Source organism: Battus philenor, unplaced genomic scaffold (genome assembly GCF_028537555.1).
Source record: "Battus philenor isolate CCGP_79_NKW_IND1 unplaced genomic scaffold, ilBatPhil1.0.hap1 SCAF_24, whole genome shotgun sequence".
Lineage (NCBI taxonomy): Eukaryota > Metazoa > Arthropoda > Insecta > Lepidoptera > Papilionidae > Battus > Battus philenor.
Genome location: NW_027181687.1, coordinates 11,353,919 through 11,426,007, shown reverse-complemented (window position 1 = coordinate 11,426,007; position 72,089 = coordinate 11,353,919). Strand labels below are relative to the sequence as shown.

At 34.0% G+C, this 72,089-nt stretch overlaps 2 protein-coding genes and 1 non-coding gene across 3 annotated transcripts; 1 reads left to right on the top strand and 2 right to left on the bottom strand.

Annotated features, from left to right (window-relative positions):
* The first annotated feature begins 42,108 nt into the window (after positions 1 to 42,108).
* On the top strand, positions 42,109 to 53,476 carry LOC137924538 (chymotrypsin-1-like). Its single transcript, XM_068767928.1, has 6 exons — positions 42,109 to 42,175; positions 46,353 to 46,539; positions 48,658 to 48,904; positions 49,190 to 49,336; positions 49,450 to 49,548; positions 53,378 to 53,476. The coding sequence occupies exons 1-6, from the start codon at positions 42,109 to 42,111 to the stop codon at positions 53,474 to 53,476; spliced, it is 846 nt and encodes a 281-aa protein (XP_068624029.1).
* Positions 45,470 to 45,553, bottom strand: TRNAL-CAG (transfer RNA leucine (anticodon CAG)). Its single transcript has one exon. It is a non-coding gene; the product is annotated as a tRNA-Leu (tRNA).
* A 4,176-nt stretch (positions 53,477 to 57,652) lies between the features above and the next one.
* Positions 57,653 to 71,855, bottom strand: LOC137924537 (vanin-like protein 3). Its single transcript, XM_068767926.1, has 9 exons — positions 71,721 to 71,855; positions 64,430 to 64,516; positions 63,292 to 63,378; positions 62,748 to 62,890; positions 61,636 to 61,829; positions 60,540 to 60,671; positions 59,291 to 59,461; positions 58,636 to 58,771; positions 57,653 to 58,071 (listed from the first exon to the last, which is right to left on the bottom strand). The coding sequence occupies exons 1-9, from the start codon at positions 71,781 to 71,783 to the stop codon at positions 57,672 to 57,674; spliced, it is 1,413 nt and encodes a 470-aa protein (XP_068624027.1). The 5' UTR covers positions 71,784 to 71,855; the 3' UTR covers positions 57,653 to 57,671.
* Between the last annotated feature and the right edge of the window lie 234 nt (positions 71,856 to 72,089).

The following is a 72,089-nucleotide window of genomic DNA, read 5'->3' as shown; positions in this document are numbered from 1 at the left end:
ACAAAAGACCCTTCATGCGTTGCATTAAAAGTCAAATATCCAGATGATTTTCTACTTTACAGTAAAATTATTTTTAATGTAAAATTAAATATACCAATACAATCAAAACAATAACTAGAAAACAATATTTTTGTATTAAAAAAACTGAAATAGATTGTTTTAATGTAACTATTCCAGAGGTTCTTCCCCTGCATCGGGTGGAGTAAATTCGTCCTTTATATCCTTGTGCGGCGGCGGATGCTTCTTCTGTTCCTTTTCTTTAGCTTCTAATTTCTTATTTCCTCTATACTTGTGTCCTTTGTACCATCCTCTTATCTCGTGTACGTCATAGACGTATTCCGCAGATGAATCAGTATCGGAATACTCCAAGGATTCATCGCTTTCATCACCATCCTGTTCTTCCTCGTCCATCACCTGGGTACCGTTGTTGCACCAAGCCTCTACCGTGATTCTGTAGTAGCTGTTGAAGGTTATCAGTGGAATTCTTAGCTGGAATAAAACAAATAATTATTTATAGATATCCGTTGCCTTTGACTTGCGGTAAACGTCTATCGATTGACATGGTGATGGTTTAGATCATCACATAACAGTCAAGCCATCGACAGAAGTCGTTAGATGTTAGGTTTATCTAACGACTCTTCATGGTGCCAAACTTTGAGGGAGGCCTGTGCCTTGCGGTGAACGTCTATCGACTGTCATGGTGATGGTTTAGATCATCACATAACAGTCAAGCCATCGACAGAAGTCGTTAGATGCGGGTAGCACAAGGCTGGACATAGTGTCAATTTTTGGGGAAGAACTATGCCGTGCTGTAGATATCTATTGGCTATTCGATGATAATCATCACAAAATAGACAAGGTATAGTCAAGATCAGGAGATGAAGGTGGAAGTGGTAACTCCAAGAACGGTCGTCACAGCGATCTTTGGTCCATGATTCTAAAGGCCTAGACCTTATTGCTGGAGTCTATTGGTTAAGATGATGATGTTCATCACACAGAAGCCATACGGAACCACAAGTTGTTCTAAGTAGTGCTCACTAGTGCTCAAAATAGAATCTAGACCAGTGATTAGCAAAGTGGTCTATATCGACCCCTAGGGGTCTATGACAATCTGCAAGGGGTCTACGTCAGCGAAAAAAAATTTTGGGGGTCCAAGAAATGAAAATGGGGGTTCACAGACTGGACATCATTAGCCGAGGAGATTTAAGATTAACCCTTACTAAATTGACGCCAAATGTTGATAATTTATTATTAAAGCATCAGGTTCATCCTTCTCACTAAAAATATTGACTTACTGCTTATGTTATTTTATATAAATAAAAAAGTTTATTTTATGTTTATTTAATGTTACGTATATTTTACATAACAGATACAAAATTTTATTTTGAGTAGTTTTAATTTAAATTCAATTTATAAATGTATAAATTAACATGTGTTTTAACTTTAAGTTTTTAACACTTAACTTCACTACAGTTCGAAATTTACAGGAAATCAATATCAGGTAAGTAGGGGGTCTACCCAACACGGAAAAACATGGCAAGGGGTCTACGACACAAAAAAGTTTGGGGAACTCTGATCTAGAGAGTATAAAAATGATACCATTAAATTATTTTTTACATTATACGTAACGTAAATTATTTTAATAAAAACCGTAAGCGAAATACAAACATGACTAATAACTGAAATAATTATAATTAAATTCATATTGGCATGACCAGCGTGGTTAACGGAAAATTTATTTAACAGTTTCATTATTTTTAATTGAATTTTCAATTAAAATGATTATAATTACACTCGATAAAATTCACTCGTTTAATAAATGGGATAAGAATGAGTTTACACACTGAAAAAAATATCAGGATTTTTTTTGTTGTTTGTGAAAAAGGCCACATATACCACGCGCGACTGTGTAAACCATGGATGCATAAACCTCGGCCCGCCGGCTGCATTAATAATACTCTAATACAGGGCTTCTTAAACTTTTGTCATTCACGACCCCATTTATGATTGCGAGTTTCTTGACGACCCCATACAAATATAAAAGAAAAATAAATTAATATTCTTTGATGATTTATTTATTAGGTAACAATATACATATACATATGAAAATATATAGTTTAAAAATTCATTTTGAAACCTACAAAGATCTAAAATTAAGAATTGCACAAAAAACTATTAAATTGTATTTATATTAGTTTAAAACCTTCAAGAAATGCGCGTGTCTAGACGCTGCAAGTCCCCTGTATTCCGCCAACTCTAGTTATGTTATAAAATGTTATATATAAATATTTGACATTAAAATCTCTCGACCCCAGAATTTGGCTACGCGACCCCTTTTGGGGTCGCGACCCATAGCTTAAGAAGCCCTGCTCTAATACATTCGAAAAATATTGAATTCTAATTATTATCAATTATTTATTGTCTTTAATTACCTATGCTTCTGGCGGCCGGCCCGCCATCAGTTCATGATTTGCCCGAGTGGCCCCTAGTCTTAATAAGCCTGTGCAAACATGATGTAAACCCTTCGTGATTGTTATGTAGTACGTCTAAATGAGAGGCGACGTCATCAAATATATTATTCGATCGAGAGTGCAAGACGACTACTGCGTAGTACTTCCCACAGTCTGTAGTACAATGCTGGGCAAATGGTACACGGAGCCGAAAACCTTAAAGATGTTACTAGGGAAGCGCGTGGTACGGAGCGACACGAAGGAGTACAGTACCCGGCCATAAATATTGCACATCGACCTTTGGAAAGAGACAGTCGGCTAATTTCGCATTATCTCTGTCGCACAAAATACAACGACTGACCAAAACGTCACATAAATAGTGTGGGACAGAGATAGTGCTCTACGAAGCCGAAATTAGCCGATTCTCTCTTTTCAAAAGTCGATGGTCAATATTTATCGCCGCATACTGTACATCCTCGAGCTCGAACATTAGACGTCAATAGAGTTTTAGTACTTTCACTTATAACAAACGGAATCAAATTAAAATGCCATAAAACATTATTAGACTACCATTTACAAAATTTAAAACGCGTATTAAAAATTAATTTACGGAACAAGTTTACTATTTAATAAAAGAATATTGAATTGATAAAAATCCTTAACAGTGATGTCGCGTAATTATTTAGATTTCATTTAGTCCAGAGGTGAGAAACCTTTTTAATTAACGTCCCAATTTAAATTTAATAAAATTTTACAGGCCGCGCCTTACGTAACATTTGCTTATAATTTACAAAACTCTAAATATATAAATTATAAATTTTTAATGCGAAATAAAAATAAGCAAGGTAATAAAGGAAAAACGAATACACGTGAACATTTTAATGAAAAATTTGGCCACGTTTTTTTGATACAAATTTACGTATATATATGTAGCTTTCTAAGTTTTCATCATTTAGCATTGATCCGTGGTGATTATTATTTAATTTTTAGTTTACTATAATTAATAATAATAAAATGGTGGTGCTTTACCATTTTATTATAATTAATTTTAAAACATACCTAGTTTAACCATTAATTCTATTACTGGCTGTTTACATACATTTAAAAAAAACTAATTTGAATTTCGAACATTAGCTTCTACGATAAAAAATATACATCTTTCCCGCCATTATTGTATGTTTTTTGTTTAGAAATTATTTGTTTTTAAAATGGATTGGGAACTAAATAGAATAGGATTGCAGTACTTGCACTGTATATATAGTAAGGAGCCAGCCGACATTTTTGATAAAAAGCAAGGGATTAGTCGAATGTTTGTGTATTGTACCATCCAAAGGTACACTGAAACTATGTCTGTTGATGACAGTGTTTAAATAAACCAGGCCGTTATTGCAGTCAAGGCCAGAATTCGTCAATATCCCATAAGGAAGCAGTATACTTTCCAGAGAAATGAGGAATCCCAACAAGGACACTTTCTCGAATTATCAAATATCCAGTGAACGCGACATTAGACATTACGTAAGATAATTGAGAAATAAATAATTACCCTGACAACCAAGGTGTTCAGACCCCACATGGTCGGGTTCTGAAACTGGTACGGCATACCAACCTTCACGCACACTATGAACAGCGAATATGCTGCATTGATCTGAAATAATAAAATTCAGTTTTTCATCACAACAAAGCCTTTGCTTTTTTTAAATAACGGTTCAATTTTTATTCCATTCGTAAATCAGTTTGTCCATTTAAAAACATATCAAATTGGTATATTAGATATGGACCATGATTATCATCTTCGTGGTCATTGACCATCATTTAGACCATCTTTGTGTAAACACCATCTTGTTAATAATTTCACGGATTTTGAATTTATAGTTGCAAAAGATACTCACTCTATATGTTTTTTTTATCTAAGTTATCTAGGGACTGTAATAATAATAATACTCAAGATAATATTATTATTAGTAATATAAAATATCAATTGTCATTATATCTAAAAATTATATATATGATAATAATAATAATACGTATCATAATTACGATAGTATTGATAATAAAATAATTAATAATAATTTTTAATATTCCATAATTTATATAAATAATGACGGTGACGGTGATAATAATTATATCATTTTATTATAAAAAAATGATAACAAGAATAACCATAATACTTATAATAATTATATAAATTTAATAATAACAAAAAATATTATTTTAAATAAAATAATATTAAAATAATTATAAACGATGATGATGACGGTGATAATAATAGTAATAATCGTAATAATAAAATTAACAATAAACTTAATAATTATAACAATAATGATAATAATAATAGCAATAACAATAATAACAACAACAACAATAATAATAAAAATAATGATAACACACAATAATAATAATGAACACTTAATTTCGTACCGTTTTACTTTTTTGCTTCTAAGTGTTGTAGTATTGTTATTATTATTACCTTATTTTTAGTATGAGTATGATTAGTCAATTAGGTTATGCAATATGATCCCGAACAGAGTAAAGACCTCCTTCAATTGCTGCCCCTCCAACTTTCGTAATCTAGACCAAATATCATCACCACCAAGACCTTGGTGGACACCAACAGACTCTTGCCAGTCTGACATTTTCCATCACCTCCTTATGTAGCCCTTCTTCAGCTTGAACTTGGACTTATATTACTACTTTTATTGGAGACACTATTTGAAATAGCACTAGTCTAAGTTCTTTATTTAAAATAAATATTCATTTACCTCCAGGTAGTATGTGAAGTGAGTAGGTTTACCCTTTGGGTAGATATCGAAGAACTCATGATAGAAGCGATAGATGTCGGCTGCCGCTTCTCCGCGGTCGAAGCACCTGATACCAGCGACCCACCAGTGTCCAAACCAACCGAACCCTCGCTTCTGGTGAGCAGTGGCGCGAGGAACCACGTACCCTGGAACAGAGGTACTGATAAAACAAGTCCTAATTAATACATTTAAAAAACTTTTAAGTTAAACGGGGTTTTGATACCCATATTGTGGTGATAATATGTACCTAGTCCGCCATATTGGAACGGCGTCCATCTTGAATTTTAAATTTTGACATAATCATCGTGTTTTACTAGTGTAGCCATTTCATTTGATACCCATATTGAGGGGGTTAAGGAAAAATATGTAATCTGCCATTTTGTATAGGCGGCCATCTTAGATTTATAATGTTATTGATTTAATTATATTGCATTGTCATCTAAATTAAATGTGTGTACCAAATTATAAATCAATCTGACAACGGGAAGGTGCTTAAATTTCAATTTCTAATTTTGACCTATATAAACAAATTCCGTACGGGTCGAACTAAATAAAACCGTTTAAAAACGCATAGCCTTCCTTCAAAGATCGCCACGATCATCGATATTGCGCTGCCCGTATCAAAAAAAATATCATACCACAATATGCATTATTAAACTTTTGTACCTAGTAAAACAATGATGGAATATAAACTGACTTAATTCTTACTCTACTTGATTCTGATCGTATTAGTGGGCGTGCTCACAGAGCAGTAATATCTGCAATTCAAACATGAGACAACGTTCCATCCGAGATTGCAGAGAGAAAGAGAGAGAGAAATGTACAAGTTAACCTTATTAAAACATCTTAGATGTCGTTCTGTCCATTTTTTACAGATCTTTTAATTAATAAAACACAAAAACATAAAGATTCTTTAAAAAACAATAGGATAAATAAATTAAATTGAATTCACTAAGAGTAATCTTTTGAACACGAGAAACATTTTAACAATTTCAATTGCGTACAAACATTACAACGTACAATCCCATTTCAACCCCACTGCGGTTTAAGATACGACGCGAAAGGGTTTACATTTGACCCATTAAATATTTCTAGAGAATTCTGGGCGCATATGTACAAAGAATTATTTATATACATCCTAAAACAGGATATGATCTTAGATAAACCAGATTCCGAAATCGCATTAAGGTTTTTCATATTTAGTGATCACTATAACATATATATATGATATATATGTTTACAGAAAATTAATATGAAATGCAGAAAGTATGTCCTCATTTGGGACTCTAGGATTAGCAATAGAGCAATAACAAATATAAGATGATTAAAACTGTGTCTAAGAACGAATGAAGAATGAAGAAAGAAAGGTGATGAAAGGCAGAATATGTGCAAGTAAATCACGAAAGAATTTATGAAGAAGATGTAGAATAGACCGGTCATCGTATCGATGTTTGGGAGAGGCATTTTTTTGCAGTGGGCGTTCAACAGCTGAAAATAAGGAGAATGGGAAAAAAATTAACTGAAAAGAATATTTACCCGAATATGTACCGTCCCAATCCCACACATGGCAGGAGGAACGACAGGTCCGCGAAAAGAAGGGCCATAAAAAACATAAGTTAGGTTCAAGTATGGCAGCAACCCACTGTTGTTTGCATGACTGTCTCAGACGCAATGCTTCTATGTTGTGTTGACTTATTACTTATTCTCTATTGACGTTAATGCTGTTAGCCCGAAGGCTTTTTCAGCTTCATCTAAGCTGAGCTCACGGAGCAGGAGGGTCCGTGAACTTAAAAACTAAAAAATAAAGCTGGTAGAGCGCGTTACAGTTGCATAAAAGCGCTCTACCCGTGTAGAGCTGTGTATTGAATGTGTTGATGGTGTTTGCATGCGGATTGGGACAGCAGCGTGGACCACAGGCGAGTTGAGGGTAGAACCGGAACCAACCACGGCTCGCCCACGCTGTTCGCGGGCTAAAGGCGGATGTTGAGGCGTGGTGAGTAGTGTTTGGTTCAGTTGTATATAACCCGGTGAAGTGTCGCAGGTGCTTGTTTTAACAACGAAGCTCTGTAGTTTCAACCGGCGTCAATAGATGGCGCTAGGTGTTTGTATACGTATAAAAAGGGCACCACGCTGTAAAATCGACATTAATAAAGAAGACTTGACAGCGACACGACGTTCCGCTCCGTGAACTCGGTGCCGACGAAGCTGTGAAGGCTTATTTGTCAACGCGGTGTGAAAGAAGACGGATGGTATCTCCTTGCTCAAAGCTTACCATCAGCCGGATTAAAAATATTGCGATTGTATTTAATGGAATCAGGCATTACCTTGCGAAAGTCCATCCTAAGTAAGAAAAGGACCAATATTTAGCCACTTACAGCTGGCGGGCGGTGCACTTTGTTGCACGACTGCCACTGCATGTGCGGAAGTGGCTTAATATTGGTCCTTTTCTTAATTGCGATTGTATATCGCTTTTTTCTTTGTAGGCTCTACCAGTCAAGATGGCGGGAGGTTGCGAGACGTCGCTGTTCCGTAACAGCAGCCTTCGTTGCGATTTTCAGGGAATGCCTGTGCCTTACATTTAGGATCTTCCTGCTGACATTGTGTTGAAGATTTAGATCCTAAAATGACATCTACACAAATATAGACATTTTTATTTATCTACACCTTTAACCTAAAACGGCAGGTACCTTGTACTCCCTCATTTACAGTTTCTTCTTTCTTAGTTTTCTATTTACTATATCTAATTACTTAACTCTAGTCCTTATGATTGTTTTATTTGAATCTAAATTCTAATGTTATCATTATTCATACATGCCATCTATTAGTCTAATACAGCATATATCATGATATTATAGCTTGTTTTATATTAGCAAAATTAGTTTAAATAAACAATTCGTTCAAATTCATTGTTAAATTACCGAAAGGATCATCTTTGGAGAAAGCACCAACCGGCTTCCCCGATATAGCTGATGTGATCCATGGTACATAAGGCAGGAGAAGAATATGTTTTGACGGCGGGCTAGGTCCCCGAGTTCTTAATGGGTCGGCACACGGTGAACCACCTGAAAGAGTAACTTAATTAGTAATCTTCTCGTTCTTCTGCCAATGGACGCCAACTGCAAGACATATGTCTTTTGCAAAGATCGTGACGATGACCAGTCATGTGCTGCCGGCGACCAGCGACTTCCGGTGACCATGTCTTCGGTCTTCGGTCTTCCTAGTGAGGAACTTACCACACGCCACATCTAAATTAGTAATATATAGAGAAACGCATTGTCTTACGTAATTTATTATGTCTAAAACTATTGATCTCAAATATGTAGTACCAAAAATGTAAAATTGATGTACATGAGAAAAATAAATAAACTAAATAAAGCTGTGATACTGCAATAGAAAATACAACTGAAGCGTTTGATGATGGATGAAAGAATGGAATGATTGAGAAAGGAAGATGGAATTATGGAATGATAGAAGGAAGAAAAAAAGATATTGTGAACTATGAAAGACGAGGACGAAAATAAAAAATTCATGTAAAAAAATTGTTAAGTAATAAAAAACCCTCCAACAAAATAAGGGTGGAAGGAGAGGTCCCAATAGCGGAGGCCTCATAAAAAAGGTAGTACCATAATTTAATAGATAGCCAATTAGCGATAATATAACCATTTATATTCTTTACACCATTAACCAATTAAAACATGTATAAAAAAAATTTATGTAACAATTAAAAAATACCGATATATCTATAGATAAAGATGGCACATCACAATACGGAATAGCAAGTACACATAAATGCTCTGGAGTACATCCCTTCCACATAAAAACTACTACCTTTAAAATCTCAAAATAAAATAGTAAACAATAAATAATTTTATAGAATTCGAATTTTAAAAATGTATTCTTACTACGTACTATTGATGTATTTAAAAATATTGAAATCATGATTTTAAGACATACTGTACCATACATTAATTGTGTATATATATATATATATATATATATATATATATGCGTGTGTGTGAGTGTGTGTATACTTTGTACATAACATGTGGCGCATAAGTAATATCATAATGTGAAAATGCTTAAATTTTTCCAAATAGGGTCAAATGTCATCGCGCTTTGACAGTTATGGTGTAAGTAAGAAAAGGACCAATATTTAGCCACTTCCGCACATGCAGTGGTGCCAAACACGGAGCACTAATCGGTGTAACATAACTCCTAAAGATGCCCCGTGGAGGGGTGAAACACGTGTTGAGTAATTTGGCGGTGGCGGTTGTTTGATTCGCATTGTTTGCCGCATACGCATTTATCAGCGGGCTGGCGGGCGGTGCACTTTATTACACGACTACCACTGCATGTGCGGATGTGGCTAAATATTGGTCCTTTTCTTACTTAGGATGGACTTCCGCGAGGTAACGCCTGATTCCATTAAATATTTATAGTGTAGAATTATAGAGAATTAATTTTCAATTAGCGATGTAGTGATACACACTCAATGAACCTGAAATTATTGTTACATTGTTACAGCTTATTTGTCAAATTTTCAATCTGTTTTCCTTGTATTTGTGCGCCGTCGCTGTATCCACATGTGATATCGCAAGAAGAGGCCAGCTTCGTATTGTTCATCCCATTACGTCAGAAAGAATCCACAAACATCACATTTTTTTAACAGAATTATTATACTTACGTTTCCTAACGACCTTTTAGCTGTATTACCTAAGATATATATATAGATAGATATAATAATAATAACTGTATTCCTTAAGATAAGTTAGGTGGGTATGAAATTCCTGGCAGTATACTTATATCTCTGTCTTACCTTCGGCGATGGAAAGTACATTCCAGTGTCCAGTATGCTCATGCGCAAGAGTGGGGGCCCCAGATTGCAGGTCGCAGCCCGTTGTGCAAATATATCGGTACTCGGGTAATCTGGTAACATTCTAGAAGCAGTTTCAATTTTTAATCTATATGATGATTGGAAATGAGTTTACCATATCTTAATATCAATATTTTCAGAAATATTAAATAGTTTAATGATGGCACAATAAGAAAATTCGTTTTCAAAATTGGGATTAGTGTATATTAATTGGTAGCATGACTACCACGTCATCGCACATTACGGCTTCGATTCCCGAAATATAATTCAAACAAAAGTGTTAACTATAAAAAAAATTGTCACTACTCACAGACAAGTTTTTAGAGGATAGTAGCAGGAATGCAGATGAGAGAAGAAATGATATAATAGTAGAAGATTTGCAAATGACGAAAGATAGAACACGTAAAGAACAAAAGAAAGGTATAAAAGATATATTTTGAAGAAAGGAAGAAGTATGTTAATAAAAATTGAGTGATGATTCAAAATAACTTACTTTACTTTTGTCGTTCATGAAACAACGGCGTCTTGGGATTCTCTCCAGGAATATTATCTCCTTTTCCTCATCCAAAAAATCTCGTGGCACTTCTAAAATTTATTTAATATAATCAAGTATCTAATAATAACATTTAAGCTTGACTTGCAGTGATATTATCACGTTTCTTCATTTCAATTCATAAACGCCCTCTGCAAGGCATGACGCTCTACGAAGCCGAAATTAGCCGATCGTCTCTTTCCAAAGTACGATGTGCAATATTTATCGCCGGGTGTTGTATTTTATTTATTTTATTATTAATATAACACTCATAAATTTGACAGTAAACTAGATGACGTGAATTTATTCTATTTTATTAAAGATTTTTTAATTTTGTTAATTTTTAGTAAAATATTTAGGTACATGATTCTATTGTTTCTGAAGATGTTAATGCTGTTAATTAATGGAATCAGGCGTTACCTCGCGGAAGTCAATCCTAAGTAAGAAAAGGACCAATATTTAGCCACTTCGCACATGCAGTGGTAGTCGGGCAATGAAATGCACCGCCCGCCAGCCCGCTGATAAATGCGTATGCGGCAAACAATGCGAATCACACAACCGCCACCACCAAACTACTCAACACGTGTTTCGCCCCTCCACGGGGCATCTTCAGGAGTTATGTTACACCGTGTAACATAACTAGCATTTCATTGCACGACTACCTTTGGTTGGTCCTTTTCTTACTTAATGCTGTTAGCCTTAAGACTTTTACAGCTTCATCGATACTGAGTCCGTGGAGCGGAAGGGTCCGTGAACTAGATTTAAAACTAGAAACTAAAAGCTGGTGGGGCGCCTACCAGTTGCACGGTGACGCTCGCACGTTGTTAAGGCTCTTCGCGGTAGAGCTTTGACGGGGTGTGTTGCTGGAGTGTGCTTGCGGGTTAGGACGGCAGCGCGGACCACAGGTGAGCCGAGGATGGATCCAGATCCAACCACGGTTCGCCCACGCTGTTCGCGGTTAGGGAGCGGGCGGCCGCTCACTAAAAACGGGTGTTGTGGCGTGGTGGGTGATGTGTAAAGTGTTACAGATGCAGTGGTAGGTAAATGAAGCATAGACAAGTTGTATCAAAATAACTTACCACTGACAAAGTCTACGTAAATCAAAAAGCCAGGTACTTCCTCGCCGTCTTTCTGAAGGAAATTCTTGTATGGTAAACACGCTGGAAGCATATATCCTGAAACATTTATTTGACAGATCTATTTTTGAAATGGTTGACAGAAGATTTTTTTAACACGTTCACTGCGGCTTGAGGTCGATTCAGCCTCATGGTAGACTTTGCACTGGTGCGGCGCGTAAAACTCGTGTTTTCTCTCTAGTGCGGCGGCTGTTTACACTCAACCGTATGAGGTATGACAAAGACAAATATAGCTATCTTTATTTCTGCGAAGCATTGACTCAATATTGTAAAAAAATATTGATGAACATGAGGCAGAAAAGGCCTCAACCGCACTACTAGGAAGTTCAGCTTGAGGCTGATTCGACCTCAGCCGCACTAGCAGAAAGTTCTTCAAAATTGGGCCCGCAGTGAACGTGTTAAAGACCTTTTTTTAAATTAAAATAAAATGAAGAATGTAACTAAACATTACCTTACCCATTGTACATAACATAGGACTTTAAAGTGGTGTAACTTGCAAAGTGGAAATGATTAAGAGTATTCCTTGCGGCAGCATCGTATTCCTTTTGAAAGAGGATAGCCGCCATACTTTCTTACAGTTTTGTTACAAGATGGTGGGTGATGTAGTATGTGATGATGTAATGATAAGGCAGAACAAAACCGAGTAACAATAAGTGTGGATTAAGATGGGAGGCGATGCGTAAATATGAATGTGAATGCTTTATGTTGAATGTATACTGATATAAACATGAAGAGTGAAAGAGAAAATAAAGAGAGAAATTGCAAAACTAAAACAAGATGGAAGAAAGAGTATTTAAAAAGAAACCATCTCAACAGAAAGATGTCTACTGGAAGGCATACTCCTCCAAGATCCCCTGGTTTAGCGCTGCCCGCATTCAACCACTTATTGCGACCTGAGCGTCCGTCAGATTTACTAGTGATATATCCACTTCAGATGAGCAATTCCTCGAGTTACGTCGATAACCATTAAAACTGATGGATTGACCTTTTAGATAAAACATATTCTTACTTGACTTGACAGGAGTCAGGAGTCTCAGAAGAGCGATGCTGCTTCTTATACCGAAGTGCTTGTACTCTGGATGGAGAAGTACATCAGCTATTGGCATCAGCAGCACAGCTGGATCACACGGCGCACCCTTCGCCAGCTGTTCTATCGTCACCTGACACTCGTCTTCATCTCTTTCGTACTCTCCAAACACCACGTTACCTCTGAAGCCACAAGAAAGTGATTACCAGAGTTTTAATCTGATTACACGAAATAAATAAAATAAAAAATAGCTGTATCATTAATGTAAAAGTACCATATAAATAGTAGGAAAATAAATAATAATTAATAATAAATAAAATATTAAACAAATAATAAACATAAAATTATAAAACTCTGAAGAGACGACGAAGGAAGTGAGGTGTGATATTGTGAAGTAAATTAGAGGAAAGAATGAAAGACGGTGAGGGGAACGAAATATGAAAACGGAAATCATTTAAAATTATTTGAAAAATTACAATGTAATTACAGACCCTGTTCAACCATGACAGGGGTTGAACGAAAGGCCCCTAAAACAGGGTAATATAAAAACCCTGATTGCAGGTGATCAAACCAGTGTGATGCAATACAGTCTTGAAACATAAACCTTGAATTATTACATCATCATCATGATTTCAATGTACGTATCTCCCTAAAATTTCCAACAACGGTTGAAAGTATCTCCTGCATTCCATAAAACTACATATTAGATACCTTATATTGTGCCAGTGTTTATTTACTAATTTCTGTTTACGTAGCATCAATGACTTGTCTTAAATGAGGTTCAATTTTTTTTTTTTATTTATCAACTTACAATTATTGATAACAGCACAATAAATCACCCGGGTATATATCTGACAACATAAGTTAAAAGCTCTATGTTTACGTTATGTCAACGCCCTCTGCTTAATTAAGAATACCAATACGTACCAACACGTACCGATACGTACCGATACATACCAACACGTACCAACACGTACCGATACGTACCGATACATACCAACACGTACCAACACGTACCAACACTTACCGATGCTTACCAATACTTACCAATACGTACCAATACGTACTGATACGTACCGATATGTACTGATACGTATCATTACGTAACAATACATACCGATACGTATCAATATGTACCAATACGTACCGATACGTACCAATACGTACACGATAATTTAATTGCCCGCGTCACTGCAACTATGAATAGCAATAGATGGCGCTTTAAGCAGCTATCATAAAACAACCATACATGTAGTTTTATATAAATGTCATACTATATTACACTTTTTCTAAGAAATTGTTAACCATGTAGCATTCATGGAAAAATGTTTCGTGTCGCTGGCCACTACGATCACAATAGTTTATTTTGAATAGTTCTCGCACATTCGATTTCAAATTCGAACAGGGATTTGAATTCGGAAGTCATCAGTAATGCATTCATTGCATTTGAGTTGATTTTGAGCAAAACACATATAACCTCATTGGTGAAACTTCATTTAAATATTTAAAATAAAATTATGAGTCAATCTTTTTGAATTTAGAATGATTTTGGCTATTCGACCATTTGAAAGTAACTAGAAAATTTACTCTTTTTAAACAGCTTTCATTGAAACATTGCCAACAACATTCTGTTTGTCGTAGAAATACTTACAGTGCATATCCTGTGGGGACCTGCGCGGCGTCCCTGGCCGTTGACAGAACGAACTGCTTGGTCACCAGCATAACTCGTGGCACACGGAAGTAGTGAGGTGTTCCATCTTTGACTTTAAAAAAAATAGTTACAAAAAAATAGTGCATATATTTGAATGGTTATTATTTGCTCGAGGAAACAATTTCACGTAATTTAAAGTGATTTAGAACTTCACCAACTTGGGCGAAAGCTCCATGGAACTGCATCAGAACAATAGTGTTAGATAAGAAAAGGACCAATATTTAACCACTTCCGCACATGCAGTGGTAGTCGTGCAATAAAGTGCACTGCCCGGCAGCCCGCTGATAAATGCGTATGCGGCAAACAATGCGAATCACACAACCGCCACCGCCAAATTACTCAACACGTGTTTCACCCCTCCACAGGGCATCTTCAGGAGTTATGTTACATCGATTAGTGCCAAACACAGAGTCAAAACAAAGACAAACAAAAAAAAGACTCTGTGTTTGGCATTTATCAGCGGGCTGGCGGGCGGTGCACTTTATTGCACGACTACCACTGCATGTGCGGAAGTGGGTAAATATTGGTCCTTTTCTTACTTAGGATGGACTTCCGCGTAGTAACGCCTGATTCCATTAAATAGTATTAGATGTTCCCTTTCGTGGACCAGATCATTGTGCACGTGGTCTCTTCCTGTTCTATGTTCGAACGCTCTAGAACTTATTTTCAACTGGTTATGGGAAAGGTAATTGAAAGCACCAGCATCTCCTTCCTGATGAAAGACTAGGAATGCTACCTTATCTTACACCCCCCATAATATCAGAATAAATAGTGATGTTTTAAACTATGAAAACTACGTTTTTCCTGGTTGTCACAATCTATTCTTAACTTCAATGGTGGCTTCACATTGAGTCTTTTGCAGTCAAGTTTAGTCAGCATTATGTCCTATAGATTGACGCTTTGGGGTAGAGGTGCAGATATTGAAAATACATTAGTTTTGCAAAAGAGAACCAGCCGAGCTATTTACGTCTTAGGGCCGCAAATTTCCTTGAAAAATCGACATAAAGAGGTCAATATTCTTACAGTGGTCTCACAATATATTTATAACAATATCTTGTACATATACATTAATTATAATAAATTTAAAAATAAGGGACGTCAATAGTGTATGTAAGACAAAAATAAAAATGGGTCAAATATTTCCTCACCGTGAATGTATTGAAGAGCTCCCAGCCAGTTAAACTGGAGTTCCGTCAACAAGCCTTCCTGAGGTTCGAACGCTGGGTCATCGTGGCAGTCGAAGGTGTTGCATGATGTAGTTGTAATACCTATATATATATAAAGCCTTAAAAATTCAAAAGCATACCTTATATATCATTAGTATATATCAATGAACGCACGGTTTTTTTAAAAATTGTTTCAGAAAAATTAAATAACGTAATTATAATATAGTAAGACTTTTTAATAGTATTATGCTATATATTAGTATGAAATATAGGGTAGTTGTCTACGAAGAAATTCGCATTAAAATTATTGAAAGAAGTATACGCGATTAGGTGAGTTACAACTCTGCGAGGAAGATGACTGCCAAGAGTAATTAAAGGAGTATTAACATATGTAAAGAGTATTTACAATTCACACGACACAAAGATGGCGCCCGAATTCAAATCGGCATTCGAACGCTCTAGAATGATTTGACATAAAACTAATGTCACCGTACTGGCCAACAATAAACTTCTTTTGAAACGGTTTTATTTAGTTCGACCCGTACGGAATTTGTTTATTTAGGTCAAAATTAGAAATTGAAATTTAAGCACCTTCCCGTTGTCAGATTGATCCGAAATATGGTACACACATTTAATTTAAATGACAATACAATATAATAAAATCAATAACATTATAAATCTAAGATGGCCGCCGATACAAAATGGCGGATTACATATTTTTCCTTAACCCCCTCAATATGGGTATCAAATGAAAGGGCTACACTAGTAAAACACGATGATTATGTCAAAATTTAAAATTCAAGATGGACGCCGTTCCAATATGGCGGACTAGGTAAAAATTTTTCACAATCACCACAATATGGGTATCATAAAACCGTTTAACTTAAAAGTTTTTTAAATGTATTTATTATTAACATAAAACTACTAAAGTACTCACTGTTTAAAATACCAAAACAGAAGAACAACGCCCTGGACATTTGACGCCTGAATGTGAACAAACGCCATCACCAAATTCACTTTGTATGAACATTTCACATTGCAACGGAATGCAATTGTTTGTCGCAATGTTTGCCAAACAGCGTAAACTGTCGGCAAATATCTAACAACAAATACACTAGCATTTCCGAAATAGGACCATCCTGCCTTTTTTATAGCTCTAACGCAGTGATTCCCAAAGTGGTCTATATCGACCCCTAGAGGTCTATGACAACCTGCAAGAGGTCTACGTCAGCGAAAAAAAATTTGGGGGTCCATGAAATGAAAATGGGGGTCCACGATAGTGGATCGCAACACATACACTGATAGTACCTATTTACTTTCATCGTACTATCTTATAATATCAAAACATTTACAATATTTATAAAAGTACCTATGAAGTATAATAAAAAAATTATTGCTTATGTTATTTTATTTTTAGTATATAACATAAAATGTTTATTTAATGTTACGTATATTTTACATAACAGATACAAAATTTTATTTTGAGTAGTTAATTTAAATTCAATTAATAAATGTATAAATTAACATGTGTTTTTACTTTAAGTTTTTAACACTTAACTTTACTACAGTTAGAAATTTACAGGAAATCAATATCAGGTAAGAAGGGGGTCTACCAAACACGGAAAAACATGGCAAGGGGTCTACGACACAAAAAAGTTAGGGGAACTCTGATTTAGATAGATACATATCCAATAGGTCAAGTATATCGATGTAATTCATACGGCATCCAAACAATTATTGAATTCGCATAACTGGCGGGGATACTTCATACTCCAAAAAAGTTTGGGGAACTCTGCTCTAACGACTTAGATGTTCACGGGACACGGGAGTTTCTCTTAGTACCTATATAGGTTCAAACTCAAGGAGAGACCTGGTGCATCTGTGACCTGGGAGTGGATCAGACCGTGGTGAACACCATTGTTCCGTGTTCTGAGGACTCCGCTTCAAATTCTAGGTCAAGATTGGCGACGACAATCTGCGTCCTACATTCCTTGAGTATTTTAAAAGAACGTGGTGCAGATGACAATAAACAAGAACAAGATTCGAGCCTAGATCTTAAGGGTCAGTAACACTGGCAGAAAATAAACAAAACTTTTGATAAAAATGATATAAAAAGTAATACAGGTAAAATAATGAATGTTTTTAAATTTATATAGGTAAAAATGAGTCATGCAAATCTATTATATGTAATGTAAAATTATGTATAATTATATTGTGGAACATTTGCAAATGAAACATAGAATATATGAAGCACAAAAGGGAGGCATAAAAGGTATCGTGAAGCAAATAAGGAGCTATGTAAATATAAATTAAAAAAAAAAACCTGAAAAACACATTTACCAAAAACCTTATGACTTGAGCTTAATTTTTATACAGGCTGATTGATTTTATAATAGCTTCTCTCTTATTCGTGATATTATGTTTAGTGCAATCAAATAAAACGAATCGAAATATCTTTATTCAAGTAGGCATTTATATGCGCTTGTAATTTTATTTTAACATTATAAGCAGCAAGCTGCCGCCGGAAACTCAACAGTTGCTTATTTTAAATGAATTTTAACAAATATTCATGTGTACATTATATCAAACATGTAAATGAGTCAACAAACCAAGTTACACACGTTTCGTTCAACTAAAAACTCTTAATGCATAAGATTTGTTTAATAATATACTTTTAATTTAAAATTTAAAACTAAAAGGAAGGTATAAGATATCTCGTGGAACTTTAATATATATATGTACACACAGACACGTGGATGATTTGTTAACTTTATAAAGACAAATTTTAGAATATTTATCATAATTTCTTTAAAAATTGTAACTCGTAATTAATATGTTATTAAAAATGTTCCTATTGTGGTCGATAAACAGACAATTATACAAATAATACTCAATAGTCGAACTAAACTGTTTGACAGCTCGTTTTTGTTAAAGGTCGCCAAGATTTGGAACGACCTGCCTGGGTCTATTTTTCCTGATGAGTTGAACTCTGGAGCATTTAAGAGTAAATTGAACAGTTTTCTTTCGGATAGGCGTGAACAACCTTCGTCTTCATCTATACTTTCCATCAGGTGTGATGGAAGACAAACGCCTATTCCATTACAATTGTATATATATAGTTGTAATGGATTATAATAATATGTAAAACTATAACTTAAGAATTTTAAGACAAAAGTGGATAGGTTTCTTTTATAGCAAGCAAGTAGCATCATAGACCTTTGCATAGCTTGAGGTCAGGCGAGACAGAGGTCAAATGCTTCGCATATAATAAATAAGATGTATTCGAAAGTAAGTTAACAGAAGATACATTACAATGAATTATTCATAGCGATCTTGAATAATACATAATGTTAATAATACAGTTATCGATTCGATCAAGTTATAGTTATGCAATAAAATAATGAACTTATATTGCATTGTATGTCTGTCTTGTCATTCATGCGTGATGTGGTTAACAAATGTAAATCCTGTTTTATATTCTGTTTATTATTTCACAGTGGATTTTATATTACAGGATTACAAATTCAATTGTGATATGTGTTGCAAGCATTTTTAGTGAATCAATATAAAATGTCGCCATAGTTGTCCCTACAGGAAGCTATCGCCGGCTAAAGCAGTTGCTCTTTACAAATACACCTATCCCCAGATTTACACGGTACTTGTTTTACACGTTTTCGCTTTTACACGGTTTCCCAAATAAGTTTTTTTTGTTTTTATCGCACTCTACTAAATGCTACTGTGATTGAACACGTGTGCTGTGTACACATTTCACGGGGAATCCCGAGCTTATGTGCTGACTTGCTACACACGCACACTGTGTCTGTATTTTTTCGCATGAAATTAAAGTTTTATCTAAAAAGTTTCACAGTTTCAGAAAGGTTTGATTTTTTATATTCGTAAATTACAAGTGCGTGCATAATTACTATATAGGATAATAAAACACCTTTTGGTTATATTTTTTGAATTTCTGTTTAATGTATTGTAATTAAATAAAAAAATAGTGTTTCCGTAATATATTAAATATTTTAACTTGTAAATGCATTTTATTTTTATTTCTGTGAACACCTAAAAATATTGAAAAAAATTACAACTGTTAAATAGCAAATTTATGTATTTTCCGCAAGCTTTTCGATTTACACGGTTTTGACTTGAAAATTTGTAATTTTCGATTTACACGTTTTTCTCAGGAACGTATCTACCGTGTAAATCGGGCGATAGGTGTATAGTTTTATAAAAAGCACACGACAATAATTAGCTTCCCGAGTGAACATCAACATTTAATTCCACGCATTAACATCAGTATAGTATTCTTTGATAGTATAATATACCTTTTTTTAACAATATTGGCTTTAAATTTCTCCAGTGGCAGATCTGAAATTGACTGTCGAATTAAATGAAAAAGCATCAAAGTACTATAAAGAAAATTTTAAGAACATTAACACAAAATGTTAGAAGTTCCTCTATTCCCTAATAGATGGCGCTAGTTGCATCTCACTATCGCTTGCAAGTTACCAGTTATATAAAGAACTTGGATAAATATACACACCACACGTTCATAACTCTCACCAACAGTTGCAGCAGTGTGCGCTCAACAGAGGCCAGTTCCTCCATCACCACCACCACCATCACCGAGCACTCCTCGTTTCATTATACCATAAACCTTCTAAGGTATAGCCCATAGATGACCACTGCAAGGAATAAACCACCACCAAAGATCACCACGGTATTACGATGCCCCAATCCAGAAACTCCCGCGACATTAGTTATGTATTCGATACCTTACAAAATTTAATTTTGTTCAATAATACAAATTTAAAGTAATAAATAGCATAACATGTAATAAACTTAAACAAAACCAATACAGGCAGTAGCTAAAAACAATTAGAAATAACTATGAAGTAAATAAAACAAAAACTATGTAACCTGTGGTTAAATGTAAAATAAAAGATAAAATAAAGTAAAAATAATGTGATAACCAAAAGCTGTGATAGTAAGGAACGAGGCGAAGGAAGTGAGGCGATGAATGAACAGTAAAAAGTAAGTGAAAGAAAGATAGAAATTGTAGAATGTGAGCAGAAGAAAGATAGATCATGTAAAGTATGACAGAAGAGCACCGAAATAAAAAAAAGAAAATGAATCATTAAAAGATAAAAACGTCCCTGTCCCATAAATAAGATAAGATAACGAAAAGCCCCTAATAGCGGAGGTCATGTAAAAAAATTTAGAGTAATATTACTTTTCTCTCCATGCATTCACTTTGAATGATTCTATAGAATAATATACTAAAATAATTGAAAAGGAAAGTAAAACTATTACAATCTTAAACATTTTTATTTCATTTTGACAACTTATATTATACACCTGTATCCCATATAGGGTCTTGGAAATATAATCCTGAAGGAAAATATTGGAAACATAAATTGGCGCAGCAAGAAATATCTTTATTCTTCAGTAGCAGTAGGGAGCTCGGACTCCAGACCAGAGGGTTGTATGTCCATATCATGTCAGGGTCATTTCTCGGGTCCTTGATAGTTTTCTGACAAAGCTAATGTAAGAAAAGGTGTTGTAAATATTGGTCCTTTTTTTACTTAGGACGGACTTCGGCAAGGTGACACCTGATTCCATTAAATATTAAAGCTCAATATTGCAGCCAAATATTTTCATCACCATCATCATCACATCAACTTAAGTATCTCAATACTTGACAAGGGCCTCCCCCATAGTCTTCCGGATCGGCAAAAAGCGGCCTACATCTAGCATCTTCCAACCTTCTGGCTTCCTCCCATCGTCATCCGCTCCCGAATATCAACATACTATACCTAAATTACACTAAGTAAAGACGACGTCATGAAGAACTTTCTTATCCATGGATAATTGTATAGTTCAAGAACCGACACATCAATTTATAATGGAGGAATGAAGTGGAAGCCCTCACGGGATCAGTTTTAATTCTGCAAAGACTCGAGAGAAAAAATAGGAGGTAAATTTTAGACAAGTCATGCGAAAGAGAGACGACGCTATGGAGAGACTTTTACATGTCATTCGTGCACTCTTATCAGATTGGTCGCGGTTATACTCCTGTTGGTTGTAGTGCTCCTGCAGCTCTTGCTATGGTTCGTCATGTAACTCTATCTTTGGCGGAAAGAAGGCTTTCATTTAGCGACAGATTACTTACAGTTTTGATTGGAGAATGTTCACAAGATACATTGAGTCATCATTACAGATGACATGTCCAAACAACTTGAAGATTATTATTTTGCACAGTCAACCTTAATCTCTCTTTTATGTTTAGTTCTTTGAGGTTCGATTTGTTGGTTCGGTTGGACATTTATTCAGGGATAATTGTACAGTTTAAAGTCTAGAGGAAATTTCAATGCATGGATCAAGGGTAAGATCTCCCAAAATCATCCTCTCAAGCCTATAGATACTTAAAACCACGTGAGAGAGAAATATTGGAAGCCAATATTCTTGAAGCAAAAACCATGCAAAATTCTTTAGAACTTCTACTGTTCTGCAAAGAATAAACTAATAAAAAGAAAAAAAACTTCAGCTGGATTTCAAAATTCTGTACTCGAAGTCTGATCCTATTTTCCCTTATGTTTCTCTTTCCCTGTATACCATCCTCTTGCTTCTGCCTCGTCGTATACATATTCTACATCTGTATCTTTATATTCTTCTTCATCGTCTTTTTCATCTTTAACATCTCCTTCTTGTTCTAGCATACTGTCCGTTCCGTTATTGCACCAAGCGTCTACGATTATTCTATACAACTTCTTTGACGGGAATAGCGGTATTCTTAACTGAAAAGAAAGGATTAGTTAAAAATTATGTTGATGTTGTGTGAATTATGATAATTTACATTATTTGAGAATCCTAAAAGATATATTAAATCATTAAACATAAATTATGTATCTGTCGTTGATATTGATGCCGTATCCTTGAAGGCATTTTGCATCACGTCATTTAAGAGTTTCGGAAAGATGACATCTCCCTGTCTTATTCCCCTTTGAGTGAAATGTCCTTTATGATCTGCTTCTGTTCTGGGACTGATATGGTGATATATATATCATATCATTTCAAGTCAATATACCAGTAGACAATTCGGCATCCCTAGTGATTCAACATCCATGATCATCACCCATGTTTCGACCTAATTAAAGGCTTTATCATAGCCTACAAACCGCATAGCGACATAGCTGTTATGCCTCTCGGTCTGATATATGACCGAAGCATGTAAATGTGATCTATGGTTTTACAGCCTTTTATAAAACCGTCTTTTTCGTGAGACTAAAAGCCTTCAGACATGCGTTTAATACAATTCTTAATAACAGATTTACCCATGTGTTTAGTTTGTTGGGCCAGTAATTCTTCAATAAGATGTTGTCATCTGTCTTAAAGAACAGTACCATCTCGCGTCTGCTTAAATCTTCTGGCATTTTGCTGTCGAAGAAAGAAGAAACGGAAGAGCTTCTAAAAGACTTTTTTACTGATATTCTACCCAGCACCTATGCTAATCTCGTCTAAGCTAATGTCCAAATGATCCATAGATTACTACTCAATGTACACCTAATTAGACATGGATTTCTAATTATCTAGTTTTACAAGAATCCATCTAACCAGTACTTCCTTTAAATGTATTAAAATAAAACTCCACCTTTATCTCCTCAGTTTCAAGGCCCCATAACCTCGGAGTCCTGATCTGATACGGCATCCCAACCTTCACGCAGACTATCTTAAAAGAATAAGGCGCGTGGATCTGTGGATAAATTTGTATCTTATTGCAATTACACAAAAAAAGATGAAAAATTCCCGAGTTCTGACTTCGTATGCCTGGAATTTAAGTTGCTGTGACATATAAATTACCTTTGATACATCTTTAAGGCTTTTAAGATGTTTAATACGTTCACTTTGAATAAAAGAAAATACAGATAAGATAATACAAAACAAAAATAATTTATTAAAAGCTATGTGTGTTATAGTGCTAGCGAAACTGCTGTACTTGATCTTCCTTTCTGTAATTCGCTGTCTCTAGCGTACCGCTGATATTCTTTTCTCCTCGGCCCCACCTTTCCGCACTTACCTATGGCGCGGTACAGCGGTTTCGGTAGCACTACACAAAACTTGTGATATTGTTTCTGTTTGAGTCATCTACTCAGATTATTATCAACTATGAATATTTACCGCTTGCGCGCGCCAAAACAAGAGTGCTAGAAATTATACAAGTATGTTTTAAGGTAATAATGATCTAAGTTGCTCTAATGAGCCAAGTTGATCTAAGTTGGTTGCCGGTGATAATAATAATCATCATCATTCTGTCCGATAGACCCCTCCTGCATAAGCCTCCCCCAAAAATCGCCGGGATGACACTTCCCGAATCCAGCGACAATTATGACAATAATGAAAGTTTATTATAATAAATAACAAATCCTTAGTTAAAGCACCATTACCTAAAACATCATTACCTAAAGCATCATTGGCTGGACAATCATTAGCTGACACATTATTAGCTGAAGAATCGTTGGATGAACCATCAATAGCTGATATATTATTAGTAGAAGCATCATGAGGTAAAGCGTCATTAGCTGAGGCATTATAAGTTGAAGCATCATGAGATAAAGCATCATTCTCTGTGGTATTATTATTAGCTGAAGCATCATTAGCTAAAGCATCATTAGCAGAGGCATTATTAGCTGTAGCACCATTAGCTGAGGCATCATTTGCTGATGAATTATTAGTAGAAGCATCATAAGCTGAAGCATAATTAGCTGAACCATAAGCAATACCGTTACTGAAAGATTGCGAAAATCTATATATACATATATATCGTGAAGTAATCTTAACATTACTAGAGGTACATATATGAACTTATTAATTGAATAGAAGCATTTTCCTTATTTTCAAAGTTCTTTAAAATAAGATGAATAAATATTAATTTGATTCCATACCTCTAAGTAGTAAGTCAAAGATTTTGCCGACATTTCCGGGTATATGAGAAATATCTCGTTGTAGAATTGGAAAATATCATAGGCACCGTCACCACGGTCGAAACACCTGATCCCACCTACCCACCAGTGGCCAACCCAACCCCGCTGACGCTTCTCGTGGGCGAAAGCACGAGGCATTATGTAACCTGTAAATCATTCCTTCTGTTGTTATCATCATTACCATTTCAGCGTTAGGTTTGCTGAAGTTCGGTTTTTTCATAGATGTCTAATAGGAAAATAAACCAAAGGATAAGTATGGATAAAATAAAACAGTTAGAGATAGTATAACTTAAACAGATAAGATATACAGCTAATGTTAAAATTATATAAAATAGGACTTAAAATAATTATCGGCATTTTTTAGATATAGATATGATAAACAAAAAAAAGAACAAGCTTTACCATCATGCTAAATAATATTAGACTAGTAGATGGCAGATATGAATAATTATGACATTAAAATTAAGATTCAAGTAACAACCATAAGAACTAGTGTTAAGTAATTTGATACATGTAACATTTCTATTAGTACTCGAAAATCTAACGACGCACAGTGAAAATTAGTGCTAATTAAGCAGCGATACAACTTCGAAAAAAACGCAAAACGAAACGACGAAAAGCGAGGTATTGGTGTATTATTATTCTCAAACAATTTTAATATTCATATATATATATACGCCTATCTCACAAGTTCATTCACAGTATCTTTCAATACCTTCCTTCCATACATAGCCTTACTTCCCTTTCCTTCCGTCCAAATTTCTACAATTTGACGTTTATTATTTTTATCATTTGTTTAACGGTTTCTTTATTTTTATTTCTTAATATCTTTGTCGCACTTAATTTACATTTCTATCACAGCTATTATATCACTCTTATTTATTATTTACATATATTTCTTTTTTCTTTATTTATTGCTTTTTACCATTTTTCCTGTTAACTTTTGCAGAACTCCAAAAAGATTCGGCGTCACTCCTTTTTACTCACCAGTGAGACGATGTCTTTCTCCTTTATTCTCTTTTCTAAACGAGACATGTATTCTGGTCTTATATAAATATATCCTAGATATTTGATGCTTTATAAAGAAATAAGGATAACGTGCTAGGATAACTTATTATTTCAACCCTAGGGCGTTCACTACCACACTTATCACTACGAGACTTAGGCTTCTCCTATAGATTTACTATAGTACCAATTACAAGCGATCTACAACTAGCGTTTCAAATAAATAAACACGGTTGCCTGTCGCTCTTGAGAGAAATGAGATCGGAGGGATCTGTATTAATGATAATAATGAATTAAAAACCTTACCGAAAGGATCATTCTCTGCGAAACTTTTCATAGATTTTCCAGAGATAGTAGACACTATCCACGGCACGTACGGGTAGAGGAGAATGTGACGTGATGGCAGAAGTGGAGCACGAAACCGCAGTGGATCTGGGCAGGGTGGCCCACCTGTATGAACAAGGGTCTTTAAATGATTAGGGAGATATTCAAGGTTTATATAGACCTTCTCAACAACTGCAGACCAGGTCATCGGACTGTGATTATAATTTCCACATGCATTCCCGTGAGGACTTACAATACCGAACTAAAATCTGAATACCTGTATTTGATATTCGAAATATCGGGATACTGGTATTAAAACCGGTATTATTAATAAAAAATCTATTAGTTATATTTTTACTCACCTCAGTTGTTATATTGACTTGTTAACAAATAATATATGAAATCCTATAAATATTGTTCTGAAATGAGTAGACATTATTTATGTTATCACATAGAGAGTAGGAATAGATAAAAACAAAAAAACGTGCAAGTAAAAAAAGAACATATTAAATTCTATGTTACATTTTATATATAATAGGCTCGTATGGCATTATATAATTAAAGAAGCAAAAAATATAATTAAATTGAAAGTATTTATGAAATAATAGTAATAACTTGTGTTTTGTATGTATAATGTAATACCCAAATATCGGTATTTTTACATAAATACCGAACAAAAATCGTAATTTTTTTAAAAATTTCCGGTATTCGGGATCCCGGAATTTCGACATTTTAAGCCCTAATTCCCGTGTATAATGTCTCTGATTTATGTTATAAGTTTAGTAAACAAATACTAAATACTTTCATAGTATTAAGGCTATATAAGTGAAAATAAAACTCAAGATTTTTTTTTGTTGTGAGCTCAGACAAGAGAGTGTTTGGAACACTACTAGCTTTAGGATAAAGGATACCATTATGTGTGATCACAATTCTATTTTATATATTACAATCATTAATACTTTTTCTTCGTCAGGAATATCCTAGCCTATCATAGCAATGAATAGCGGCAGAGATCAATGGCAAGTTTTTTTTTTTATAATGGCCATCGTTATTGTGGGCGTCTTGTTCCGCTATCTTATTTTTAGAAGAGGAATATATTTAAAGGCATCATCGCGGCGCATCTTCAGGAGTTATGTTACACTAATCGGTGTAACATAACTCCTGAAGATGCCCCGTGGAGGGGAGAAACACGTGTTGAGTAATTTGGCGGTGGCGGTTGTGTAATTCGCATTGTTTGCCGCATACGCATTTATCAGCGGGCTGGCGGGCGGTGCACTTTGTTGCACGACTACCACTGCATGTGCGGAAGTGGCTAAATATTAGTCCTTTTCTTACTTAGGTATATATTTCACAATATTTTTTTTTATTTTCACCCTCTCTTTCTCTTTCTCATTCTTCACAATCTCTCTCTTTCTTCCCTCTTTGCATCCTTTATATTTTATATCATTCTTACACCATTCTTTTACGTTACATACACGCATCGCTTCCAATCATTCACTACGTTTCTTAAAATTTTATATATTTATATTTCCAACTGTCTATTTTTATTCTGTTAATTTTTTCTATTTTGTGTTATTTCGTACAATACAATTATAATTTTCTTATTTTCTACATTATAATTTCTTTTACTTACTCGGTTTTGTTATGCTTTACTACATCACTTATAGCCTTGTAACAAAAGCACGAGAAAATGTGGCAGCTTTAACTGCAGGTAATGATTTTACCCATCTCCATTTCACAAGCCTCTCTCAACGTTCTATACAAAATTCTGGCTAGGCAAAAAGATAGAGAAGGCAACACTTGCCTCCATTACATTGGAAAATGAAAGAGAGTGCGTCCTCAAATTCTTTAGGAAAGTTGCACAATACACAATAGACAAGAACAAAACATAGGAACAAAACATTGTAAAGTTATTAAAATAGATTCATTGATAATAAAAAAAAATGTAAAATAAATCCGTGATAAAATTGATGTACACGAGAAAATAATTAAACCAATTAAAACTGTGATCCTGTAATAGAAATGGATAAATGAAGTGTTTGAGGATGTACGAAAGGAATGTAACGATTGAGAAAGGAAGATGGAATTATAGAACGATGGAAGGATAAAAAATATATTGTGAACTATAGAAGACGAGATCGAAAATTAAAAATTCTAATGAAAAAAAAATATTAAGAAATACAAAATCCTGTTCCCAATTAAATAGGTGGTGGAAGGAGAGGTCCCCAATAGCGGGAAGATGGAATCGTAGAATGATAGAAGGAGAAAAAAAGATATTGTGTGCTATGGAAGACGAGATCGATAATAAAAATTCTAGTGAAAAAAAAATATATTAAGAAATACAAAACCCTGTTCCCAATTAAATAGGGGGTGGAAAGAGAGGTACCCAATAGCGGGGGCCATAAAAAAAAACCTATACACGGGACAGCAAGTGAAAGCGTGTACCGCGGCCTGGTCCACCGCTGGGAATAAGACGTTCACCCACAAGGTGGACGACACTGTCAATATCTTCAGAAGATATACTGGCCGCCTACGTCTGGCCCTATTCGAAATTCAAATCCCATATCAAGAAGTGGACTTTCTAATTCTAGTGATGAGACAAATTACAAATATAATATAATTAAAAAAAGATTCTAGAATGTTTCTCTGTTCATCACCTTCAGAAATCGAAAAGAGATTCCAATGGCCAGTTTGCTCGTAAACGACTGAGGGTGCTCCGGAATGAATGTCACAGCCGTTGGTGCAGATGTACCGGCTTTCTGCTAACCCGCTTGCGTTCTAAAAGATTAAAACAACTGATAGAATTATCTAGATCTTCAAATAGAAGTAACAAAAGTTATACAAAGAAAATTTTATATAAAAATTAACAGAATATGTTATGTATGTCGTTGGTAACTGAACTATTTATAAACTGTGCAAGAGTCAAATGTACTAAACAATTAGTAATGTCGCACACTCCGAAAACCTTCGCCCATCATTTCTGTCGTTTGCTCGCAGGGTGGTAAGCAATGCTATAAAAAATAACAAAACCAAATAGGAAAACTTGAACCAAAATGAATAATATGCACATGTAAAAGAACTTATTAAATAATAATAGAATGTAAGACAAGACTCTAATGTATTAAAAAGTCTAATCTAAACAAACCTGTGATGTTAAAAGATAAGGATAGAAAATGTAAGAATAAAATAAAGATTAGAAATAAAATTGTACCTAGCCACCTAAGAGTAAAAATGATGAGGAAAGGAAGGCGATGAAAGCAAGAAAATAATGAAAGAACCAAAAAAAAAAGTTGCGAGATATTGTGAAGGATAAAAGGAAGGAATAATAGAAATTGAGAAAAATGAAAGTGAGTGTAGAATAAAGATAAAACCCTGAAAAAATTATTTGTAAATAAAGTCTCTGTCCCAAACTAAATAGGGGGTACGAGAGGCTCCCAATAGAAGGGGCCAAAAAAAATTGTCGCAATTTCGTCTATATTTAAATATTAATATTTCTGTGTGTCTTATTTTTTTAAGGACCCTCACTGCACCCCAAATGACATTTACAGATTCCTCGGGTATAAGTTGGCAGGGGACAGAGTGCGCCTATCGTTAGATCTTTTAACACGTTCACTGCGGCTTGAGGTCGATTCAGCCTCATGGTAAACTTTGCACTGGTGCGGCGCGTAAAACTCGTGTTTTCTCTCTAGTGCGGCGGCTGTTTACACTCAACCGTATGAGATATGACAAAGACAAATATAGCTTTCTTTATGTCTGCGCAGCATTGACTCAATATTGTAAAAAAAATATTGATGAACATGAGGCAGAAAAGGCCTCAACCGCACTACTAGGAAGTTCAGTTTGAGGCTGATTCGACCTCAGCCGCACAAGCTGAAAGTTCTTCAAAATTGGGCCCGCAGTGAACGTGTTAAAGTAGCAAAGCTAGAGTGTTCATGTAGAAGCCTCGGCTCTTGCCACTACATACTATTTTACAGGATTAGGAGATGGCAGAGCTCTTATATTACTGTGAATGCTTCATAGAGTGACTAAGATATAACGCCACCACGAGAGGACCTGGGTAAGAGCAGTACTTCGTCGACAATCCCCGCTTATAATTCCGACACAAAGGCACTCTAACTGAACCTCGGCTTGACTGGTGCTTATTGTCTGGCTAATATCATTACTGCCACTTCGGAAAGCGGCGCCAGAAGAAGTGGAGATATAAACTCCAGCAACGCTTCTATCTTCGGCTTCAAGTGCCGGTCTGGTATCCAAGTCAGGGAGGAGACAATACCCTCCCTGATTGGTGGCGAAAACAAAACGACATTTATATCCCTATGCAGAGAAATCGCCAAAAAGGCGATTGAAAGAAACAAAACAAACAATTTATAAAAAAGATAAAACAAAATAAAAGGCTAAGAGAACAAATATGTGATAATTATAGTAAAAGTTACAATGATAAGAAAAATGTTAAACAAAATTACAAATTAAATGTCAAAAGAAAAAAAGGGAAGAATGTCAGACGTACAGAGCGAACGAGAAAGAAAGTAGAAATGTAGCACGAAAGACAGACAAGACCGAAAGAGTATGTGATGAACGACAAAAGAGTATGAAAATAAAAATAACTGTGAAAAAATAAATTGAAAAATAAGTCCCTGTCCCACCTAAGATAGGGGTACGAGAGGCCCCCAATAGCAGGGGTCATAAAAAAAATTTTTTTAATTCTAACTTGTATCGCTTGTGTTTTTTTACAATATTTATTTTTCACTTAAACTAAACGCAGACAGTTGGGAGAGGGTTGCCGCTATTTGATACGGATCTTTCTTCTCCCAGCTGCGAGGCACGACAGCGTTTTATAATTTTTTACAATTTTTCTTACACAATTTTCTCTTACGGGTAAATACAGCGTCCCTTGTAGTTTGCTTTAACTTTAGAGTTGTACGAAATTTTCTTAGCTTCATTTCTTTTACAATAGCCTATAGTGAAATTTTTGCTTAAAAGCATTTATCATAAATGATTAAATATTATCTACACTATTTCTATTGTTATATATTTGGTTTTCAATAAGGTTATATTGTCAGAAAGCGCTATCGTACGAAGAATGATTGAAAAAAATATATTACACCTTACTAGAGGTTCACGATCAGTGTTTCTGTGTGTTTAAAATGAAATAGATTCTATTTGGAAAATAACTTACTCGTATGACGTCATTCTTGAAACACAGCTCCTGGTTAAGAATCTCTAGAAACGTGACTTCTTTCTCCTCGTCCACGAAGTCTCTCGGCGCCTCTGATGATGTAACACACAATTAATTGTTTATAGCAAAGTTTGGGATATTCTTTTGATTCAATTCCTTCTATTCTAGTCAATATCAGAGCTTATACCACTAGATCAAGACCTAGATATCATGTTTACAGCCTCAAAATCGCAAGTTGATCTTCATGTTTTGGTCTTTTAGCATCTAGACCTTTGGTGGTGTTTCCATGGTATGCTATAGGCCTTTACGAGAGATGAGCAAATTATCATCAGCGTCATCATCATTTTAACCGCAGGATGTTTACAGCTTGACATAGGCTTCTCCTCTATGGTGCTCCCCTACCATAAATGGGGCCTTCGGAGTTGCGGGAGTTTAGGGTGGGGGCCCTAAACTCCCACTAGCTTTAGCGACTCTGAAGCGGACGATGGTTCGATGTGGTCTCGAACCATCGTGATAGCACCACGAGAGTTTCGAGGGTAGCGTATACACGCATACCCCGAGCTGGGCTATCGAAAATAGCACGGCGCGAGGGAAGATCGCGTGGCGATCCCTGACCGGGAGATACCGCGGTCCCCCGTATAGCGCAGAGGACGATCACCGAGGGGGGTTTTAGTAGGTAAGAATCCCACTTACCCCTGTCCTCCACCCAGAGGCGGGGCATCTTGAAAGTCCGGGAGATTTCCCCCTATCCGAAACCAAAAAAAAAGGCTTCTCCTCTAGATTTTCAATATGACCCGTTGCATTCAGTCTCTTCTGGTAAACCTAACAAAGACGTCGTTCCACCTTAATATTGGACGTCATACAGTCTGTGGTCTCAACGCCACCCTCAAGGTCCTAGCTGCTGTCTGTTCTACGCGTTATGTGATCTACCAGCTGTTTCTTCACCATGGTAACCCCTTGGGCTACTTTCGTCTGGGATCCCCACATTGATGATTCGATATCGTAGTAAAATCTCAAGCCACTTCCAAGATTCGTTGAGCGGCTGTGGGCTCTCCAATGGCCTAGTTTTATGAATATAGAACAAGCTTTTGTATCCACACACATAAAATACTACTGTGATCAAAACGTAAGGTGAAAATGTCATTTAAAACTCCTGTGCATCAGCAAGTCAGAAAATTTTTTTCTTAGATTAGTAGGACTGTCTATAATATTTGCCAAGCGTATGTTTGTCAAAAGTTTTGACGGATGTTTTATTTCTTATACGTGTCAAGTCTCGATTTCACACTGCATTGATTCTTCGCGACTCTTTTTGCCACAAAACTCAACTCACATCGTTCAGCAACTACTGTATTCGCCTGATTTTGCTCCGTGCGACTTCCGGCTATTCAGCAAACTCGACAACCAATGCGGAGACGAAGTTTCGACACTATTGAGGAGATATAAATCTAATTGAAGAAGGTCTTAATAACTATACCAGAAAAATACTGTTACAACTGCTTGCAGGACTGGATCATCGCACAGGAATAACTTTCAAGGTGATGAAATTGATTTGGAAGAATAAATAAAGAATGTAATTCTATAAACAAATTGATCTTACTTTTTAAACGGTTTTATTTAGTTCGACCCGTACGAAATTTGTTTATCTGGGTCCAAATTAGAAATTGAAATTTAAGTACCTTCCTGTTGTCAGATTGATCTGAAATTTGGTACACACATTTAGTTTAGATGACAATACAATGTAATAAAATCAATAACATTATAAATCTAAGAAGGCCACCGATACAAAATGGCGGATTACATATTTTTCCTTAACCCACTCAATATGGGTATCAAATGAAAGGGCTACACTAGTCAAACACGATGATTATGTCAAAATTTAAAATTCAAGATGGACGCCGTTCCAATATGGCGGACTAGGTGCATATTTTTCTACAACCACCACTTAAAAGTTTTTTAAATGTATTTATTGATCACAGTTTCATACTATACCAGTAGTAAAGTCCACGTGAACCAACATCCCAAGCATTGATTTTTCGTCTCCTTGCAGAAAGTCCTTGTATGGCAAACAGACTGGGAGCATGTATTCTGAAACAAGAGACTTGGCCATATCAGTATCCTTATAGAAGTTTTTAAACGGTTTTATTTAATTCGACCCGTACGGAATTTGTTATTTGGGTCAAAATTAGAAATTGAAATTTAAGCCTCTAATTTGATACACACATTTAATTTAGATGACAATACAATATAATAAAATCACAAAGATTATAAATCTAAGATGGCCGCCGATACAAAATGGCGGATTACATATTTTTCCTTAACCCCCTCAATATGGGTATCAAATGAAAGGGCTACACTAGTAAAACACGATGATTATGTCAAAATTTAAAATTCAAGATGGACGCCGTTCCAATATGGCGGACTAGGTACATATTTTTCCACAACCACCACAATATGGGTATCAAAAAACCGTTTAACTTAAAAGTTTTTTAAATGTATTTAAATATTTCTGATGAAAAAAGCTATATTAACCCTTAAAGTTTATATTTCTCATCTCAAGTCAGATGTTCGCTTAAGTATATATAAAGAGATCTGTGCTATAACACATTTTAATAGCACATATCCTTTTCAACTGATGGACGCCCACTGAAAGGCGTATGTGTCTTCCAAATATCGCCACGATTAACGGCCTGATGCTGCCCGTTTCCAGCGACTTCTCGATTTTAAATATGTCCTCGGTCCACCCAGTGGCAGGCCTGCCCAAGCCGCGTCAACCTGCCTGTAGTCGTCATTAGAGAATCTTTCAGCCCCAACGGCAATAGGTTGCATAAGCGATGTATCAAACAAGCAATTCTTTGAACTTCATCAGTGATCTTGGTACTTCAGCGGATCCTCTCATTTCTAATTCGATCACACAGCGAAACTCCAAGCATAGTCCCCTCCATTGCTCTCTGGGTGACATTAAGCCTTTTTATATATAGTAACACTACCAGGCGAAATAATAACATTATTCAGCATAAAACAGCATTATTCCATAGTTATATATTTAATTCTTGACCTAAAAAAAATATTCCGAAACGTATTTGAAATTTAAAGACAAGAAATAAATGTTAATACAAATTAATTGATGTATTGGTAATGCTGTTTTTCCATCAGCCTCAAAAAATGTTATTTGAATTAGAAGATATCTTAAACAAGGATAATCATCATCATATCAGCGATACGATGTCCACTGCTGGGCATAGACCTCCTCCGTGCATTTTCAATAGGACCACTTGAGCTTTACCACCTTCTAGGTGGACACGCCTCCCCTAAATACATGGGGGATATACTATAATCGCCAAATTTGGCAGGCGGGTTGGCTATCGCATTGTAGTGTCATGATACGCAGAAGATACTGATGCCCATCCTCTCCTCAATTAATGCTCAAAGTGTGAATTACATAAGATTGAATATCGGGAATCAAATCCGCGACCTACGATTGTAAGTATCAGTTTTCTACCGCTGGTAACTCTAGTAGTGGATATCAATAAAAGTCTCCATGACGCTGACTAAAAAAGAAGTATCTATAACTTACTAGATCTGAGAGGAGAAGAAAGCTTCAATAACGCGATGCTGCTCTTTATTCCTTGAAGGTATTCAGGGTGCAAGAAGACGTCTGATATTGGTACGGCGACCACCGCTGGGTCGCACCTTTTACCATCTTCTAACTCCTGCCACGTCATCTTACACTCGCCTTCGTCCTTTTCGTAATCACCGAATATCACGTGACCCCTGTATTAGTTACAAATTATATTTTTATCAAACTGACTTTCCTCTTTATCCCCTTCTCTTGCATATGCCTGAGAAGAAGGAATAGTTACATTTTAACATCACTTACTGAGAATATAAAAGATTCAGGGTGACGAAATTTCTGAACTAATTGAAGGAATATTCTATATTTAGTAATCGAAAAGAGAAATTGTCTATATACAGTACCATATTACACTGGCAACAAATGTACTATTGCTATTAATAATTTACTAATTGAACACAAAGATTATCATTTCAACCGCAGTACATCTTTTACTGGTGGCCACCCCTTTATATTTCCAATAGGGCCGAAACCAGCTGTAGCATTTATAGTACTTTTGCGGCAAGTCATTCTAGCAAATTTAAATTTAAATGTCGAATTAAATTCGAACGCCATCAATATTGTGATCACTGCTGTTGAGTTGGGTCGAGAGGTCTTTCCAACGTTCTCGGCTGCTAAATCCCTAATCACCCCCTCCCTACTAAGTCACCCCTCTCCCTAACCGTCTCTACTTCCTCGAAAGAAGATCAGAAACGTGCACGGCAGCTCACCCCCAACCGCTAATTTATATGATCCACATCTTACATCTTCCGACGACCTCAACAAGGTCTCCCCCAACTTTTGGATTGACATCTTCTGCGCTTTACCGTTACCTGGTCTCTTATCCAAAACCTTAACCTTCGAATAACGTGACTAAAGTATTTAAAATTTTAAACTCTGCCGAGAAACGCAACTAAATGAGCTTCTAAAGTAACCAGATATCACGATGCACACACCTTTCTTCTTCATCACCACATTCCTTAGACATGTTCTTCTATCATCTTTCTATCACCGTTTCCGTTTCAGTTCCATATACCAATACTGATTTGATTATATTTGTTCTGATGATTATATATTTAATTTGGAGAAACTCTTACAATGCATATCCATCAGGTACTTCTGCAGCATCTCTTGCAGTGGAGACAACGTACTGCTTGTTGATCAGTGTCACACGCGGCACCCAGTAATAATGTGGAGTTCCTTCTCCCACTGAAAACAGTATCTCAATTATCACCAGCCTTGAACATGAGATTCTTTTGAAAGAGAAATATGTGGAACCCAATTTACAACGTTGACTTAGTCGAATACATGAATAGTTTTATTAATGAATGTACTTGATTGGTTATAGATAAAAAGGTTGTAGGTAAAAGCTATACATTAAAACTTTTAAAGCTACAGCTTATTTTGTTATCAATAATTTGTGCTACGCCCTATACCACTTTTTCCCAACGGAGGGCAATTTTATTGTAAAGTTGGACAATTCGAAAGTGGACTCGACATGAGTTTAACCTTTTATTTATTTAATATTCTTTATTGTACACGCTAGGATGCATTTCAATAGTTTTATAATAATAAACAAAAGAGTACAATGGGCGCTCTTCTCAAACAAGGCAATCTCTTAAAGACAACCATAGTATAAATTAGGTAGAAGTATAAATAATATAACCTTTAGGTTTAATACATATATATATGTTATATAGGGGGTGTAAAAATTTTAGAAACGCTAAGGTGCAGCATGGCACATAAAATATTGAAAGTGCTGCCCTTTATAAAAATCAAAAAAAGTAAAAAATATAGTAAAAAATAGTTGTTAAAATTCTATTTCCTGTATATTAAAAATTAATAATTGATTAATATCTATTCTTGTACAATTTATACTGAAGAAAAGTAATTTCCTGTCGCATTCCAAAATAAATATAAAATAAGTTTACATATTTTAGAGTGATTACTACATACAGAATGATTTAAAATAGATGTTAAACCTTTTAAGCTTTATGCTGATAAATAATACATTAACCACTTCAAAGTGTTCACATCTACAACAAATCATCCTGTATAATATAGATTTAATCAAATAATTATAAATAAATAAACAACAAAGTTAAATTTAACCAACCTGATACTCCTGACAATTAAATGACATAACAATCTAAGTTATTTACAATCAGTAAGTCATATATTACAATCATTTTGATATATATTAAAATAAAAATTCGTCAAAATAACCCGTCTTCCTTTGCCCGTATCCAGTAACTTCTATCAAAACTATATCTAGTGATAATACGAAATTAAAAAGTGTATATTGCCATTTTTTTTGTCTGACTATATTTATGTCTACATTCATAGCTTTCATTCAATATATAGATATTTACCATGAACATACTGCAAGACAGCGAGCCAGTTGAACTGGTGGGCACTCAAAGGTCCCTCCTCAGGGTCGAAGGTGGCATCATTGTCGCAGTCGAATCCACTGATGATGACAATAACTGTGGCATAAGACATGTTAGCTAAGCATGTGATGTGTAACATATATTATCATCTCTCTTGAGTGACCTTGTGTTCCAATAAAAGGTACATCCTTCTTCATCTTTTTAGATGATGGAAGATTATTCCAGCAACCTTAACTAACTCGTCGGTCTACCTAGTGAAGGTCCTGGGCACACCGTCCGGCTCCTGGTGAAGACCCTTTAGGCGCCTACGGCAATTGATCGCACAACCGATGTATCCCGTTTACTGCCACTTGAGACGGACAATTCTTCGAGCTACGTCGGCGATTGTGATTCTTCAGCGGATTTCTGATTCGATCTCTGGATCTCTCTTGATGACCTTGATGATTCTTATGGATATTACAAATATAACCTAATCTAATGACATTTCTAGATTTAATAGATGTAAGGGGGCAGGTAACCGAAGGATCTACCTAAAAGGTAACAAAGCTACATACTAAAACTTCTTCGGGTTAGGAAGCCGTCCAGCTGTAAGATAGGTTAGTTGAAGGCTCTAGAGGACTTCGGCTTAGTCTATCACTCGACGATATTACCTGTTTAGTCATCCGACTCAAGAGAACCCGAAAAAGCCTGGCAACGTATATACACGTATATGGACTGTAAGTCAGAGACACGAGCAAACACTTCATGTCAATGAGATGAAGATGCTTAGATGGTCGGGTGGCGTCACTAGAATGGACAGAATACGGAACGAATATATCAGAGGTTCGTTTAAGGTAGCTCCGATCCCCAGCAAATTACAGGAAAATAGATTGCGATGGTATGGCCACATTCAACGAAAACCAGATGACCACGTGGTAAAAACTGCCTTAAGCCTCCCAGAATTCCCCCGAGGGAGAGGGCGTCCAAAAGCTACGTGGTGGTCTAATATCAGAAAGGAACTGGAAACCCTTCAACTTGACGCAGAGACAACCCAGGATAGAGTGGCCTGGCGCAAATTGATAAGGAGACCCGACTCCAAATAAAGGGATAAGGGAAGGAAGAAGAAGATGTACATACATAAGTACTTTATAAATATAGATATATCTCGCCATTTTTAACCCATATACGACCATTGCAATACAAAGGTCTCCCCCAAGATATCAAAAGAGGGGTTAAACTCTCTGCTGCCCATCCTCTGGAAACTTGTTTCTGAGCAGTGATAATCCTATATAATTAATGCACAAAGTGTGAATTATAATTTTGAATATCGGGATTTGAAACCGCGACCTACGATCACTTCTCATACAGGACATATTTATCATATGTAAAAATTTTGTTACACCAAAATCACGTTGATATATATGACACTTATAAACAAAAATCAAAACTAGTGCAGTCTTATACGTATTGTTTGAATATAAGTGTAAAAGTTCAAATCTATTGTATAAATTACTCTGAAATATGTTACACGAATTTATTATATATATAGAATGTTATAGGTCAATAACTTCTGACATTGCATCTACATGGCACAGATAAAAAATAATAATTAATTTTAATACGTTGTAATTCGAATTTTAAATTGATTTTTACTATATTATAATTACATTATTTATTATTGCTAAAATTATAGATCCATTTAAACCTTTTAACTAATAATAATAAAGATATATACACACCTTTAAGTAAACAACAAAACAACTTTAAAAACATTTGACTTCGACTCTTGAATGTTACACTATCTTATACCGTAAGACATACATACAACTTTCAGATATGTGCGATGTATATTTATTTATAAAGAATGCACTGTAAACATACCTTATTCACTCATAAACAGATTAAATAATATTATTCATATTTAAAACTATACTACGGTATACTCCCGACATTGCTTGCAATTAAATTTTGTAAATTCGTTTAAGTTAAAAAGAATTTTACCTAAGGCTTACAATACCGGAATACAGACGATTTTTGTCTGTTATTATAAACCGGTATTTATTTAAAAATACCGGTATTTTGGTATTACATTATACATACAAAACGCAAGTAATTAATATTATTTCATAAATACTTTAAATTTAGTTATATTTTTCGCTTCTTTAATTATATATTGCCATACGAGCCTATTATATATAAAATGTAACATAGAATTTAATATATACAATTTTTACTTGCACGTTTTTTTGTATCTATCTGCTCCTACTCTCTTTATAATAAAATAAATAATATCAACTCATTTCAGAACAATATTTATTAGATTTCATATATTATTTGTTAACAAGTCAATATAACAACTTAGGTAAGTATATATATAACTAGTAATTTTTTTAATAATAATACCGGTTTTAAAACCGGTATTAGGATATTAGTTCGGTATTGTAAACCCTTCATCCACTAACTTTGGAAATGAAGGAATGAGCGAATGTATTTTCATTTTCAAAATTCTTATTGTTATTTATTATCTGTCTCTCTATATGACCTCACTAAAAATTAATTGTCTATATGATTAGCATAGAAAAAATAAATTAACGTAATAAATTATGGAGATCTTCACACAGGATGATTGAAAATAGGTGTAACATTCAACTCAATAAAGTTTCTACACCTATAACTAATATGTTTATATATTTATATTTGTCGTCGAAACTTGATCTGATCGTATATTACAGAGGATGTCAACCCTGGACATACTAGATAGAAGAGTTGCTGGAGTTTCTTCCGCTACTTCTACCAGCGCTAACGCTTTACAAAGTGGCAGTAGTCATATTAGCCAGACAGTAGCAACCGGATAAGCCAAGGTTCAGTCCTTTCGGGCGCCCTTGTGGTGGAATGCTAAGTGGGTAATATCGAGCGGCAGCCCAGGCCAAAATCCTCTTGCAGGGTCACTTGTACTTAGTCACTCTATGGAGCGTTCTTTGAAGCCATCTTAAGGCTCTGCGGCAACCTTATCGAGTAAAATAGTGGTATGCAGCGGCTTGAGCCGAGGCTATGTAAAAAGGTGTTAGGCTAGCCACACTCTGCACCGTGCCACCTCGAACCCGTGGATTCTGCAAATGCCATTTGGGAAGCTGTGAAAGTCCGGTCTCAAAAAAAGTTTAACTAAAAAACAATTTCGTCGTTCACTATGAATGATTTAATTTTTAATGTAATAGTTTTTCACTAGATGGCGTAACGATTTTTAAAATACAATCTCCTTCGACCGGTCGCCATAAATTTGGTATTAACATACAGATCTTTTATTTTTAGTTCAATCACAACTAGTGTTATATATATATCGTATATTCTATAATTCAAAACTAAAATAGATAAGCATACTACTCTGATCAAAAAGGAGAGTGAAGTAATCATTAAAAACTCCCACTCATTAAAAAACCTGGTAATTTTTTTCCCAGGTTGGTAAGACGGTCTATAACATTTGCCAAGCGTCTAGACAAAAGGTTGTAAAACACATAAAGTCTCAATTAGTGTCAAAATCCGTCAATTCTTCGATAAAAAGAGTCAAAAACTCAACCCATACCGTTTTTCAACTACCATATTCACCTGATTCGACTCCGTGCGACTTCTGGCTATTTAGCAAACTCAAAAAGTCAACGCGGGGACGCCGATTTGACACAATTGAGGAGATAAAAACCGAATCGAAGAATATCCTGAAGGCCGGAAACAGACTATTCCGACTTTACAAGGACTGGAAAACAGGACAGGTATTATTAAAATGCTAAGCTATTTAATGTAAAACAATAAATAAACAATTTATATTTTAAAAATAAATTAATATTTAATATAAAAACAGTTCCAATATCTGTCATTGGCTAAAACAAATCGAATGTATCCGAACGCACCGTTCGATATTTAAAAATCAATTCACGCTGTCAATGTCATTGCTAACATACGACCTGTCACTTTTTCCCGCCAATAACTGTTATCGATATTAAACAGTGATGCTCGTAGCAGATAAACTACGCAATTTAGTTAATGCAGCTAACATAACTTGCCTTCCATACAACATGGCATCGTTGCTATTGGCGCCAGAAATGCATATCAAAGTCAATGCGATAGATAGTAGCAGTGGAGGTGTGAAACTTTGGAGAAGGCATAACGAATAATAAAATAATTTACTAATTATTTTACTTTTTAGATCAGCATTTTTCAACCTTTAATGTCATGTTTTGTCATGCCTTACCCCATCTTAAACTTTTTAAGATTCTTACGTTCCACTATGTAATATATTTTTAAATGAAAGTCAAATGGTTAAGCATCCATTCCACTCTCCTATTGTCTCCCTTAACAACCAACTTGTTCCCCCGTAGGGCGTGGGGCCCACGTTGGGAGACATTGAACTAGATTAATAATAAACTGGTAAATTAGTGATTAAAAACATCGATTTGCAATCACATCCCTGGAGTTCTGTTCTCAGGAGAAAGCACAAAAATTTTAAATCAATTAACATTTTACATGTTTGACATCACACCATCACTGTTTCCTAAGAGGCGACTAAAAAGTCATCGAATTTACGGTAGCTGAAGGTGGAGGGCTTCATCTTCCACTCAATACGAAGCTTAGAAGAGCAGCAACGAGAAGTAGTCTAGTTGCTGCGGTACAGCGAGGATACCGGACAGCACAGCTTCCTCCCTGGATGTGTCTTCTGCACTGAGGGTCAGCTGCGAGTTCCGTAGTAAATCCGGCGGCCACTACAAAGGTACCAACTACCACCGATGGGGTTGTAGTGGGTAGGAATCCCACATAACCCTGTCCTTCCCCCAGAGAACAGGGTATCTCGTGTCCATTGGGAATATTATCCTTTCTATATCCAAAAAAGACCACATAACGAACAGAATATATAGCTACAGGTCTTAGAAATTTCTAGAGTGGCTAACATGTATCGGCATGCCCAACGTGGGGCATCCACCCACAAATTCAGACGACCTTACAAAAGTCAGGATGTGGGCCAACGGTAGTAGGTGAAACAAAATAGATTTTTTTTATTGTACGTAACATTTGATAATATTACAGTGTGTTAGTTTAATACATTAATATAAAACTATTAAAACATATATAAAGCTTATTCGAAGCGATCTCCATTGGCTGCAATACAGTCCTTTAAACTTTGAGATCAGTTATCAAAAGCAGCACGCACTGTTTCTATGGAAAAATTCTGTTAATCGTATGGATTTTTTTAGGGACTCCAAATCATCATGATGTTTAGATCAAGCCTTACTCTATAAACCTGACTATAGATCATAATCCAGCGGATTAAGATCAGGAGTAGATGACGGACTTCTCTGATGAAGTCCAGAAGGTACGTTTCTTATCAAGATCAGGTGAATAGAGCTTTATGACCCGGTGTAGTCTTTTTGAAAGGAATATTCTTGATTATTGAACATGATGTTGTTAAGGGGTTCAACTACCTTCTCAATAATGGTATCTAGATATACTTGTGCCGATGTTTTGATAAATTTTTAACAAAAATATGACTCAGTCATTCCTTCATAGCTAACAACCCGCTAAACTATTATTGAAGTCGAATAATGCCCATGTTGTAGTCTGTTGAGTAATAAGAAAGCTTCTTTGGAGTTTTCAGTATAAATACGGTCATTGTTTTTTTTGTTAAAATATTGTCCAATTGTAAAATTTTCTCATACGTAAACAAAATTTTTCTATGACCTCCCTTTACTTACTTATGTAGTTGTTATGATTTTACCGCCATATTCTTTTTTTAAATTATCAGTTAAGAAATGACCAATGCGTCTCTTATAGGCTGCAAGTCATAAGTCATCTTTTAAAATACGCGACATGGTTCTAGGTGCTATATTGATCTCCCGAGATAAAATCTTTTGCTTTCGGATAGGATTTCTTCGAATTATTTCCCTTAATGCTTTGATAGTCTTTTTCGTATTAACACTACGTGGAAGGCCAGATGTTTTTCCGTCAAAAAAAGAGATGGTTTCATTGTACCTATCAATAACCATGTACACAAACATTTGACTAATACCAAGCGTATGTAGGATTTTAAAAATTGTATTTGACGCCATACGTTCTTCATGTAATGCAATCACAGCGATTTGGTTCTCTTTATAACCCTAATCCATTTTAATATTACAAAAAAATTTACAAAATATTGGCGCGAAAATAATAAATCTCAATGAACGATCATATAAAAATGACAGATTCCAAATTCAAAAAGATTTTTTTTTAATTTTAATTATAACAGTATTTATGGCTAGATTAAGTATACTACTTCGTACATCGATGTAAAATATCGCATGTAAATACGTTGCGCTTGCGCCGATGCGCGCGCCGCCTGCAATCACGGGCAAATTGTCCACATCCTTCCTACGGCCTGTCCTGAATATAAATGAAGGCTTCTACGCCCTAGTACACAACTGTAACCTTAGTATGTGCTAACGAAGGTATCCGGCACGAACCGGACAATGTAGAACGGAATCCTGAAGAATAATATATATAAACATATATCTAATATATAAAATTCTCGTGTCACGGTGTTCGAACTTGAACTCCTCTGAAACGGCTTGACTGATTTTTACCAAATTTAATATGCGTATTCAGTAGGTCTGAGAATCGGCTACTATCTATTTTCTATACCCCTAAGTGATAAAGGTTGTTCACACTTAAAAAAAATAATTATTTTTTTAACAAAAATTTTTGTTTATATTTTTTAATGATACAGCATACAACAATACATACAACCATAAATTTTCACCCCTCTACGATCAACCCTTATTTTTTATTTGTAAATTAAAATATCAATTTTTTTTGCAAAACACTTTTGCGGTATCAGCTAGTATACATATATACTCGTACATTAGCCAAACCAATGTTCAATGGCGATCATCTTCCGCTAGGCTCAAGGGCTAAAGAGCGAGACGGTCATCCGTCCAACAACAGACACCCTAGAGCTGTATAACAGTGTTCATCACGCGGCGGTAGCAATATCACATCACACACGTGCGTGTATTGCATGGACGAGACTCAAGATGCGATAGCAAGGTTCATCGATGTGAATACGGCAACCGCCGCACAGACACTGGCGCACAACCTGAGGATGCCAATGTGGAGTAGTGGTGAGGAATTGATCATACGAACCGTAATGAAAAAACTGGACAATATTAAGGCGTTATGAAAAATAAACTAAAAAAGAAGACACCACTTTAATATTATAATATAAATAATATTGAAAAAAACTTAAAACAAATTAAAAGCACAAACAGAAATTTTTCATTTTAATTTAGTTTAAAATATTAAAAAAGATAATTAAGAAATAGTTCAAAAAAGACTACGGTAATTTAACTTACTAAACACTGCGACACGCCAAAGCGTGTGTAACATAAATTAGAAAAAAAGTTAACATTGACTGTTATTGTTTTGAACAAAGACACAGACGCTAATGTCTGTGATGTACAGATTCATTAAAAACATATTATTTCGCAGCTAAGACAAAATGTCAGACTTTATATCTTCACAGTACTGTCAAGACAACATTGCACACGTTTATTTTTGTACTATTTGTACTAATATAAAACATGTAAACATCAATTGGGAAGACGAATAGTTAAATATATTTCGCACATCGCAAAAATAAAATTCATTTAAAATTTGTTAATTTAAATTGTGTATACAATAATGGACTGGTTAATTTTATTAATCGACTCCAATATTATTAAAAATTTCTATTATAACAATATCTTCTGAAAAATAAAGTTCTTTTAAAAAAACTTAATGTCAATAATTTGCCGTTACATTATTTGGTTTTAGTGACATCTATCGGAAACTTTGTAAACTACGTTGCCGATATAATTTTCTAGCAAACTAGACAAATAAATTTATGTATACACTTGTATAAAGTACGAGAACTATAGGGGTTCATATCAACAAATATTTAGTTCATTGTTATTGTATGTAATTTGAAAGCATTTACATGAATTTAATGACAGTAAGTGGGTGCTCTTGCTGAAGTATTTATTGTGAAAACCGTCTCAGCGCACGCCAGTGCGACTGTTGAGGTTTTTAAAAAATGTTTATAAAATTATTTTGTCTTTTGTTCTTGGCTGTAATATATCCAAGTGTAGGTAAAGTACAACTCATTATTTATCTATATGTTCATTGATAAAAATATAAATCATAAAATTTGTATAGATTACTATTATTTACGATATATTTATTATATACGATAAAAATAATAATTGTGTTAATATATTAAAACTAAATAATGTGCAACATAAAAAGAATTTGTCAGAAGTGGGATTCGAACCCACGCCCACAGAAGTGGACTGCGACCTGAACGCAGCGCCTTAGACCGCTCGGCCATCCTGACATACGAATTATAGTTGAATTATTGTATTACTATAACTTTCATATATATAATAATTTATTATTAAATTTTGTATATATATTGTACTTATTTACTTATTGCTAATAGTATATAATCATGACGAACATTTCACCAACTGACAGACAAGATATAAGATTTAAAAAATGATTTAATTGATCTGTTATTAAAATAATTTTTAATCTGTATCTTTTAAGTTTAATTTCACAAAAAAAAATATTTTAAGTTGAACCTTCAAGCTCATCTTACATTTACACCTATTTCAAATATATATATGTATGCAATTTGACTACCGTTAACAAAATTCAAAACGCATATTAAAAATAAATTGACGGATATATATACCTAAATATTCAAATAAAGGAATATTTAAATGACAAAAATTCTTAGCAGTGATGTCGCCAGATTGTTTTGATTTCGTTTAGGATATATCGTATTAAATGTGCATGTATAAATCTGTGTTAAACTTTATTAAAATATGTTATTGTGGTGTTTCTTTCTACTTCTTCTCCACAACTATAACACCTTGAGTTTGAGTTTGAGTCATAAATAAAAGAGATTAAAAAAATAATAGACAAAAAGTTGATTGTAATCAATAAGAAATCTGTTGAAGTCATAATGTTGAATAAACGTATTTTATCTATAATCCTTTCTACATATATCACGTGAGGAATATTATTGTTAGCTTTATTAGCGATTTACTGCTATTATTAGAGTGGCATGTCATTAGGGAGATAAAAAACGCATTTTCCCAATGTGAACCTAAAAACAATTTTTCTTTCAGTATCGTCAGCATTATTCGACTCTGATGATGGAGAGGACGAATGGGAGCGAATAGTGGGTGGTACAAAAGCTCCCAATGGAACTGCACCATATCAGGTTTCCTTGCGGTGGTTTGGTGTCAGACATTTCTGTGGTGCATCCATTATAACTACCAAAGTAATCCTTACAGCCGCACATTGCGTGGATAGGTAAGTATACTTTTTAATATCATTGTATATTATTATTTTTAATATCATTTGGTTTTGCGAGAGAAACCTGGATATTCAATATAGTCTAGGGAGGATATGTGGGGTTCCTACCGACTAATACGCCCTCAGTGGGCCTACTGTGCTATTATTAATATATACTCAAGCCTGTTATTATGCATAAGGTCTGTAAAAATCTTACCAAAGAATAACTCAAGGCCTTACGATCTTTTTTTTACAATGGTCCCCGATATTGCAGACCTTTAGTCCCGTTATCTTATTTTTGGGACAGGGATATATTTATCAATATTTTTTTTTTTTTTCTCTCATTCCCTCACAATTTATTTCGTTCTTTTCATTTTGCCATTACATTAACGTTTCGTTTTTTATCATTTGCCACACTTTTCGCAATTTTAATTTTGTTTATTATATTTTCGATTGTTTAAAGACTATTTTTACACAATACAAGCATAAGCATATACATAGTTAAAGCCATACAAACTTCTCACTTGCACAGATTAAAAAAATATAAAAATTAAAAATCGATTCAAGTACTTCTTCTTTTTTTTATTTCTGGAGGTAAATTATCTAGATATTCAAAATACCCTGCTTTTGGTGGAAGTGTAATTTCACAGGATACCTATACACTAAAACTGAACACTAAAATTTCACGTCCTTAATACCGCAATGTTATAAACGAAGTTCTTTGATCAATGTGTGTTGCCGGTGAAGACTTGCGGATCCACACGTGGTCACTTACGACGGCCTGATAAATGTCAAGGTTACACAGAACAATGGAGAGGGCTATGCTGATGGTTTCGCTGCGAGATTGACTCAGAAATAATTAGGTCTGTGGCGTGCATATCGCGCGCCACTCAAACACCAAGCTCTTACCCACGTGACCGTCAATCGCATCGCGGCGGCGGCAGTGAAACAGATAAATGACAGATGGCGCCACAGTAGACGCAACGGAAATCTGCATCGCGCTGTTGAGAGTCTCCGCGCTCATTATAAGGGCTAGCGGAGGTGCGGTCAACACAGAAAGAAGCCACTGAAGATCAAGAAGCAACCGACGAACAAGAAGCAAACAACGTAACAAGAAGCTACAGTACTACGACCACTCTTACAGGTCGTAGAAGAACCAAGATCACCGACGTAGCTCTCGAAGAATTTCTCATCTGAAATGGCAGTAGGTGCAACCGATTGCCGTTGGGTTCTCGAGTGTTGACCAAGAGACGGTAAACTGGCGTGTGTACACCCACTAAGTGGACCCACGACATAGTTGAAGTCGTGGGAAGGCGCTGAATACGAGCAGCTAAGACCGGTCGTCGTGGCGATCTTGGGGGAGGGGGGGTGGCTATACCTTACAGTGGACGTTCATCGGCTGAAAAGAAAAAGAATAAAATTTTACCGATCACCCACTATGCTTTTTTACACAATGTGCAGACTCTGTGTTTGGCACTAATCGGTGTAACATAACTCCTGATGATGCCCCGTGGAGGGGTGAAACACGTGTCGAGTGATTTAACGATGGTAGTTGTGTTTCGCATTGTTTGCCGCATGCGCATTTATCAGCGGGCCGGCGAGCGGTGCACTTTATTGCACGACTACTGCTACATAGCGGAAGTAGCTACATATTGGTCATTTTCTTACTCTATAATTAAAAGTATATCATTAAATAAACAATTAACATAACATTCAAGAGTTTTGTTGTTAATTCAAATGTGTGAATCTTGGTTAGTTTTAAAATTTGTTTAAATTTCATTAAAAAGCAACTGTTGAGTTTCTCGCCGGCTTTTCCAGAACTGCCTAACCAGCCGGTGGTAAATTCCTATAGGGACAACAATGCCGACTTTTTATGATGCTTGACCATTAGAAAGTTACTGAAACAGCTTGTACGAATAAAGAATATTTTGATCTTGATGTGCAGGCTATATTGGTGAAATATATTCTCAGATCCTTTTATTTTCGGTCTGGATGTACGCAGATTCTTTTTAAAAGATTCTATTGCTTTAAAAAATACATATAAAATTAGCAACTCTTTTTTTATACTTGTTTTGTTTGGTAAACATTCTATGATTTCAAATTAGAATAAAAAAATGAATAAATTGTTATGTACAGGATGAAACCAACATACTTCATGGCGGTTGTTGGAACCAACCAACTGAGATCCGGTGGAACACCATACCCAATTAGAAAATTTGTCCGCCACGAGGAATACGATGATGAAGTGATAAAGAACGACATCGCGATTCTGTTCACCATGACGGAGATGAAATTCAACAGCGACGTGGATGCGGTGGAGTTGAACAACGAGCCAGTGATGCCCGGTGAAGGTCTACTTCTCACCGGCTGGGGGACGACTTCCGTATGCTTTCATCACCATCATTATTACGAGATCAGACCAGGTTTAAGCTAAGCGCCTTCTGCGTTCTGCATTCTTCATAAATTTTTCTCTTTACATATATAAGTGATCACCACCATAAAAATCATCATCAGTCAATAAACGCCCACTACAAGTCCGGTCCAGTAACTTCCCGTGACCTTATCTACCCAGCGGTGGGCCCATCACTAGGTAGACTGCCACAACAGCCACCGTCTACCGAATTGTGGTCGCCATTTAAAGAGATGTAAAATAATTTTCCATATCCAGTATCCAGGTAAATCTCCGAATGACCTGATGATGCTAGAGCTGAAGGCAGTCTCCTATGAGGACTGTCGAGAAGCCCACAAGAACATCAATCCAGTGTTCGAGTCGCAGATATGTGCCCTCACGAAAGAGGGAGAAGGCGCTTGTCATGTAAGAACAATTTAATCGAGGAGTAAAGAAGTTAATCCTTATTAAAACGTAACAGTGTGTGAAATAAACCAGCTTTAATCACACAGATGTGATGGTGATAAAATGTTTAACAGGGAGATTCCGGAGGTCCTCTGGTACGAAGTGGAAGACAAGTTGGTGTCGTTTCTTGGGGCATCCCCTGCGCTAAAGGAAAACCAGACGTATATACCAAGGTAAGTATAAAAAATGAGAATAATTTTATTTCGGTACAAGGAGTGGTGGGTTTGTGGTGGAAAACTATTACGATCATAGGTCACTAGTGGTTACACTGCTGTTCAAGTGGCATTTGCTATTTCGGCTGTTCGATATTTAAACCTCTGTTAATAAACTTTGAAACTTGAAACAACTACATACTATAGTATTGTTACGTACTGTGGATTCTGACTCGAAATGAAACATCTCTGGTTCACAAGGAGTCCTTTATTCACAAATCAGATTGTCACCCTACTTTAACACAAAGTATACTTTCGCCTAGTCCAAACTTCGCTTCCAAATTGCTCACGAAATCACTGTCCAAATAACTTACCAAATAGTCATTTTGTATCACTGATAGTAAATATTAATATTATAGCTCGAAAAACAACACAGAACTGTCGACATGGGTAGTGCACCTATTTATACTACGGGTAAGGTTCTAGTAAGTTCGAGATAGTACTTAGTTTGAATTTCCGAGAACCGTACACAAAAATTTATAAATAAGGTCAAAGTCACGCGTTTTTACGGCAAATCTTGATCCACGGGTTCCGTGTTTATTGTTTAGAAGGGTTTTAAGTTCATAACAGATGTAACTCGTGCTTTGTATCAGCAGATTGGAAGCCCGCAAAGATCTTATATCGCTTGGGCTGACATTCGATGGACTGACTAGAGTCAAGGGCGTATAAGGATACCTCGGCTTAAGGTTGTAACTCGTGGGAGGGCCAAAGAGAGCCGAACCTCGTTTGCTATTACCTGGGTAACATTACAACCTCTTCAAAAAGCGTAAGCAGTGGAATAAAAACTAGCGGAAAAAACCCACAACACCCGTTTTTAGCGAGCAGCCGCCAGCTCCCTAACCGCGAACAGCGTGGGCGAACCGTGGTTGGATCCGGATCCATCTTCGGCTCGCCTGTGGTCCACGCTGCCGTCCCAACCCTCAAGCACACTCCAGCAACACACCCCGTCAAAGCTCTACCGCGAAGAGCCTCATCAGCTTTTAGTTTCTAGTTTTTTAAATCTAGTTCATGGACCCTTCTGCTCCGTGAACTCAGTACCGAAGATGCTGTAAAAGTCTTATTACATCTTCAGAAACTATACAATACTGTAGAAGAAACTCCAGAAACGCTTCTTAGAATAATTGAAATATTACTTAAGATCTTAGTTCAGTAGATTAATATATGACATAGTGTGTATTCTATTTTTAAATTTAACTTTTTTGCTATTATAGTATTTACATCTCATGTATGTAATACTGTGATCAAAAAGTAAGATGAAACTGTCATTTAAAACTCCCGGGGATTAGGAAGACAGGTAATTTTTCTTAGGTTGGTAGAACTGTCTATGACTCTGTGTTTGGCACTAATCGGTGTAACATAACTCCTGAAGATGCCCCGTGGAGGGGTGAAACACGTGTTGAGTGATTTGGCGGTGGCGGTTATATGATTCGCATTGTTTGCCGCATACGCATTTATTAGCGGGCTGGCGGGCGGTGCACTTTGTTGCACGACTATTACTACATGTGCAGAAGTGGCTAAATATTGGTCCTTTTCTTACTTAGGATGGACTTCCGCAAGGTAACGCCTGATTCCATTAAAAAAATAACTGTCTATTACATTTGCCAAGCCTCTGTTTGGCAAAAGGTTTAATTATTAAGTCAAGTGTCGGTGGTAAAATCTGAGTCGACTGATATCATTCCTCAACCACCGTAATCGACTGATTTGGCTCCATGAGACTTCTGGTTATTCAGCAAACTCAAAGACCAATGCCGAGATGTCATTTCGACATAATTGAGGATATAAAAACCTAATCGAAGATCTTTTAGACTTTACCGAAAGAAGACTATTATATATTTTGACAGGTAAAAGCGTTGGGAAAATTGCGTTTTCATCGGAAATTACTTTGAAGGTATATATATATAAATAAAGAATTTATATTTCATAAACAAATTCACCTTACTTTTTGATCACGGTATTAGTTTTAAGAAATATTATCCCATGTCAATCTACATAATTGCATTAATATTTTTAAAATGGCAACTCTCCGGATTTGTTTTTTTGCTTAAACTTAATCTCATAAAATATTTTTTTATTGGCAACCATTTTAAATGTCAAACGACAATCGGATTAAGATCACGTTTTTAAGAACATGCACTTAAATCTTTGATCCTTGCATTCTGTCAGTTTTTATTTATTTTGGTATGGAAAAATATATACCAGAACCAATATGATGCGCTAAATCATTGTCAGTATTAAAAATAATGATAAAAGAATAATTTTATGTAGCATTTATTGTTTATTCGTATTTATCACGAATAATACCTTTTTCACGTAAATATGTATACACAATATATTATATGTACGAGATAGTATTGTATATGTATATATATATACATATATGTTTATATAAGTATTTGTACATAAGTATGTGTTTATATTAAAGTAAACTGTCTTTCGTGTTTCTCATCTCCATCCAAAGGTTGTTTGGTAGAGATCGCCTTAAGCGATAAGACCGCGTCTTGTAACTCTATATATTTTATTTTTTGAGTTATTATTTAAGGTATACAATAAAGTGTTAATAAATAAAAAAATAAAATTTAAAACATATCTTATGAACTACATCATATAAAATAAATGAACAAAGATTGAGTGTTGAAAACTATATTCTCTTCTGACAAAGATCGCTGTATGCGTTTTTAGTTAACTACACAAATTTTAATGATGTTGTTTGTATTTGTCAAAATGTATATAGTATATAGCATAAGCATTACAAATACCAACACACAATTTCGCTGATCTTATAGAGTCTTTAGAAACCATCTTAATAATTTACTGTATCCGTAAAAGATTTTTAATTTTAATTTAGTGTTTTTAAACACAAAGTCCTGAAGATTACGCCGCGCAGAAAGTATTTTCAAATTAAAAGCACTTTTGGTGTCTAAAATCGTAAGACATACGTTTCCTCTTGTTACAAGGTTGTAAACAATAAATTTAATTGTTGTATCCCCTATGAAAGAACACATAACAGAACTATTAATAACGCAGCAACTTTTAATATATTTTTAACTTGTATAGTGCAGGTGTATAATAAATAAAAATTTATATTGGTATCACTGGCGCTGTTATAAGCTGTATTTCATACATTTAGTTCAGTTTAGGAATCATTTTGTATATCAATAGCTTTTATCCAGTCTACAGTTTGCTTGGTTTCAGCTGAAGTTGATGCTGTTAGCTCGAAGGCTTTTGCAGCTTCATCAGAACTGAGTTCACGGAGCGGAAGGGTCCGTGAACTTAAAAATAAAACAGAAGCTAGACAGACGCGTTTCAGTTGTACGATGACGTTCGCACGTAGTAAACCGCTCTACCCGAGTAGAGCTGTGTAGTGTTGATGTTGTGTGAATGCTTGGGACGGCTTGGTCCACAGACTAGCCAAGGATGGATCCGGATCCAAACTCGGTTCGCCCACGCTGTTCGCGGTAAGGGAACAGGCGGCCGCCCTCTTATAACGGCTCAAAACAGTTTGGATTTGTAAAGAAATTATAAAAATTTTGTGAATGTGTAAGGCTGATAAAAGATAAAGATAAAATTCATCTATTTAAAACTCTTATTGATCATCAATTTATATTCTATGTTTTTTTAATCTGTTTTATTTTTGACTCTACTCTGCTTCGTATGGTGTTATAGTCGTGGAAAAAAGGAGGAATAAACTCCACAACATCACATCTATTAATGAAGAAAGGAAAGGAATTATCATAAGTCTTTTCCATTACATAAAACAAACGTTATGCACTTTTTAATTTTCTTTCCACAGGTGGAATCCTTCACGGACTGGATAGAAAAAACACTCAACGATGACAATCAAGATCATATCAAAGAACTCGGTCACAGAAGAAGTAACAGACACGGCTAAAGGCAGAAATACGTAAAAAGCACAGAGAAAGAAGTAAAAAGATGGATTATCTTTGTAAATAAATAAATAGAGGTTATATTTTTTTTATTTACCATCGTAATAGCACCACGAGGTTTTCGGGGGTAGCGTATACACGCATACGCCGGGACGGGCTATCGAAAAAAAAGCACGGCGCAAGGGAAGACCGCGTGGCGATCCCTGACCGGGAGATACCGCGGTCCCCCGTTTAGCGCAGAGGGCGACCACCGGGTGGGTTTTAGTGGGTAGGAATCCCACATACCCCTGTCCTCCCCCCAGAGGCAGGGCATCTTGAATACCGGAAGATTTCCCTCACCGAAACCAAAAAAAAAAAGTTTTTAGCTACTATAAAGGCGTGTATAAACAAAATTACTGTCAACGCCTTTATTTTTATATTTATTTAGGTACATAAGCAGTACACATAACTTAAAAATACATTTAAAATTGCCGAATAAATAATAGTTTTGTTATCTGTTCCTTTATAGGTGATACAACATTGAAAATTTACTATACATAACATTGTAGAAATATCAGAATACTTTAAAATAAAAAAAATACCGAAGAGAAAAATGATTGCTCGTAGTAAACATGGCACAACATGGCTTGCGACTTTAGACACTAAAAGAGCTTTTAATTTGAAAATCTTTGTTATGGCACTCAATATTCTTCGAGACTGAATTATTCAGATAATTTCAAAGACTGTGAGAGACGCGAAATATATAAATGGCATAACGCTTTGCTTTAAATATCTCTAAGAACGTCATCTGTCAATAAAATAATTATTGTCTGTTAGCTTAAAATGTTGCCATACTCGGTTAGCAATTGGACTAACATATATGTAGATTTAATTACAGGAGTTATCTTTTTTTATGGCCCCCGCTATTAGGAGCCTCTCGTACCCCTAACTTTTTGGGATCAGGGACTTTATAATAATTTTTTTTCAGTCTTTTCTTTATTTATCACTCTCTTTCACGCGACACAATATTTTTCATTCTTTACTTTTGTCCTTCACAATACCTTTCGTTTTGCTCTTTTATACCTTCTTTTTTTCCTCGCCTTTCTTCCATCATCTTCTTACTCCAAGGTGGCTAGGTACATTTTATTTATTTTTATTCCTTAATTTTACCTTACATTTATTTTATCTTTATTTACACATTTATTTTACTTTCTTAATTCTTTATTACACATTTCTTTTTCTTTTTCTTGTTATTAGTTAACAATTTATTTTGTATAGGAGTTATCTTCAAAACGACATGTATTTGTATTAACAGAAGAAAAGCTTCCATATTATAATGGTGTAGTTCAAAATTGCAATTGTGACGAGAGTATAGTAATTAAACCTTCATTTAAAACGCTTGCTGCAAAACCAGGCTTTTTGGACCTGGTTGTCAGCGCACGCTCGGTGCGGAAGCTGTAGCTTCTGTTGTTCTTGAAGTACGAGTATAAAAGAGATAGTTGTATATATAAACTTGATAACTATTATGGAATAAAGAAAGTACAAAAAGTAAAAAATTTATTTATTTTTCACAATTTTATTTGATTTTTATAAGAAAAACGGTATCAGGTCATAACTGGCTGTTTCGCAATAATGAAGTTTCCTCTACTAGGTCGAGCTAACCTTGCTTAGCACCGTATTAATTAAATTGCAATTGTAATTCATATATACATAGATTTACGAACAAAGAAATATTTATTAAATTCAATTAAAATATTATTTCGACCCTGTTTCTGTTGTATTGACATAATTGCTTCACATACTAGGACAGTTTGAAAAAAAACACACGAAAACTCATATAAAAACATTCTTTATTACCACAGATCATAAATCTAATATCACAGTAATCAGTCGTGATTCAATAATGTTGCCATATTAAAATCTCAGAGACTTCATACTGAACGAAATTATATAAAATTTATTATATAACAAAGTTACAAGCGCCTCGAAGATTTAAAATTACAAACACACGAGAATCCTAACTTTTAAATCACTAGGTCTCCATTACCCGTATGTAATAAAATGTCACATTACACTTAACCCTTTCAGGACCATAAGGTTACGGTACCCTATTTAATCAATTTAGCTAGATGTAATGAATTAATAGGCATCCTAAAAACATAATTTATACTAAAAATTCAAAAAAGTTTTACATTTTTCTTGGAAATTTATGGGACAAATATGTCCCTATGGTCGCTAAGGGTTACTTTCTACTTAAACTCTAAATTTTGGTTTACTTATTGGTAAGTCTGTTTTGTTGTAAATAATGTACATTTGTTACTTCGTGTACTTTTTTTACTTGTTTATGAATAATATAAATATAATAGGGCAAGTTATTTATGGTACTCGGCGAAACAATTCCTGTTGTTAGATGATTGGTTAATGATTAGATGGATTGTTTTTTTGAGATGTTGAAGGTTCAGGTGATTCTTGCCGTTGAAGAGTCGTCGTTTCTTCAACCTCGACATCAAATACCTCTTGGTCATCATCCTGTACTAGAAGTCTTTGGTCTTCGTCATCAAGCACTAAGTCATCTTCTTCATCGCCCACAAAAATTTGAAGAATTTTATTTTTTCGAAGTTCAAAAACTCCACGTCCCTTACGAAACGTATTCTGCGAAAAATATGAATAAGAAAATGATAGTATTTTGGTATATCACCAGACTAAAAGTTAAGAAATTCCGTATAAAAAGTATCCCTTTACGCCGACAGGGACATCCGTGTCCCATAATCTTTATAACGATTTATCACAGAATACAACATAAATACATTACTACTGAATATTTAGAATAACAATTTACTTAACAGGTAATGATAATTTGACACTGTTAAAACTTGAAAAGCACTTTTACAATATCAATTATTTATTCCAAACAGCAGATCATTTGCGCCAAAAGAACTCTAATGTTCCGATGACGATAAACAACAAACGGTGATAGTTATCCTATATTGCTAGTAAAAAATAATAAAAAGGTACTTTCCGAAATATTAAAACAAAAAAAATAATTTACAATGGTTACGTAAATATTTAATTAATCCATGATTTTTGCTTGGGACACCGGCGTCCCCGTGGTCGTGAAAGGGTTAACATGAAGCTTTCAAAGTTTTTTATTTCAGCGCCATCTATGTGAATATTTACATACTAATTTACACTTCGTACTACAACCATAAATATTTTTTTTTTATTTCTTACCAGTACAATGTGAACTTGTAGCTATATAAATGACAATTTTAATATAACCTTACGATTACATTCGATTTTTAAATCAATTAAAATATAATAAATATTAATTTATGTATTTTTTAAGTTGGCAAGAATATCAATTTTTGTAAAATATAACACTCAAACCTGTTTATAAATAAAAACCGCGAAAATAATTCACGAGCGGGAATATAAAATAATTTTCACAACACAATTATTATGTTAGAAAATAACTACTAATTGCTAAAAAGTATAGCCATTATTCTTTGTAGTCTGACAACACGCGATCTTTATTTTGGTAAATTGGTTGAAAATCACGTTAGCTTGAAGATATGTGTTTTCCAAATTTAAAATTTGCTTCATGTATTAACTCTATTGAAGTAACTGAAATTTATTCCGTACGATGTTCGCACCGAGGAATCTATTTTATTGGTGCATATGTCGGAAGCGGGAATTTTTCAAAATGGCGTCTTCCCTCCATAATGATTTCTTAATGTTGTAATGACAGTTGACATATTTAAACATAGATAAACCTAAATTTGAAGATTAAAAAAAAAATATTATCCCGCGCCTGTTTAGTGTTGACTTTATTTCAATTACCATGTCAGTCATCAGTTTTTATGACGAAAATTGCATGAATTGTTTTATTTTTGCACTTTTGTTATTGGTAACTTTCTCAACTACATTCTAAATTGATTAAAATTATAAAACGCAAAATTAAAAAAACGTACAAAAAACTCCGCAAACAGCAGGTTTGAGTGTACTATTAATATATTATATTTTGTATATCTATATATATTTATAAATATACATTTATATTAATATTGCAATTTTTAAAAATGTTCGATGAAAAACATTCTTCGCATCAATATACGTTGTAATAAAACAGATTAAAAAATATCTTGTTTTTCTTCTCGTAATGTTGATGAATAAAATACGATCACCAGCATTGGGAAACCATGGAGTATTTAAGAAGAACACTTACATCATCTCCAAAATATATAAGGAGACAATCAATAGAAGAACCCTGATTCTAATCCACAGATAATCAAAGAAATCAATAACATCATCATTAAAAATGTATTCGTAAAAATCGACCACGTCATGCGATTTCACATTCGTGTGATTCGAATTAAAATTATCCACATAATCCTTTGTATAATCTCGCCCTAATATACCGAATTTAAATATATTTTTTACATTTGACAGCTCCATTGACACTTCTCGAACATCGTTGACGGTTTTTGTCAAGAACTTGAAACTGTCAGATGACATTGACGTTTGCGTTGTCAAAATGACAGGCAGTTGGAAGGAATGTTGTCTAGTGAAGTTCCCTTTAATCGATAACTTTTCAAACGTAACACTATTGTTGTTTTGTAACCTGTAAAAAAAACATTTTGTTTCTTCAAATTGAAGTAAGTGCCAGTAGCCTTGCAAGACTATTACAACTTCACTTGTCTCGGGTTTTAAAAAGGGAAAAGCGTTTAGTTTCAAATTATATATAACATTAAAATAAAATATAATAATATAACAATGCCTCTTCATGACACTATATTAACGGAGGAAAAATATGCTCTGTCGGCTTCAGACCAGCAAAACTTTTTTTAGCTACGTAGGTTACCTTGGTACTTCTGCGAATCTCCACATTGTGTAAGGTGGCGCAAAAGTAATGTCATAATGTGAACGTGCCTTAATTTTTACAAATGGCGCCAAATGTCATTGTGCTTTGACAGAAACGTCAAATGTCATGTTTTGGCGCCATTTGTAAAAATTAAGACACGTTCAAATTATGACATTACTTTTGCATCACCAGTATTTCTATCAAACTAAGCTCTTCTAACAATTTTCTTATGACGTGCACAAATATTCAGAGTAATAAATAAATCCTCTCACAAACAAACGCAATACCTATTGTAATATAAACTGTATGTATAAATGTACTTACTGCAGTAAACAAGACCTCCTGGATGTCTCTCTGCATGCCACGATCTCGCAGGTTTGTACTCCGATGGACATTTCACCAATCTGTCGGTACCCCATGAACACTGACATCTCATATTGTATCCCCTCCACGCTATTATCTATGGTATTAAAAAAAACTAAATGTATTTAAATCTATACAACCAAAACTTCTATTTTTTATTCTGTAAATTACACAAGGTAATAGCAAAAAAGCCTTAAAAACTTCACACCTATTTCCAATATCCCTGTATAAAGTTGTAGAAGCAACATTACGTCATCGAACAGGGGAATCCCACACCAGAGCCCTCTATACGTCGGGCGAAAGAGACAGCGCTCTACAATACTTCTCGCCTTGCGATTGGCTGACGGTTCTTATTGGTTGAATATTATTCCATAGTTGTCCGATTCGGTATAAATATGGGCTAATTTTGATCAAGATACAAACTTCTAATTTGGACTTTGTGTTGTCATTACCTCCAAGACTTATCGGCCGTAAGAGGAATCCCACAAAGTGATCACGCTAAAATATATTTTTTTCTAGTAGAATGCAACAGGCCAAAAACTTTTGGCAAAACAAAGTCGGAACAGATAGTAGTGGCTGACAATGAGAAAAATAAAAACAAATTATTTATATTTACCAAGTGAAGTCTTCACGTAAAATTCGCAGCAGAATCCATCATGACACACCGATTTCTTTAGTCCGTTGACGCTCATCTCCAAATCTAGAGGTACCATGGTGTTCTGTCCCAATTCCTCATCAGGTAATTCTGGTTCGGTTATTGGTAGGAAATATATGTTGTTCGATCGGCCTGTGAAATTCAAATTCGAAAATTCTTTTTTTGACATAAAATTGATTACATCTAGAAGAAGTTAGGGGGGTTGCCAAGTCAGCTTTTTATGGCCCCCCTTTTTTGTGGACCTCTCGTTCTCCCCTACCATGGTGAAGATGGGTGTATTTATACAATTAATAATTTATACTACTACTACTCCGCTGGCTCAGTGACCCAAAGTGGGTCTTGGCCTCCGAAGCGAGAGACTTCCACTTTCCTCTATCTTGCGCCATCGTCTGCCATTGGTTGACATTCAATTCGCGCAAGTCTGCCTCGACGCGATCGATCCAGCGATACCTGGGTCTACCCACTGGTCTTCGACCCCTCGGTTTTTCCAGGTACGCTACCTTCACGCAATAATTTATAACTGAATATTATTATTGTCATGCTCCTTTCTTATCTTTCTTTATATCTTTCGCGATATCTTGCATTTCTTTTCTTACCTTTCGTACATCTCTTAGGTCTAGCTATAAGGTAGACCGACAACATAGTTTTAGTGTTGTGTGCTTAAAGAAAGACGATTTAAGAGTGAATTTATTTCCAAAAATTATTCCTATTTATATATGTGAATGAAGGCGCTTCGTCTGATGTCTGTTAATAGCGGAAGTAGCTATATATTAGTCCTTTTCTTACTTAGGATGGACTTCCGTAAAGTAACGCCTGAATCCATTAGATAGTAATAGTAGAAATAAAGGTTATTTTTATTTTATCCTATATTGTAATCTTTAACACACAAACGTTCTTTAATGATTTTAATGAGAAATGAAATATTTCTGAACGTATAGTAGTGTCCCATAAATCAACGTCAATCCGAAATCACAAGATTCGAGTGTTAAAAGTTAATCCTAGAAATTTAAATAAAGATTAATTTGGTCAGGTAAAAAGTTAATTTTATTTATCAAAATTATGCTATCGTATCATTATTACTTTTGAATTGTATATAGTTTAAATAATAGATTTATTCGTGATGATGTACAAGTGAAAAGAAATTATAAAGAAAATATTGAATTTTTTTAATACTAAAAATTAAAATCGTTAGAAAATTAAAATAACTTACCTTCTCTATTTTTATTTATTTCAGTGACAAGACCATTGTTCGTAATCAAACCAGATTTACTGGAATATATTCCGTGTTCTGATATCACATTTGCTTCCAACGCATAGGCCAGAGATTGACTAATCCGGCTTCCTGCAATCGTCAATTTCGTGTTATTTTTCACGAAGACAGACAGACTTAAATACCGTTACGTTAATATATATAAAAACTAGTAATCCCTCGCCTGCATTGTGAAGATGAAGTTTCCCACTACTTCCTTTTGTGTAGAAATAAAAACCTGTTTATATATTACATCTACAAGTAGAAAGGAATATTTTCACCAAAATTCAACTCCCTGAGCTATAGATTGGTAAAGCCCAGGAAGATGACAGACTTACGATCTTAGGTCACCGGAATACAATATCATATAATTAAAGGGAAAAAAAAAATTGTGTAGATTAAATTAAAATATGAAAATGAATATAATGTGATGAAGAATGTATGTACACCAATACCTCACTTCGCGTCGTGGTTACGTTCCAAAAAAACGCGACGCAAATTGAAACGCCGCAAAGTGAATTAAGATTTTCTATAGCAAAACCATGTAAAGATCAAAGATAGGTCCCGGGGTTACGAAAATACTACTTTTAAAAAAAGAAAACTGAACAAAATAAACATTAAAAAAACTAAAATAATGTAACTCTGCCAATAAATAAATTGGAATAATATTTACCTTTTTGTAACCAGAAACAACACGTAAAAAATTATATAAATCTGTTATTCTCTTTTAAAAAAAGTACAACACTCTCCATTACAATACACTACGTAATTGAAACTGAACTCTAAAATTAGCAAAACAAAGTGAAAATAAAACTGTATTCTAATTGCGTTGTTTTTAGTTAGAAAGGGAATCCCCGAGTTATTAGAAACAAAAGTGTTGCCATCTTTTAGAAAAAAAGAAAATTAGTACTAATTAAACAGCGACGCAACTTCGAAAAAAACGAAAACGAAACGATGCAAAGCGAGGTATTGGTGTATACACCTGTATCTAAAATATTTTAACAACAAATGAGCTATAGATTCATATTTAAAGGTAGTTCCAGAGTGTTAAACTTACCTCTTAGATAATCTGATTCCGCATAGGATCCCCCAGTAACAATCAAATTCTTAGCCCCTAAGCTATTAAGGTCCTGGAGCAATATATCTTCCTCAGCCAAGATCAGAAATTTGACTCCGAAATCAGTTGTCAAAGCCGCCATCTTGGATGTCGTTCCGTTACACCGTGTGACGGAACTAACCGGTTTACTGTTACTAAAAAAATTATTTTTATTAAGAAAAATACGAAATTGTAAACTGAATAAAGATTACATTTATTATTTACCTAGATATAGCAGATATAGGCCTCTAGGGGCTTAACTATGCCGCCGGTCCACTTATTCAGGTTCCTTCCTATGAGTCTACCTTACAAGACTTGAAAGCTAATATTGAAGAAGATATTTTAAGAGCAACAATTCAGAATGCCATAAAACAAGCGCAATTATACTTCAACTCGGAAGTGACAACTTTAGCGACATACAGACACACTTACAGTTATTTTTTTATAATAAAAGAACTATTTTCTATTTATATGTAACAAAATGGCCGCCGGTTCAAATTATGATTTTACTTTTGCACCACGTGTTGTATCACCTATTTTTTTATTACCTCATATCATTATTTATTACATTATTTAGGTCTTATTTTCATTGAACACTAGTCTATCAGGTTAAAGTCTTTTAGGTCTTGTTTTTGGAGACTTTATCTTCCAAATGCTGAACGGTATAATTTCAAGATCCTATAGAATCTGATGACCTAGTCCAAAATATAGTTAAGTAAGAAAAGGACCTATATATAGCTACTACCACTACACAACTACCACTGATAAATCACTCAACACGTGTTTCACCCCTCCACGGGGCAATCTCAGGAGTAATGTTACACCGATTAGTGCCAAACACAGAGTCTGTTGTAGTTGTCGTTGTTTGCTGCATGTGCATTTATCAGCTGGCTGGCGGGCGGTTCACTTTATTGTACGACTACTGCTGCATGGCGTAAGTAGCTATATATTGGTCCTTTTCTTACTTAGGACGGACTTCCGCAAAATAACGCCTGAATCCATTAGATAATTAAGATCAGCATGCGTAGCTGAACAGGCGTGTTTGTACAACAAATTAATCAAAATATACTTACATTGCCACGAGTGAGCCTTGTCTGTCGAACGCTATATTGTTTCTGACCAATTCCTCTCCATTTTGACATCGAACCTTCTCGTATAAATGTGTGACGATGTATACACCGGAAGTCTTTGCTAAACCGGATATATCTCGTAAGAGCTGGAATTTAAATGATTTATTTTTTTTTGTTGAAGAAAGTCAAATCAACATTTCTGTTATGCCAGTGACCTTTGATTATCTTTGAGGAATACGGAGAACCTTATAATAGGAAACGGTCCTATTAGTCTATAGGGAAGACTGTACCACGTTAGTGGGTTAGTGGTCGACATCCACACGAAACCATATTTCCTATATATTAAGACCCACATAGTGACCGTGGGTCGCCAGTTCAAATCCCAGTATTAACATATATTATGGAAACTAAGTACTTAAGAAAATTGTGCTAGCAATGACAGCTCTAGTGATATATTTATATGTATATACATAGAGGTAATAAAACTTGTTGACATTACTTTCCGGTCCCCCTAACATAAGAAGAACAAAAATGAATAAAAATTCACCTGGTCATAATTACTGGAGTCACATTTTGAGTGTGTCAAAGTATCAGGATCGGTCACATTGGAAGATAACAAAACGATATCTGCATTCTGAAATAAATAAGAAGTAATTTATAACTAAATACATCCACAAAATATACAGTATGTCCCGTAATGATTATATTCTGAAGTGCTTAATATTACAGGTAGTAGATAAATATATTATATAGGAAAACTTTAAGGGAATTTCCTGAAAAAAATATATAAAAACCTGGGTGGCCAAACTTTTTGATAGTGCGAGACATTTTTCGTAATTTAAAATTTTTTGCGAACCGCAATTTAAAACACGCAAAAGATTTTTTTGTACATAAATCATAATCGAGTACAATAATCATATGACAACTCTTGTTACAAAATATTATTATAATTAGATATAATGGCACATGTATATGACATCACTCCTAACAATACTTAGATGCCGGTTAGTTAATTATGTTCCGTGTTTGTATTTCGCTAATTTTATGGTGGAATAATAATAATTATTCACACCAGTAATTTTTTTCTATTTCTCAGAAGCTGACATAGGTTATAACCTAAATATTAAAATAATTCGGTAATCAATCGCAACCAGAAATAATCGTTCAAAGAGCCACACTTTGGCCACCCCTGGTATATAACATTATATATATATATATATATATATATATATATATATATAAATATATATATATATATATATATATATATATATATTAGTAACTAAAGAAAGAATAAATACAGTTGAAGAAATCTTGTTTTAAAGAGAAGTGCAAATTATGGCGGACCAGAGCCGAACAGTCAGTTTTTAGAAGATCCATGCGGCTAAATTCTACGTGACTTACCAATTGCCGTTTTAACTTTCCAAACCGATGGACTGTCATATTATTCGTCTTTGTATCTCCTTATTTTTAAACTACCTAAATAAAGGGTTAACTACTCTTTGAAAGAGCGTCGTGAAGTCAATATAAGCATTTGTAAAACCAGAGCTTTTTGACCCCATTGACCCCAAACAGTTAAATTTAAATAATAAGTCTTTATTAAATTCATTTCTACCTACTGCAAAGCGACACCATTATTTACAGAAGCGATATCTCGTAAAAAGGTAGTTAATTATATTTTATACCTGTTTGGCGGCTCTGTTGATCTGCGATACATAATCTTTGACTCCGTTCCTTATGTCGCCCGACGCAATGCCCGCCTTATACGTGATCTGTTAGAAAAAAACCTTCCATTTTTAAATGTATTAGGTAGACCAGAAAATAATGTCGCTTTCTTAAGTTAAATTCACACAACTACATTTTTAACAAGTTTTTATTTCTAATCAACAATATATTCATCTTCATTATCAACAACCTTTTGCAGTCTAGTATACAAATCAATGCCGGAGCGGTAACAAATCTACTGGATTTTCTGTGAAATATGTCGCCAGAAACTATATTACTTTCCGATACAATCTCTTAATTATTATTATTTTAACATTCTTCATCACCCGAAAGGCTCTGCAGACTAATGGTATAGTCCTTTAATTTGGGTTAATAATTTTTTCAGCATTTTCAGTCCAATAACGAACAGACATTCCAGTTTTATTTAGTTGTTTTTAAAAAAAAAAAAAAAAAACTAGCTGTGTTTACGATTTCGTCCGCGTGGAATTTAACAAAATAATTTTTTTTTCGTTTCACATTTTTTCTTAAATAAAAGTATAAGTCCCGTCAAAATTGGTCCAGCCATTTCAGATATTAGCCAGAACAAACACACTAACAGACAATTAAAAAAACTTGAAACAAAGAAGATTATTTTATTATTAAAACACAAAAATAATAAAAAATTTAATGCATGTCATTTACCAGTGAAACGTTACGCTTTTGTCCTATGCTATAAAAATACAATCCATTTTATCATTAGCAAACGCGATGCAAAACATCATTTATATTTTCCTTATTACTTCACTATCTGTTAAGAGAACAATGCGTATTGCGAAACACAATGCAAACACAGTATTTATTTATTTACATTACACGAACAAGCGAGCAACGATATATAAAAAGAAATCTAATGAAATGTGCAAAACATGACGATAACTACAGGAGTGCCAACATAAGAATTATTAATTTTATGAAGCTTAGACAAAGAAATACAAGCTCGCTGACTCTTTCTCTCTTTGTTTTCAGCGCGAATTTTATAAACGTCGCATTTTGCCTATATTTATTATTAATTGCACACAAACTCATGTATAATTGGTTATAATATGTGAAAAAGCTTTATAAAGGTAAGTATAAAGCTTATTTCGTTGTCGTTTCAGCCCATAGACACCCACTTAGACACAAAAGCCTTCCCCAAAGATATTTACGGAGAAGTAAACATAATGGCCACGCTTGGCATGCGGGTAAGAGATCGCAATTTGGTATTATGGTATGGAAGACGCTGGTGTCCATCCTCAGGAAACTTATTTGTGGGCAGTGGTAATCATAAATAATTAATATGCAAAATGTGAATTATATATGATTGTATACCACTGCTCGTGCAAATAAGAAAGAAATTATCTGATAAAAAATTATGACAAGACCAAAAAGTTAACACATACAGAATGATTTATTGGTTATAAATGTAAAATATTTAAAGGGGTGAATGTAAAGCTTATTTGTCAGCAAAATATCTACATAGCTTCATCACCTGAAGTATGATACGTTAATTTTTTTTTTTTTCTATTGAAATGGCACAGGGCATTAAATTTGAACAAGACTAAATAATAGACAGATAGGAGACAGATAAGATAATAATTTTTAATTTATTACACACATAGATTATAAAATAAGTAATTTGCAAATTTCTGATTTTAAAAACACTTACTGTATTATTATTATATCATTTAATACCATACCAATACCGAAACGTCATTTAATTTGTTGTCTTGGATGAATTGTACTATATGTTAATAGACATGACATAAGCTATAAATTCGTTCTTTTAAAGCTTTTACATCTATTTACAATCATTATGTACATGTCTGTCATTAGTGTAATTAGCCCAAAAGAAATTATGGAATAGTTTTACAAAAACCAAACAAATTTTAAAATTATTTGCTAAAAATAGCTGTTGTGTGTGTTAAGATCTAATTTAACACTTTTCTTGATAATGTATCTGTATCAATTTTTGAACTTTTTTTTGAATTTTTTCTTAAATTTCGAATACTTGTTTAGTTTTTTCGGATGGCATCCTTGGGTCTTAAAAGTCAAGTGGTATGAATATTAATATAATATTAAAAAAAATTCTGCCATGTTAAGGGTTAACACACATGAGACAATAAGTTTATCTTTATATTCAACTTTTTGTCGGCAAACAAAATAAAAACAAATTCATTTGACACATTTTTAAAAATGTATGCTAAATTTGTTTACATCGTTAATATAATAAGGAAGGGATTTGACTTTTTCCGCTGCATCAGTGCGTTCAATGCACGCGTAACTAGAGTGACCAGAAATTCAACATTGTATACGTGGATAAAACATTTGAATATATATAATTTTTTATTACATAAATTTTAACAATTAGTTAATTAGTTTCGTATGTGATAATACAATTTTTGAATGTATAATTTCATTATTTCACTATTTAAGAAAGACGCTGACGGCTATAAGACAATTTATACCTGGTAATGGTGCAAGCGATATACTAAAATTAAATATCCTGTAATTATAAATGAATAATAAATAAAAATAAACACTCTAACTTGATTTTAAACGAAAAGAAATCAATTGTGAATATTTAATAACATATAAGTAAGTCCGATTTCAGTCTTTAAAATTTACTAAAAGGTTATGGTTTCAATTTGTATTAATAAAAAAAATACTACACGCATCGGTATATCTTCTAGCAAAAATATTGTAAAGAGGAAGTTATTGTTAAAACGTTATAATACACTATTTAAATAGCACATACGGATAATTATTCAATAACCAAAATTTTTTATTATATCAGTAAATTTTTATATTTTTTTTAATAAATAGGTTGTCTAATGAATACAATATAAATAACGGTAAAATTTAAAAAAATGTTGTATACGCATATTGATAAATCTTATAAGTCAAAAATCCTTACATCGGTTATTTGTGTAACAACTCTAAACAAATATATTTTTTAAGTAATAACAAATAAAGTGTCCCGGCAGCAATCTTTAAAATGATGGTTTACTTTTAAAACTATGTTCATTGACCTAAACACGCATCGGATGCGTGATATCTTTCCACTCTCACTTACACATATCATTACAGCTTTCGCCATCTCACTCTGGGACAAACAATTCGGCCCAATTTTTATATATAATCTGTCCCTTTAAAGGGCGCACGCGTGTTACGTCACGTACGCTTTTGTCCGCGGCGTGATTTAAAAATAAATACGGAATTGAATGGCCGACAGAAATTCATTTGAAATGACTGTGTAGAAATGTTTAATATAACATGCATATTATTGACTAATTTAATAATATTTGAATGCATTGTGTATATTATAGAAAAGGTTATAAATGCAGCCATTGTTCTTAATTTTTTTTTTTATTTTATATGCATAGATTATAAAATCCCCTGACAAAGATTGTATAAATTAATTCATATACCTGAAATTAGTTTTAAAATTAAATCTTAAAGATATAACTGTTATAAATTATAACCGGTAATAATTATATTAAAAGTTTTCTTTATGCATAATTTTATATACATAATTTTAATAACTAATGCTTTTAGATATTATTCTAAAATTAATTAATTATTATTATTTTAATATTTAAGCAATTAATTTTTATCTGTCTTAAGAAAGATAAAATATTAGACTTGTTGCGTTAAAAATGTTTATTTATAGAAAATTGTGAAAGCGAACTAAATCCGTCGGAGTTTGTTGTGGATTTATTTTGTGTAAAGAAAAATAGTTAAAATGTGCAATGAGTTAAAAATTAGCTTCAATGTTCGATTTGCGAATTCGAGAAACTATTATGTAGTTTATTATCTTTAAACAGTCATAAATCTAAATTAGAATATTGAATGGAAAATTACGTATTATCAATTGCTCTTAATTTATGCCCACATTGAGACAATGGTAATAAATTGCGACCGGTTCGTTAATGGTTCTATTATATAGGCTCCTTTAAACAAATTGACAAGTTCGTATAAGAAAAAATGTACCTTCATCACCATACAAATCAAACGGAAGTGATTAACGTTTTGTACATTTTTTTTCTAAAATTGTAAAAGATAAATTTAAATTCTTTCTTCTGCCAGTAAACTCTGGAAGAGATAAAAGAAATAAATTTAATAATTACATTTATAAAAAATACTCGCGTATAAAATAGGCAAAATATATTAGGGGAACCGAAAAGTAATGTTGCTTTCTCAAGTAAAATTCACACGACTACATTTTTAGCAAGTTTTTATTTCTAATCAACAATATTCACCTTCGTTATCAACAATCTTTTGCTATTTAGTATACAAATTTACAATGCCGGAACGGTAAAAATCAATCGGTTTTTCTATAAAATATGTCGACAGAAAGCATTACTTTCCAGTCCCCCTAATGCATGATGGTTGGTTATAGAACTAAAAACTTTAAAGTAGCGAATGTACAGCACAATTGTTGTCAACTAATGTATAAATAAAAATAAACACAAACCGTTTATCAATTTTAGTTGTAGCAAAAATTCGATTTCTTTTAATTTTACACATCACTGCACTGTTCTGTGACGTTTGTTATTTTCCAATTTAATCAAAATTCAAGTCTCGTAATTTATATCATCAAAATTACATTAACAAGCATTGCGAAAGGTTGGAAATGAGAATACGCAAAAGCCAATCCATATTTACAAAAAATTCCAAAAGTATAAAAAACTTCTTTGCATGAATTAACTATAAATTGTCAGTATTAAATTCTAACAATAGCATTTTTTTGCTATAGCGTAAATTATATGTTAACTCATGAGACTAAAGATCAATCCTTATTAATTATATGCAAAAGGTTAATAAAAATCTTGTTGAATGTTATATTGTTTGCCATAGGTTATATTTAGAACGAAAAAAACTAATTATTGCTCTATAGCTTACTTGCGAAACTAAAATTAATATTTAGAATTTTATTATACTAAATGAAACTGTTAATAATTTGATTATTTTATCAAAAAATTTTTTCTTAAGTCATATTAATAAAATAAATTGTAACAATTACATTATTTCATTTTATAATCATTTTAAAAGTAGAATTTGAATTCCAATTAATAACAACGATTTCTATTTTTAATGATTTCATTTAGCAATAGTCGATTTTATTTTTAAAGAATACCACTAACTGATATTAAATAATTTTTAATAAAATATTTGTCGTAATGGCTGGTTTAGATTTATAATTATATTTCCAATTTATTTAATAATATACAAAATACATTCAAAAATAGAATTAAATTTGATGGCTAAAGTTTGTGTGTCTACGTCGTGTAACTATGGCGCCTCGACGCGAAAAAGTTTGTACATAACAACTATGGCGGCAGGCGCGAAAAGGAGAAACGTTATAATGTGGTTAAAGATTCTCGAATATTTTAGTTCACTTGTTACCAGAGTTAGCTGTAATTGTGGAGTTAAAATAGAAGTTAACAAAAGTTTAAATATTTCAATGTGTAAACGGTAAAGGATTTATCGTAAGTAATATAAAGTTATGTATTTTTATATATTAGGATTTTAAGCGTTTAGTCTCTTATAATTCGTAAAAGAAAATTTAAAGAATACTGACTTAATTGAAAATATATTTTGCAGTAGCATCTGCGTCTTCCAATATGGTGTACATTTGCCGCAAAACAATAGCGCAAAATTATTGTAACTATGCCGTATTAGCCAGAGAGATTTAACTTGAGTGTAACTTTATCTTATGTTTTTTTAAGATAACGAGCGTATGCGTTTACATGCATTTGTATTTTGCAAGATTCGTATGTATTCTCAACTTGACGCATTTATTGTATGATTTTTATTTAACCTTTGTCTTGACTTGCATTCTTTCTTTTACCTTACTTTTATCTTGTGACTGCGTATCGGACAGTAATGGTACGCACAAAGTTTTAGACGTTTTTTTTCGACACTAAATTCCGTAGAGAAAATATAAAAATAAAAAAGTTAATATTAATTGTCACTTGTATATATTTTTTTAAAGAGTAGTCAAATGTTTACGGATTTTTAACTATTTTTAATAAATGTTGACCAATTAGTCATGTGTCTCTTTTATCCTAAAAAGAAACTGATTGCACACACAAATTTTATGTAAATATATAAAAAGAATTTGATTGTCTTCTTGTAATATTCAAATAACCGCCTTTTACTACATGCATATGAAGATATACACGGCAAAAATGCTTACTATTATATTTTTTAATTATTGTGTCTATTACGGCTAATCTCTAAAATGGCTGAACCGATTTTGACGGGACATATACTGGTAGGTAGCTGATTTAATAAGGAGTAACTTAGGCTACTTATGTTTAAGAAAAACTTAAACGAAAAAAATGTAAATAGACAATTTTTTTTTGTCAAATTCCACGCCGATGAAGTCGCGGGCACAAGCTAAATATAATAGATAAGCAATTTTAAGTAATAGAAGGATCGAAATGCATTGTTTTCATGATTTTGTATTTAAAATTGAGAATAAAAATTTTTAAGCAAAGTAACAGACGACATCTTTTGAAAATGCATTTTTAAGTTAACATTATTTTTTATACTTCTTATGGTTAAGTTTTTAAAAAACGAATTATTATACGTTTCTTCTTTTAATAAAATTTTAATGGATCAAATACATAACAATATAATTATTTATTGTTATTTATATAATGTGTTATAAACATTTATTCTTATATTTTGCTATATACTACTTTATTGTTATTACTATGTTTTACCAAAATGAAAAGTCGTAAGAATGTTTATAAATTTACTATTATTTGTACGTCTTATTAACAATAAAAATAGCAAAGAAGTATGAATAAAAAGAGACTATTACTTCTCATAATTACTTCTATTTCTTATGAATATAAAATTATAATTAAATCAATTAAGGGATGATAATAATTTTATTATTTTATTTAAAAATTTTAACAAAAATAATAATATCATTTTTTTATTTTCAGTTTGTACCAAAAGAAAATGTTTAATTATATTTAAAACATTTATGGTTTTATCTCGTATTTAAAATAATTTGTTATTAAATACTCAACATTAATATTCATTCCATGTTTAAATATTTTTATAACTGTTAACATATTGGATTATATAAATAAAATTACAATATATTAATGTCTAGACTTTTTGAAAATATTTAAAAACAAAAGGATAAATATTTATTTAATTGTTGAATATTTAAAATGGCGGGTTAATTTAAAATAAAATTATTTATCAACTTACCTCGCTACAAACTGTAGCTTGAAGGCACAGGTATAACAAAGAAATTTTAAACAATATCTCCATAGTTCACAACTTGCGCGCGCGGGATAATACAACTAATATATATGCACGGCAAACGCCACACGTCCGTACCGGCCGACGCGCGGCGTCTAAATGTCATCATAAGCTCTCTTCTAGAGCAAACTCATGTTATTCGCACTTTTTTAATGCGACTACGTGAGTTGGATACGTGGTTTAGAACATGCGCGTCTGTTAGATTCACTTTAAAAGAATCTTGTTTTTTTTATTCACTCGCTAAAGCACCTCCGACAACTACTTGAATAGGCAAGACAGATATTAGACATCAATTACGTCTTTTCCGTGTTTATT

Bases quoted from the DNA above. Each gene is read 5' to 3' on its own strand.
- LOC137924538 (XM_068767928.1), top strand. From the start codon at position 42,109: ATGCCCAACGTGGGGCATCCACCCACAAATTCAGACGACCTTACAAAA. The intron at 42,176-46,352 runs GTAGTAGGTGAA...TTTTTCTTTCAG, and splicing joins AGTCAGGATGTGGGCCAACG to TATCGTCAGCATTATTCGAC. The intron at 49,337-49,449 runs GTAAGAACAATT...AATGTTTAACAG, and splicing joins AGGGAGAAGGCGCTTGTCAT to GGAGATTCCGGAGGTCCTCT.
- LOC137924537 (XM_068767926.1), bottom strand. From the start codon at position 71,783: ATGGAGATATTGTTTAAAATTTCTTTGTTATACCTGTGCCTTCAAGCT. The intron at 62,891-63,291 runs GTGAATTTTTAT...TTTAAATTCCAG, and splicing joins ACTCCAGTAATTATGACCAG to CTCTTACGAGATATATCCGG. The intron at 59,462-60,539 runs GTAAGTTATTTT...TGAATTTCACAG, and splicing joins AATAAATAAAAATAGAGAAG to GCCGATCGAACAACATATAT.